Source organism: Jaculus jaculus, chromosome 15, assembly GCF_020740685.1.
Source record: "Jaculus jaculus isolate mJacJac1 chromosome 15, mJacJac1.mat.Y.cur, whole genome shotgun sequence".
Lineage (NCBI taxonomy): Eukaryota > Metazoa > Chordata > Mammalia > Rodentia > Dipodidae > Jaculus > Jaculus jaculus.
This window is the reverse complement of record NC_059116.1, coordinates 68,639,211-68,710,893: the sequence shown is the minus strand read 5'-3', so window position 1 is coordinate 68,710,893 and position 71,683 is coordinate 68,639,211. Positions and strand designations below refer to the sequence as shown.

General features: G+C 46.6%; 1 protein-coding gene across 1 annotated transcript; it reads left to right on the top strand.

The window, feature by feature from the left end:
- Nucleotides 1-28,536: 28,536 nt before the first annotated feature.
- Nucleotides 28,537-62,268, top strand: Echdc3 (enoyl-CoA hydratase domain containing 3). The gene is made up of 5 exons (XM_004662374.2): nucleotides 28,537-28,883; nucleotides 34,156-34,277; nucleotides 36,592-36,689; nucleotides 50,403-50,603; nucleotides 61,450-62,268. The coding sequence occupies exons 1-5, from the start codon at nucleotides 28,711-28,713 to the stop codon at nucleotides 61,759-61,761; spliced, it is 906 nt and encodes a 301-aa protein (XP_004662431.1). The 5' UTR covers nucleotides 28,537-28,710; the 3' UTR covers nucleotides 61,762-62,268.
- The last annotated feature ends 9,415 nt before the right edge of the window (nucleotides 62,269-71,683 follow it).

The window sequence follows — 71,683 nt, the reverse complement described above, 5'->3', positions numbered from 1 at the left end:
ATATGTAATCAAGGATGACCTTAAACTTCTAATTTTCCTACCTTCATGCCTTATTTTATACAGTGCTAGAGATCAAACCCAGGGTTTCGCGCATGCTTGGCAAGCACTCCATCAACGGAACTACATCCCAGCCCTGTTTATTGATTTATTTTGCTGTTGTGGTTCTGGGGATTGAACCCAGGGCTTTATGCATGCTAGGCAAGTGCTTTCCCACTGAGCTACATCCCTGACCTTTTTGGTTTTATTTGTTGGTTTTGGTTTGGGTTTGGTTTTTGAGACAGGGTCTCATATAGGCCAGGCTGGCCTTGAACTCACTATGTAGCTGAGAATGACCTTGAATTCCTAATCCTCCTGCCTCCACCTCCCAAGTGCTAGGATTACAAGTGTGCACCACCTTGCCTGGCTTTCTCCAGCCTATTTTAGCTTTTCTTTTGAGAGAAGCTCTTGTTAGGGTTCCCAGGCAGGCCTTAAACTTGCAGTTCTCCTGCCTCAGCTTACTGAGTAGCCACTACAACCAGCTATTTTAGTCTTATATTAATTTAATCCTATAACCACTCTATAAAGTAGGTATGTGGTCACATTTTTCTGATAGATCAAAAACAAAAGCTCAGAGAGGTAAACTGGCCAAGACCACACAGTTAGTAAGTTCTGGACTAGATATGTTAACTTGGACTATTGAACTGCAAAGCTTGTTCTATTTTAACCACAGGTCCTTGGTCCCCGGGGACACAGGACAGCATATGATTGGGTGCCCAGGAACCAAAGACAAGCAGCATAAATGCTCCTGGTGGCTGGAGACCAGATGAACCATTTGGCTTTGTCCCTTGCTGCCTGGAAGTCCTTGCTTGCTGAGAAGTCCAAGCTGTATTCCGGAAGACACAGGGCTGAGGCGACAGATGTGGAATTTCACATTCAGGTCTTAAGTTTCAAGCATGAGATACCATCCAAAATGGCCAGAAGCAAACTAGGAGTGAAGAGAGAAGGTCAAAAAGCGGTGAGCTATTCTGGCCTGGATTGAAACTTCCCAGAGTTAACACAAAATCCTCAAAGTGTGCATGTATTGGGAGATAGGGTTTTAAAGAGGAGGTGAAGTTAAAATGAGGCCCATCACGATGTGTCCTGATCCAATATTCCTGGTATATCACATGGGGAGGGGCTGAGCCCACAGAAAAGACCACGTGAGCTGTGCACAGGGAGAAGGTGGTCACCCTCAAGCCAAGGATGCATCCCCAGAGCTCAACCCTGCCAACACCTTGATCTTGGACTTCCCACCATGAGACATCGCATCACAGATGTTCATTTTCTCCGTGAGGTAGATGATGTCTTATATCCATCTTTTCTAAGGAAGGAAACCAAGGCCCAGAGAAGCAAAACAACTCCCGAAAGATGGCCCAGGGGAAGGAGCCGACTGTGAACTCTTGGAGTCAGGCAGACTGGCTCCAGGCTCTGTGTCTATAACCATGACGGCGTGCTGGGGAGAAGGGAAGGGGATAACGGTGACTCAGCGACACCCATTTTCCAAGTTTCTAGGTAGAGTGGGCAGGTTTCTCTAAAACAGGAAGTCATTAGTGGAAATCTAACCCAAGTTTTCACAACCTGTCTGACAGATCTCACCGTGATGCCGAATCCAAAGGAGAGGCTTTGGTTCCAGGATAGACAGCTCCTGCGACCGTTAGGACACAGTTTTGTTTTGTTTTGTTTCTCTAGCATGCTTAGGTCACAGAAGTGAATGAAATCTGCTTTTGCCATTGGGAAGTGTGGGAATGACAATAGTAATAGGGGGGCTGGAGAGATGACTTAGCCATTAAAGTGTTTGCCTGCAAAGCCAAAGGACCCAGGTTCAATTCCCCAGGACCCATGTTGGCCAGATGCACAGGGTGGTCCTTGTGTCTGGGGTTCATTTGCAGTGGTTGGAGGCCCTGGCACGCCCATTCTCTCCCTCTCTGTCTCTGTCTCTCTCTCTCTCCCCCTCTTTCTCTGTTAAATAAATAGATAAATAAATAAATAATACCTATTGTGACCTTTCAGGCCAGCCAGTCAAGTCTAACTGACAAGCTCCAGGCCAATGAGAGATCCTGGGTCAAATGAAAGGTGGGTGGTGTTCGTGAAGCATGATGCCCCGGGCTGTCTCCTGGCCTCCATGCACACACACACACACACTCACACACACATACACACTTTGAAGAATAAGACTATAAAACTGCTGACGTTCTAAGCAAGCATGTTACCCTATGAAAGAAATGCTACTCCAAAAGTCTGCACTTGAGGGAGTATCTGCAAGGCTGGTCAATGTGACTGTTATCCCCCACCCCAGAATGTTCTCACTAGAAAACTCTCACTAGAATAGGAGTGGGGTGACAGGAAGTGATACCAGCTGACTCGTGAGCACCCCTCTAGCCTCCCCGGGGACTGTGAGAGACCTCTGTCTTTACTACAGAGTGCTTAAGGCTTCATGCTCTAGAAATCCTGCCTTTGAAAGAAGAGCGTGATGGGCGGGCAGGCTACTGTCTTCAGGACTACTTCCTGAGTCAAGGCTAAACTTGTCTCCCCCACCGTGAAGAACAAATAGCAGTTGGTCAATCAATGTGTGTTGATATGAGGTCCCAGTGAGTACATGGCATCTTATCAAAGTCACTGTATTAATTGTTTTTTTTTTTTTTTTACTATAACAAAATACCTGAGGCCAGGTAACTTAGAAAGAAAAGTGATTTATTTTGGCTTACAGTTCTGCCTCAAGGCTGCAGGGGGATGGGCATCTAATGATGCCTTTCACAGTGACAGCATCCCAAAGTGGCACAAGGCCCTGCGTGATAAGAGACAAGGTATAAGCATTGTGTCCCTTCCAGTCTGCTTTCTTATAAAACCACCATCATCGTCATGGGCGCTCTACTCTGAAGACCTCACATACTTCTAATCACCTCCCAGAGCCTACATCTCTGACAGTCATAGGTCAATTAAAGTTTCCATTTTCCTAAAACCTAGCAATAGAGTTTAAATTTCAATACATGAAGCCTTGGGTGACACACTCAGGTCACATCTGAACCACAGTGGCCATCTTTTGGGGTGCGTTTTTCTGTCTCACCCTTCCTGAAGCTGAATCGTTATCTTATTATTTGTAATTAATAATGCCATATGAATTACATCATTTTTCATGTCATTATTTCCCTTCCCACCTAAAAATCCCCCCATTTATAATTAGCGCTGCTTTTTTCTTCCTGAACCCTGAGACATGGAAAAGTGATCCCAGGAATAATGACATATCAGCCGCTGCTGAAGGAACCTCGGCAACCACGCGGTCGACTCCTGATTTCATTGACCACAAAAACATAGTCTTGTCTCCCAGATTATTAATGACGGTGTGGCCACGAGGGGTCACAGCCCGAGTCTCCAGAATCCCTGCCCTGGGAGGGGATCCTTCTCAGGCAGCAAAGCCGCCCTGCACCAGCGGCCTCAGCCCCAGGGTGGGCAGGGTGTGTGGGAGCGCCTTCCCTGGCCAGGTTTGTTTCCAAAACACTGCAGAGACTCCAGAAGGCGCTTTCTCATTCAGGGCCTTTGTGGGTGCTACCTGCTACCCGAGATGCTGTGTACCCATGCCCCTGCCCCCTAGGAAACTGGCTCCAACCTCAGCTCCTAATGTGGACATCATTTCTTCAGAAAAGCCATTTCTGGGGCTGGAGAGATGGCTTAGCAGTTAAGTGCTTGCCTGTGAAGCCTAAGGACCCCGGTTTGAGGCTCGGTTCCCCAGGTCCCACGTTAGCCAGATGCACAAGGGGGCGCACGCGTCTGGAGTTCGTTTGCAGAGGCTGGAAGCCCTGGCACGCCCATTCTCTCTCCCTCCCTCTATCTGTCTTTCTCTGTGTGTCTGTCGCTCTCAAATAAATAAATTTAAAAAAAAAGCCATTTCTAATTTGTTAGGCTAGACGGGATGTAGTGAAAAATGTTCTGTCAGTGCCCTGCCTGCTCCTTCCCAGCAAGTACAATGAGTAATTCAGGAGGAGCTCATTGTTTCAAGTGGTTGTTTAAAGACTGTCTGCTGCTGGCTCGTAAAAGGCCTGCAGACAGAAGTCTTTCCCATGCTTCGGTTCCCAGCACCTTGCCTGAGCATAAGGTAGTCAGTACATGCTGATTTGATAGCTGGGTTAGTAAACTAAGGACTAGAAAAGGTTCTTGTGCTGGTTTGATTCAGGTGTCCCCCATAAACTTAGGTGTTCTGGATGCTAGTTTCCCCAGCTGACGGCAATTGGAAATTAACGCCTCCTGGAGGCGGTGTATTGTTGGGGGCAGGCTTATGGGTGTTATAGCCAGCTTCCCCATGCCAGTGTTTGGCACACTCTCCTGTTGCTATAGTCCACCTTCTGTTGGTCAAGGGGGTGATGTCCACCTTCTGCTCATGCCATCGTTTCCCCCTGCCATTGTGGAGCTTCCCCCTGAGCCTGTAAGCCAAAATAAACCTCTTTTGCCCATCAGCTGCTCTTGGCTGGGTGATTTCTACCAGCAATGTGAACCTGACTGCAACAGTTCCATAATTTTAAAAAAAATCCTATGTAGGGCTGGAGAGATGGCTTATCTGTTAAGGCACTTGCTTGCAAAGCCACAGGACCCAGGTTTGATTCCCTGTTACCCACATAGGCCAGATATACAAAGTGGCGCGTGTGTCTGGAGTTCATTAGCAGCAGCTGAAGGCCCTGGCGTGCCGTCCTCTCTCCCTCTATCTGCTTCTATCTCTCGCTAATAAATAAGTAAAGTTCCTTTAAAAAAAGATTCTTTAAAATTCTATGTAATGTTGTTTTTGTTGTTCTGTTATTTTATTTTTAAAAATATTTTATTTACTATATGCAAGGAGAGACAGAAAGAGAGAGAATGTGCATACCAGGGTCTCTAGCCACTGCAAACAAACTTCAGATGCATGCACCACTTTGTGCATCTGGTTTTACATGGATACTAGAGAATCAAACCCAGGTTGTTAGGCTTTGCAGACAAGTGTCTTAACTGCTGGGCCATCTCTCCAGTCTCTGTTGTTTTATTTTTGTGTGTTTATTGGCTGGTTGGTTTTGGCTTTGGGTTTGGGTTTTTGAGACAAAAGTTTCATGTAGCCTAGGCTGGTCTCAAACTCACAAACCTCCTACCTCTGCCTGCCCAGTATTGGGATTACAGGTGTGTGCCATGACACCCAGATGAATTGCCATTTTGGTGTAGCATATCTCAGATATATTAGCCCATGGAACACGTTTCTTGCAAAATGATAATCTGAGGAACATGTGTATCTATATGATAATGATACACTTGGAAAATTGCTACACTAGACTATTTGGCTGGAAAACTGAAACAGCAGAGTAAAAACCAATCCTGGGGCTGGGGAGATGGTCAGTCAGTAAGGTGCTTGCCTCGCAAGCCTGAGGACCTGAGTTTGATTCCTAGAACACATGTAGAAAAACAAAAGGACAGGTACGGTGGTGCACATGTGTAATCCCAACTCTGGGAGGCAGAGACAGGAGGATCCCTGGTGCCCACTGGCCAGCAAGTCTAGCATAATTGTGACCTCTACATGCTTACACACCTGCACATGTATGCATCTACACACACACACACACACACACACACACGGCACTGGTGCTCCTGGCCCCCTGTCTCAGGAGACCTGCATGTGGCTTCGGCATTACAGCTGAAAACAAATCCAAATGATGGTCCCATGGCCACCTGAGCACCCATTCACTGTCCCATCCCCTGATCTCAGAGCGTATAGATCTGCAGATTCAAGGACCCTTCAGCATCAGAAGTGCTCAGTGAGTTCCTAGGGCAACAAGGAGAGAGGTTTCAAAGTGCCTCTTGATTGGCCACTCTTCCAAAGAGGGTAGGTCCTGCTCCTCTGCTTCTATAGCAAGTGAAGTTGGCCTCAACCCAGAGTCTTCAAGGCCAATGCAGGGCCTGACCCTCAATCAACATGGAGGAGACAGGTTGATCTTTCAAATGATAACAAGCACTTGAAGAGGAGAACTGCTCCCAAAGGGATGATATAAGGGGCACCAGTCACTGCCCGCAGAGACCCCCCGCACAGGAGCTGAGTAGTGCCAGGCAGGAGCGCCCGCTCTGGGCAAACCTCCAGCACAGTTACACCAGGAGGCACAGGGCAGGGACCAGGCCGGAGGAAGAGAACCAGGATGAACAGGGATCTTCTGGGTGTTTCATGTGAAATCAGAGCCAACTGAAGGGCCATGCGTGTGTCAGGGAAGTGCATGTCCTGGGCTGCTTATGGTTTGTCTCTGGCCACTTGAGGCAGGATAGAAAGACAAGGAAAATTGTGGGATCATGAGAAGGAAGAGAAATCTCTCACACAATGTCTGGTTGAAGCTTCTCGCCAGCTAAGGAGCAGGAATTCCAACACAATTAACAACATTTGCGTAAGGCCTGTATCACTTCCTAGCTTTAAGTCTGCAGCTCTTCAGGACTCACCAGCAACCCACACTGGAGTAAAAGGCCACGTCTCTAAACCCACTGTGTACAATGTGGATCCTGGGTTTAGCTTTCCAGGTTGTAACTCAGTGCAACACCCCTCTGAAGCCATTTTATAATATCACTTATTAAAAAAGGGGGAGCCAGCCGGGCATGATGGCGCACGCCTTTAATCCCAGCACTTGGGAGACAGAGGTAGGATCGCCATAAGTTTGAGGATAGCCTGAGACGACATAGTGAATTCCATGTCAGCCTGAGCTAGAGTGAGACCCTACCTCAAAAAAATAAAAAAATAATAAAAAAAGATGCGACTTAAAAGCCACCAAAATAGTGTATGTGGCCAATGCTAAGACTTTGAGGTGCAACTCTTCTTTGAGAAGCCCAAACCCATATCTTGGGTGTGTCTTATTTCTCTGAGAATATTGCTTTATTCTTTTAATAAACCTGAATACTGCTTCATACCAGCTCATCCTGAATTTTTTTCTGTGCTGAAGCCAGCAGTCCAGTTTTACTTGAGTTGAAGTTCTGAAAACATAAAGGGAGTTCCACAGGGTGCTGCAGGTGACAACATGGATCTATGCCTCTCCCCCTGCCACCAAGGGCACAGTGACTTCACACGCACTAATAGTAGCAGCTGGAGAAAGAGCAAACACAGCCTGAGCCAAAAATACCACTCTATGAAAGGGAAGCTGTCCCAACAGAAGTGGGAAGTCAACGTAGAGCGAAATCACTCTCAGAGAGAAGGGGATGGAGACTTCACTCAGCAAATAAAGATGCTGCCTGGGACCTTCAGGAGAGAGGCCTCTGTGATGCAAGGCATGAGGAGGCCGCAATGAGGATGGGGCAGAGAGGAAGGCCCCCTCCACTTGTGGACCTCTCTGCCTGTGAGTCTGTCCGGAAAGGAAGAATGGAAATGTGTAGAAACCAGAGGGGCAACAGATCAAGTTCCCATTGTCGCCGTGGTGAGGAGAACCTCAGTGTTCTCCAGCAAATGACTGTGGATCTGCCAGGTTCTCAGGAGTCCTCTTGTCTCACCCAAGTACAGGGAGAGGGAACCGTCAGTCATTGCATTTAGAGTCTACCCCAAATACAGTATGACCTAATCTCAAAACCCAGGGTTCAGTTACATCTACAAAGACCTCATTTCCACATTCACAGGCCATGTGTGAGGTGGGACTTAGACATTTTGGGACACATAGACAACCCATTATATAGTGATGGACAATTGTGGGCTGGGGAAATGGCCCAGCAGTTCAAGGCACTTGCTTGCAAAGCCTGTTGGCCCAAGTTCAGTTCCCTAGTGCCCATATAAAGCCAGATGCACAAAATGGTGCATGCATCTCAAGTTCATTTGCAGAGCAAGAGGCCCTAACATACCCATATTCTCTCTCTCTCTCTTGCAAATAAATGTATTTTTAAAAAACATAGTCATGGGGCTGGAGAGATGGCTTAGCGGTTAAGCGCTTGCCTGTGAAGCCTAAGGACCCCGGTTCGAGGCTCGGTTCCCCAGGTCCCACGTTAGCCAGATGCACAAGGGGGCGCATGCATCTGGAGTTCATTTGCAGAGGCTGGAAGCCCTGGCATGCCCATTCTCTCTCTCTCCCTTTATCTGTATTTCTTTCTGTGTCTGTCGCTCGCAAATAAATAAATAAAAAATTTAAAAACAAAAAACAAAAAAACATAGTCATGGGCAATTGCTTTGTCCTTCTGAGCCTTTACAACATGAGGACATGAAGGGCATGGTGGGTCACCTGTAATGCCAGCCTTCGGGACAGAGATGGGGAATCCCCAGGGCAAGCTGGCTAGCTCAGCTAGCCAAGTTGGTGACCTCTGGGTTTAAGTGAGAGACATTGTCTCTGTAATTAAAGTGGAGCATGATAGATCTCTAGTCACCACACACACCACACATACATGTGTGCTCACATGCATACAAACACACATACACATATGCATACACTACACACACGCACAAATAAACAAAAAGGAAAGAGGGCTGGAGAGATGGCTTAGCGGTTAAGCGCTTGCCTGTGAAGCCTAAGGACCCCGGTTCGAGGCTCGGTTCCCCAGGTCCCACATTAGCCAGATGCACAAGGGGGCGCATGCATCTGGAGTTTGTTTGCAGAGGCTGGAAGCCCTGGCACGCCCATTCTCTCTCTCTCTCTCCCTCTATCTGTCTTTCTCTCTGTGTCTGTCACTCTCAAATAAATAAACAAATAAATTAAAAAAATTTAAAAAAAAAAAGGAAAGAAAATTGAGCTGAAGAATGCAGCTCAGTTGATAAAGTGCTCACCCAGCATGCATGAAGCCCTGGGTTCGATCCTTGCCACCACATTTAACCAGACATAGTGATAACCTGTCTGTAACTCCAGCACTTGGGAGGTGGAGGCAAGAGGATCAAGCATTTAAAGTCATCCTCAGCTACATATTGAGTTTGAGGCAGAACTGGGCTATATGAGACACTGTCTCAAAAAAGAAGGGAGCTGGAGAGATGGCTTAGTGGTTAAGGAGCTTGCCTGTGAAGCCTAAGGGCCCATGTTCGACTCTCTAGATCCCACATTAGCCAGATGCACAAAGGTGAGGCAAGAGCAAGGTCATATATGCCCACTAAGTGGCACAAACATCTGGAGTTCAACTGCAGTGGCTGAGGCCCTGGTGCCAATTTTCTCTCTCTCTAAAAATAAGAAAAAAAATTAAAAAGAAGAAAGGGGAGGGGAAGGGAGGGAAGGGGTGGAGAGAGAATGGAAGAGGGGAGAGAGAGAATCTACCCCACTACAGCCATGCCTGCAGGAAAGGGAAGCAGACAGTCACGGTGTGAGCCTGAAAAAAGGCCCTGGCATCCGAATTCTGTCTTCTCTCTAAGAGCTATTAGGAACTTTTGTGGAAATCACAAATATGTTACAATATACTGTCAGATGAGGAGAAAGAATGCAAGGGCATCCGAAAGGTTTTAAGCTCTTTACTGGAAAAATAAAACACCTACTTGCTCTGGAGGGTGGGCTGGTGCAGTGGAAGGGGTTGTGGAAGGTGAGGCGTCTGCAGGTGTGGGGTCCTTATGCTCCAGCATCTATGTGGAACACCAAGGACCTTTTCTTCTGACAGTTATGGCCTGGGGAAACATGGGGATCCTGAACAGACGGTTTGGCAAGGGAAGCCTTAAGCCTAACGCTGAGCTGCAGTCCCCGAGCAGGAAATGTCAGCGAAAGGACAAACGTCCAGGCTCTATTCCTGGTCCTCCCATGTCAATTCCCCTCTAAATTCTTCCCCAGCTCCCAGAGATGGTGACTGGGCACCGCAGACATGCGAAAGACCAAGAAGCCCTTCTGAAAATGCATGGGTGGCGGCTGCACTTGGCCCTGAATGAGGAACTATCCTTTCATACCCAGAGCTGGTACCGAGGGACAAAAGCGGGCACAAGTGCAGCTGGCACGGGAGAGCAAGGAGGGCCGTCTACCACCCAGCAAGCACGCGAGAGCAGCTGGAGGAGCAGAGGGGCCGCCTTCGTGCCAGGCTTCCAGCGGGGCCCGCTCCGCTCGGCTCCTCAGAACAAACTGACCAAGGGCCGAGATCAGCGCGAGCCAGCGGGAAAAGACCCGTCGAGGTTCCGGTCGGTGCAAACCCAAATCCGCAGCAGAAATGCGCTCTGCCCTTCGATGCCCAAAGACCGGTTAAATCTGCCTGAGAAAGAGGGGGTGGAGGCAAAATGAACATACACTGAGAATCACTTTTTCCCATCAGGGAACTGGCTTAGAAGAATACAAATAAAATATAATATACAAATAATAAAAATAACTGGTGGCTGGAAACTAGTGGACAGGCTGAAGTCTAGGATACTGGCTCACACCACCTGTAAACAGGAGGCGGCATCAGGCGCAGCAGACTGCACAGCCTTTAGGTCCCATCAGAGGGCAGAGGAGGCCAGAAAACCACCTACAGAAAGTGGAAGGGGTCAGAGTCGACACCGAGTGTGGGCCCTGAGCTGAGTGCCACGGGCCTGGGGTAGGAAGGCAGCAATAACTAAATCAGAGCGAGCCCCACCCCGTGACGCAGCCGGGGAGGCGCACATCTAAACCCCAGCACTGGAGAGGCCGAGACAGGCACATCCCCGGGACTCACTGGCCAGTGAACCTAGCCTATCGATGAGGTCCAGATCAATGAGAAGCCGCGTTTCAAAAAGAGGTGGAGGGCTGGAGAGATGGCTTAGCGGTTAAGCGCTTGCCTGTGAAGCCTAAGGACCCCGGTTCGAGGCTCGGTTCCCCAGGTCCCACGTTAGCCAGATGCATAAGGGGGCGCATGCGTCTGGAGTTCATTTGCAGAGGCTGGAAGCCCTGGCGTGCCCATTCTCTCTCTCTCCCTCTATCTGTATTTCTCTCTGTGTCTGTCGCTCTCAAATAAATAAAAAAATTTAAAAAAATTTAAAAAAATTAAAAAAAAAGAGGTGGACATGTTCCTAGGGATGACACCCAAGGTTGTCCTCTGCCCCTCTTGCACATGCACATGTGCATGCGTGTGCACACACACACACTCACACACACACAGTAAAAGTCTTTCTGAAAGCTGCCATCTGACCTGAGCTGCCTCTTTAGCAAAGGGGAGCAAGGGGAAAAAAAGACCATGTGAGGAGCTGGAGAGATGGCTCAGCAGCTACGGTGCTTGCCTGAAAAGCCTAAGGACCCAGGTTTGATTCTCCAGTACCCATGTAAGGCCAGATGCACAAGGTGGTACATGCGTCTGGAGTTTGTTTATAGTAGCTAGGGCCCTGGCATACCCATTCTATCTATCTGCCTATTTTTTTTTTCTCTCTCTCTATCAAATAAACACATAATTTTTTTTAAAGGCTATGTGAGGGCTGGAGAGATGGCTTAACCGTTAAGCACTTGCCTGTGAAGCCTAAGGACCCCTGTTCAAGGCTTGATTCCCCAGGACCCATGTAAACCAGATGCACAAGGGGGTGCACGTGTCTGGAGTTCGTTTGCAGTGACTGGAGGCCCTGGTGTGCCCATTCTTTCTCTCTCTCTCTCTGCCTATTTCTCTCTTTGTCATTCTCAAATAAATAAATAAATAAATATAAAAACAAAAAATTTATTAAAAAGGCTATGTGAAAACCCTAGAATTTCTTGTTCTAGAAATTTCAAGAGACACTTCCAAGGAAGGGGTGGGAGAATGTGTAGACTGTGGTGACCAGTACAATAGAGTTCAGGAGCAAATTCTAAGGACAGAGTGAGCCAAGGCCAGGGTTGGGCTGAGGGACATTGTGACATCCTTGGAGAGGCCTGAACGCACTCAGGAAGAGCCCTCCAAAAGGCAGCGTGTCTACTAAAGCGGCATGGAAATGAAGCTATTTTGCAATACCTGTTGTGCTGTGTGGTGATGGCACCAGCTTCAGTAACAGAAAGTAATCATCCGTTTCAGAGTAGTAGAGACGTCCATTCAAAGTCCATCGTGATATGCCTGTCACTGCCAGTCTGTCAGATCGGAGGATTCCCGCTGCTTCTCTCCCCCATGGAAGAGCCACTGATGGCGGTGGGACTACCTTCCGGCTTTCTGGCCTCTGCTGAGGCGGCCCTTGCCTGGCAGAATGACTTCTCCCAGGTTTTCTCCTTCTTGGACTTTTCCTAGAAACTAAGACACAAGAATTTTCTTTCTCAGCTGTTCCCAATACTATCTTGATTTTTTTTTTTTTATTCTGTATATTGGACTTTCTTGTTTTGGTTTTTGGAGGTAGCATCTCAGGCTAGCTCAGGCTGACCTGGAATTCACTATGGAGTCTCAGGCTGGCCTTGAACTCATGAAGATCCTCCCACCTCTGCCTCCCAAGTGCTGGGATTAAAGGCGTGCACACCATGCCTGGCTGGACATTTTTAATTTGTGGGGGAAAAGAAGCGTGCGTGACATGAACTTCACCGCTGTCCATGTCTACGCGCCCGGGTCAGTGGTCTTAAGTGCACCTGCTCTACTGCACTAGCTTTGCCCCTCCACAGCATGTTCGTCTAGGAACTGAAAGTCTACCCAGGAAACACTCACCCTACCCTCCATTGCTGCCTCCCACCGCTCCAGGCACCCACAGTCTGCTCTCTATGTGACAGTGTACATAGATTGTCTACTTGACAGGACCTAGAATCACCTGTGAGGGATTGTATAGCTCGGGTTACCTTCTGGACGTGTCTGTGAGGGGCTATCTTGATTAACTAAAGGTGGGAAGACTCACCTGAACCCCATGAGCAGTACTAGCCTACGGGCTGATATCCTGGATATATAAAAAGGAGAAGGGCTGGAGAGATGGCTTAGCGGTTAAGCGCTTGCCTGTGAAGCCTAACGACCCCAGTTCGAGGCTCCATTCCCCAGGACCCACGTTAGCCAGATGCACAAAGGGGTGCACGCATCTGGAGTTCCTTTGCAGGGGCTGGAGGCCCTGGTGTGCCCATATTCTCTCTATCTGTCGCCCTGAAATAAATAAATAAATAAAAATAAACAAAAAATTAATAAAATATAAAAAGGGGAGGACTGGGTGAGCAGCAGTGTTCATCCCTTTCTGCTCCCTCCCACCGTGCTTTCCCCTGAGGATAGACTCGACCCTCTGGAACTGGGAGCTGAATTAAGTTGCTTCTGGTCGTGTATTTCTGTCCCAGCCATGAGAATGTTACTGATGGACACAGCAGAAAGATGTCAGCAAGTAAAATCACACTGCTTATATAGCTGTGTCCATGAGATCTCCAAGCTTCCTCTGTGTTGTGGCACGTGGCAGAATTTCTATCTTCTGTAAAGCTGGGTAATGTTCTACTGTATATTATATTTACACCACATTTTGTTTTTCCTCTTACATGTATATAGACACTTGGATGGTTGCCACTTTGGGGACACTGCTGCTATGAACAAAGGGGTACACATAATCTTCAGGTTGTTGCTTTTGATTATTTGGGGCTTATGGCCAAAAGTATAATTGCTTCATATTATAGTGACTCTGTGTTGAATTTTAGCAAGAATCCTGCTGTTTTCCTCAGTACTGAACCCATTTTCATTCCCGCTAACAGTGCACGAGCCTCCCAACTTCTCCACATCCTCACCAACACTTGCAATTTTCTTCTATTCTTTCTCTTTATATTTTTACTTTGTTTTTTGGTTTTTCAAGGTAGGGTCTCACTCTAGTCCAGGCTGACCTGGAACTCACTACGTAGTCTCAGGGTGGCCTCGAACTCACAGCAATACTCCCACCTCTGCCTCCCGAGTGCTGGGATTAAAGGTGTGCGCCACCACACCCGGCCTTTCTCGTTTTAAATGAGGGCCATCCTAATGGGTGCTAACTAAGTTTTCATTGTGGTCTTCTCTTGAATTTAAAAGAAAATTGGCTTCTGGAGGGCCTGGGGATATAGCTCCGCTGGGAGAGTGTTTGCCTAGCATATGCAATGCCCTCGGTTTGATCCCTAGCACCATATAACTCCACAATGCTAGCTAGCACTCTGAAGGTAGTCATCCTTGACTAAGTAAATGTTGCAGTCAGCTTCACGCGGCTGTCAGAAAACACCCAACAAAGAGCAGCTTGTAGAAGGAAAGGGTTTATTTTGTTTGCAGACTCAAGGGGAAGCTCCATGGTAGCAGGGGAAAATGACGGCATGAGCAGAGGGTGGACATCACCTCCTGGCCAACATCAGATGGACAACAGCAACAGGAGAGTGTGCCAAACACTGGCAAGACGAAGCTGGTTATAACACCCGTAAGTCCACCCCCAGCAACACCTCACCTCCAGGAGGCTCCAATTCCCAAATCGTCACCAGCTGAGGACCCAGCAGTCAGAACACGTACATTTATGAGGAACACCTGAATCAAGCCACCGCACCAGAGAATTAAAAGCCAGCCTGAGCTAAAAAAAAAAAAAAAAAAAAAAAAAAAAAAAGACTTTTGGTCCTTTCAAGACCCCAAGACCCCAGTGGAGAAAGGGCCTTGCCAGCATGCCCGCACCAGGGCATCGCGCCCACCCCCGCTGTCTCCGTGGTATTCCTATGCGTCTCTTTCGTGGGAGGCACCTGTCCTGTCACTGGCTCTTCAGTTCTGTTGTTTATTTGACAGTTCAAGGAGGGAGAAGAACGGAGTGCGATGCCCATCCCTTCCGTCCTCAAATGGTCAGCTAAGGCCCAGAGGGGAAAGTCCTCCCGGATTGGTGGCCGGTGACGTCACTCGGCGAGCTGTGCAAAAGCAGCGGCGCCTGTTCGGAGCGTGCGCAGAAGGGACACGGCGGGGACACTGGCTCTTCTGGCCTGCTGCGATGATGGCTGCTCCGGCCTTTGCCTCTCGGCCTCCCTCCCGTGCACGGTTTGGGATCCTAAAAGCCTTTCACCTCCCCAACAGCTAAACTCTTGTAAATGAAAGGGGCCTGGGCTCCGAAAGCAGGAACTCAGCTATGAATTTGACTGTTCTTTCAGAATACAACCAACTGCTTTGTTCTGTCCCGGTTATTCTGGGATGTCTCTTCACATGACATACGCATGTCCCCAAGGCAACAAAGGGCCGTAGAACTAATGATCCGGTGGAGCCATGAGAGCTCTGCATCTGTCACCTCGGTCTTTCCAGCCACACGGGAAGGAAGGCCTTCCCTGCTGGACTGAACAGGTCTGTCCTTTGACTCTGAGGCCACTTGCTGGTTTTCTGCGAGAAGAAAATAAAGAAGCAGGCTTAATGCTGCCAGGAGGTCATCTCGGGCTGGAGAAATGGCTTCACGGTTAAGGTGCTTGCCTGCAAAGCCAAAGGACCCACATTTGACTCCCCAGATCCCATGTAAGCCAGACGCACAAGGTGACGCGAACACAAGCTTGCACATGCGCACAAGGTGGCACACACATCTGGAGTTCGATTGCAGTGGCTGGAGGCCCTGGCGCACAAATTCTGTCTCTCACTCAAAAAAAAAATAAATAAATAAAAACATTTAAGCCAGCGAGTTCAAGGCCACAATAGTGAGACCCTGCTCCCCCCCACCACCAAAAAAAAACCGCCACTCTCTTCCCTCATGCAAAGTTCTTTGGAGTTTCTGAGAAGACGGCAATGGAGTTCTTGCATTTCTTTAGGCTGACTCCAAATTCTACTGTGTTGAAGAGCCCTCACACCTCTGGTTTAAAGATCTTCAGTGTTGGGCTGCATTAAGTCAACAGAATCCATTCTAATTTTGGATAAAACCTAGTACCTTCGACACTATAGAGCAGACCTGTTTTGAGTGAGGTGACATTTAGGCCTGTCTGAATGACTTGAGACTCAGGATACTAAACCTTCTATTCAAAAGCCATGGGGCTCTCCAGTAGAAATACCAACTCTCACATTTGATGGGTGGGTAGAATCATCTAGAGAGTTAAATGACCAACCCAGATGTCTTGATTTCAGGCTTGATTCTTTCCCCTTATACATACTGAGATTGTTGGAAGCCATGGACAGCAGGAACCAAAGCAGATGAGTGAGTAGGAAGTAAACAGGATTAAAAGGTGGACATAAGCAACATATTTGGGGAAAAAGGAATTAATAAATAGCATGCGTTTGTTATTTTTGCATTACTGAGAAGAAATACTGACAGAAATGACTTCGGGGGAGAAATATTTATTTTGACTTACGGTTTCAGAAGGTCTCAGGCCTCAAGGTGTGGCAATGGGAGTGCATAGTGGAGGCTCTGTGCATCAAGGAAGATCAAGAAGCAGACAGCGGGTGAAACCAGGGACTGGACTTGAACCCTCAAAGACCTGCTCCTAGTGACCTACTTCTACCAGCTATGTGCCACCTAGTAAAGGCTCCACAGCTTCCCAACAGAGCACTGCCAGCTGGGAAACAAACATTCAAAGCATGAGCTTATGGGGGGACATGTCAGATTCAAGCTATTCCAAACATTTCTGACTGAAGGAGAAACAGTTTCTTCATCTGCAAAAGGCAATGCAAACAAAAGGAAAGAGACCTCTGTCTTGTGAGTTAGAGGAAGAGGGAAGATGATGCTCTGTTTTGTTTTGGGCAAGAAGATACCATCTCCTAGGTTACAAATGGAACTGAATTACTGAAATACTGACATAGGCATTTTGTGAAACACTGTTTCCTAAGTCAGAGGTACTTGAGTCTTTCTCTGGAGTTTTTGTTAATCAATCTTTATAGTTCCTGGACCAAATAGTCAACATGGTAACGTTGTGACCAGAGAGTCCCCTGTTGTCATTATTAATTTTACATGTCCATTACAGGTGCCTTGGTTGAGCGTTGTTTCATGGCATGTCTGGAGACCTTAACTGGGTCTGGACTCAGGTCTTCATGCCTATGGGCAAGTGCTTTACCAACTGAGTTCCAACCAAGCCAACTCCCTGGTCCTCATACATTTTTTTAATGTGAATCTTTTTTAATATTTTATTTTCTTATTTATTTATTTGAGAGAGAGAGAGAAAGAGGCAGGCTGGTAGAGAGAGAATGGACATGCCAGAGACTCTAACCCCTGCAAACGAATTCCACATGCATGTGCCGCCTTGTGTATCTGGTTTTATGTGCGTCTTGGGCAATTGAACCTGGGTCCTTTGGCTTTGCAGGCAAGCACCTTAACCGTAAGCCATCTCTCCAACCCTCTCCTTGTACGTTTTAATATGTTGTAATGGTCTGTTTCTCTGGGGAATCGTAACTAATAAGCTATCTTTCCCCTAGTTATCGTGAATACAGGGGAAGTCTTCAACATACCTGAGAAAGCGTTCATGCTATAGGGTGAAAGTGCATGTGTAGTGTGAGGTAGCCAGTGTGTATTCTAATCTTCATAGAGCAAAGCTAGCCACACCTAGAGGAGATTTCAAAGCCCAATTCAAGGTCACTGCCTATGTCTTAAAAACTCCTGAGTGTTAGGCGAGACCATGCTCAGAACAAAGGACCTAACAAGATGGCCATGCCTGCCAATAAGCTTATCACCCACATTCCTGAGCATGATGGGGGGTGACCAGCAGTTTCAAGACTCCCCTGCCAGCCAATGGCTGGCCCCCTTCCCTGGTTAGAATCTTATAAGAAGATCTCTGCTTTCCTCCATCCTTGAAATAGTTACTTTCCTCAGCCTGCCCTTGGTTTGTAGCTAACCCGTCATCTCTCCCCACCCTCCGCTTTAAAACACCTATACACTAGGTCCCGGATGCGCCTTCCCTGGCCTCACATCTTGGGACCAGTGAACCTCACAGGAGAGCTGTGCCAATAAACCTGAACTAGCTTTACTGAGCTGGTCTCATCTGGATCCTTGCGTCGGTCAAGCCTTTCACTGAGTGCTAGAGGAGTAATGTTTCTGGAAACAATCTGGCAATAAGTACCAGAAACTGTCAAGGATATTCCTCACCTTTGATCTTGCATCTCCATTTCTAAGAACTTAGAGAAATGTCAGTGATGTGCAGGGAGTTTCATGCAAAAGCTTGTTCACTGTAGCATTATTTATTATATTAAAAATTAGGGGGCTAGAGAGATGGCTTTGTGGTTAAGGCGCTTGCCAGAGAAGTCTAAGGACCCACATTTGACTCTCCAGATCCCAAGTTAGCCAGATGCATAAAGATGAGGCAAGCACAAGGTCACACATGCCCACTAGGTGGCGCAAGCATTTGATTGCAGTGACTGAGGCCCTGGTCTGCCAATTGTCTCTTCCTCTCTCTGTCTCTCACTCTCTGTAAAAAAAAATATTTAAAAACTAGGAATACTTTCAATGTCTGTCAAGAGGTACTGGTTAAATAAGTGATGACAAACCTGCAGGACAAAATAGCATGATGTCATTAAGTTGTAATTGTAGGAAAACATTTCATGTCATAGAAATATCTATGAATTATTAGGGGAAAAGAGGAAAGTTACAAAATATCACACTGTATTTTTCCAAGTTTACATATTATAAAATACATGTTTAAAATACAGATAACAAGCCTGGCATGGTGGTGCGCGCCTTTAATCCCAGCACTCGGGAGGCAGAGGTAAGAGGATCACTGTGAGTTCAAGAATACCCTGAGACTCCGTAGTGAATTCCAGGTCAGCCTGAGCTAGAGTGAGACCCTACCTTGAAAAAAAAGCAGATACTAAATATAAGGTGAGACCTCTCTTTTTCTTTTTTTAATTTTTTAATTTATTATTTTTATTTATTTATTTGAGAGTGACAGACAGAGAAAGAGGCAGGTAGAGAGAGAGAGAGAGAGAATGGGCATGCCAGGACCTCCAGCCACTGCAGACGAACTCCAGATGCGTGCGCCCCTTATGCATCTGGCTAACATGAGTCCTGGGGAATTGAGCCTCGAACTGGGGTCCTTAGGCTTCACAGGCAAGCGCTTAACCGCTAAGCCATCTCTCCAGCCCTCTCTTTTTCTTAAGATATAGTTATAACTGACTTGATCATCAACTTCATGTAGTATGAGGCTTTCCTAAAAGACCCAGGACTCTCATGTATAGGAGAACATACTTGTGTCATTATGGCTGTGACAAGTTGATCCATATATGCAACTTAGTCATTTTATTTATCTATTTATTTGTTTGTTTATTTATTTATTTGCAAGCAGAGAGAGATAGAAGAGAGACAGACAGAGACAGTGGGTAACCCAGGGCCTCCAGCCACTGCCGATGGACTCCAGATACATATACCACCTTGTACATCTGGCTTTACATGAGCACTAGAGAATTGAACTCGGGTCCTTAGGCTCTCCAGGCAAGTGCCTTAACCACTAAGCCATCTCTCCAGCTCTTCAGCCTCATTTTTAATTTATGTTACTATATAATTATGTACAGACACCCACAGAGACTGAGAGACATATGCACTAATACAAAACTTTTGGGGAGGTAGAGGGGTGGAGAAAGAGAAGAAGGAGAGTATATATTAACTTTCAAGATTTTCTTCTTTCTTTCTTTCCTTCTTTCCTTTCTTTTTTCTCCTTCCCTCCTTTCTTCCTTCCTTTCATCCTATTTATTTTTTGAGACAGAGTCTCACCATGTTGTCCAGGCTGATCTCAAATTCATAAACCATTTTAACTATCTCTACCAACTTCTGTTCACTATACGTCTTCAAATTCTACCGCTTTCATTTCCATTTATTTAATATGCAATCCAGTTTGTTCAAATATTCAGGTCAATTCAAAATTATAAAAGTCTTTTATAGAAAGATTGTGGAGGTAGCTCAGTTGGTAGAATGGTGGCCTAGAACACACAGAGCCCTGGGTTCAATCCAAGCGCTGCTGAAATTGGGTATGGTAGCCCATGCCTGTAATCCCAGCACTCAGATGAAATCATAAGTTCAAGGTCATTCTTGACTGCATAGCGAGTTCAAGACAAGCTGGAATGCATGAAAATCTGTCTCAAAATAAAAAAGAAAGGAAGGAAGGTAAGGAGGACTAGAAGGAAAAAGACGCGATGGAGAGAGGAAGAAAGGAAGAAAGGAGAGAGAGAGAAAAAAAGATACTGGCCTGGAAAGGTAAAGCGGGGGCTGGAGAGATGGCTTAGTGGTTAAGGCGCTTGCCTGCAAAGCCAAAGGATCCCGGTTCAATTCTCCAGGACCCACATAAGCCAGATGCACAAGGGGTGCATGCATCTGGAATTCCTTTGCAGTGGCTGGAGGCCCTGGTGTGTCTGTTCTCTCTCTTTCTCTCTCTCTCTGTGATATATATATATTAAGGCCAGTCTGTTGGGCTTGCCTCAAAAAAAAGAAAGGTAAAGCAGACTCCGGAGAGTAGTGGAATGGTAAGTGAAGATGTGAAGAGTGGACCCTGGTGTGCACGTGGCCATTGTGATGTGACCTTTGTGATACAGACACCCTTGCACTCATTATAGTTCACTCTTGGCACAAGAAGAAATATGCCACTTAGCCCCGGCAACAGAACTGTCGCAGTCCATTTGTATAGAACTTCCCACGTTAACAGTGGAAGGAGTTTAGGGCTTGGGGTGAAGCTGCCCAGGAAACACCTACCCGGCATGTGCGAGGCCCTGTCTCCTATGCAACACCAAAGCACCCATCACCAACACAGTCCACAGTTCAAACAAGCTAGTGACAGAGATTTTCCACCAACACACCTGATATTAAAAGAGGGAAATGGGCTTGGTGAGCTACTAGGTACAGTGCTTGCTTAACATGCACAGAGCCTTGGGTTTGGTTCCCAGCACCAGGGAAGCCAGGTGTGGAGGAATACAACCGCAATCCCAGAACTCAAAAGGTGGAGGCAGGAGAATCAGAAGTGCAAGGTCATTTCAACTACATAGCGAGGCCAGCATGAGCCACATGAAACCCTGCCTCAAAAAAAAAAAAAAAAAGGCTGAAGAGAAGGCTCAGCAGTTAAGATGTTTGCCTGCTAAGCCTAACAACACTAGCTCAATTCCCCAGTAGCCAGATGCACAGTGGGGCCCACTCATTTGGAGTTCATTTGCAGTGGCTAGAGGCCCTGGTGTGCCCATTCTGTCTCTCTTCTCTGTCTCCCTCTGCTTGCAAATAATTAAAAATATTAGAAGACAAAAAAAAAAAAAAAGCAGTAGTGTTTCTACATGTACACTGGGTCTTCGGAGGGCTAGGGAGAAGGCAGGAAGGTCAGTGGGTAAAGCGCTTGCTGACCAAGCCTGGCGACTTGCGTTCAGACCCACAGAACCTGCATTAAGCGGGATGTGCAGTGTGGGCATCTGTGGCACATACAGGAAGCAAGATAGAGATCAGGGAATCCTCAAGCTCAGGGACAGCTAGCCGGGCATATGCGGTGGCAAAAGTGACCCAAGCAAGGTAAAAGGGAACAAGTAAAACCCAAAGGGTGTCACATGGTGTCCACACGCCACGCCATGGCATGCTCACACCTGCATACACACACACACACACACACACACACACAGTTAAACCAAAAGACCTTCAAACAACACAAATAGTTAAAATAAAAATTAGAAAAAAAAATACAAGACCCAGGGCTCTGATAGGAGAGTTGAAATTCTATGATCTGCTCTTGGGTTTTTTCTCTCTAAATAGCACTTCCTGTGTGAAAGGAGAAAGCTCAAGAGGCTGTCCATCCCCCACGCACAGCCCCAGCTCTGTCTCCCCCAAAGGCTCACATCTTAACATCACATCCACGGCTTGAATCACAGGGTCCCTTGTTCACAGAAAGCTGGTGTCATACTCTCTTATTTTGCCCAATAAATGGTCCTTTACATTTCTTCCCCTGTCACCCACAGCCAGTCAATGTGATCAGTGAGACCGCGTTCAAGACGGAGCTCCGTTACCTTGGAAATCGCTTAGAAACTCATGTTTCTAGTGTAGCCCGCGTACCTCTGCTTGATTAGGCCCCCCCATGTGTCTTTAGAGGGAACTGCCATTCAAGTTCTGGGAAATGTCAGCATCTTCCTGTTTTGAATCAATAATTCACTCTAACTTTTTGACAGTGAGCGCCTGCAAAATCTAAAGCGTCAGGAAGCAGATACGAAAGTGCCAAACTGGGGGCTGGAGAGATGGCTCAGTGGTTAAGCGCTTGCTGTGAAGCCTAAGGACCCTGGTTCGAGGCTCGATTCCCCAGTACCCATGTTAGCCAGATGCACAAGGGGGCGCATACATCTGGAGTTTGTTTGCAGTGGCTGGAGGCCCTGTGGCACCCATTCTCTCTCTCTCTCTCTGTTGCTAATAAAGAAATAAAAGAAAAATTTTTTTACGTGGCAAGAGTGTGGACCTTGCCCTCAAGAGCCCCACAGTGACATAGACAAGAGCATGCATTTGGAAGGAAACTAAAAAAGAGCTGGAGCCAGGTGGGTGTAGTGATGAACACCTGTGATCCTGGCACTCAGGAGGCAGAGGCAGGAGGATTGGGAGTTCAAGGTCATCCTCAGCTACATGGCAAGTTCAAGGCCAGCCTAGGCTACTTGAGACCATGTTGAGAGAGAGAGAGAAGGGTGGAAGGGCTTCAGAGATATAACATTTGGTATGGGCTTTAACACTTGACATGATATAGGGCCAATCATTTATAATCCCAGCACTCAAGACAGAGACAGGGGGAAGATACAGAGTTAAGGCCAGCCTAGGCAACATAATAAGGCCCTGCCTCCAAAACCCATAGGCTGGAGATGTAGCTCAGGTAGAGCACTTGATAGGATGTAGAAGGTCCTGGGTTCAAACCCCAGCACAAACACACACACACACACACACACACACACACACACACACACACACACAGAGAAACGTGGTCAGGGCTTTGCTTGTCAAACTAAAGAACTTCTGTTTATCTATGCGGGGTAGTTTGAGTCAGATGTCCTTCATAAACTCATGCGTTTTCAATGCTTGGTCCCCAGCCAGTGGCAGTTTGGGAGACAGGCCCTTGCCGGAGGAGGTACGTTGACTTTGGGGTGCTATAGGCAGCTCCTCCTTTCCAGAGCCCAGCTCACTCTGCTGTGGCAGAGGTGATGTCCAGCCTCTGCTTTACTATCCTTTCCCTGCCATCATGAAGCTTCCCTTTGAAACCATAAGCCAAAACAAAAGCAAATCATCATCATCATCATCATCATCATCATAGTCCCTTTCCTCCCATCAACTGGTTTGGGTCATGGGGTTTCACCCCGGCACTGAGAAGGTTAACTATAACACTAGGTGACATAACAGAAGCTGGAGAAGTGAGGCTCATTTTTATTTACCTACTTATTCACAAATAATGTGCCTATTGGTGTCAGGGGCAATGAGTTGAGTTCACAGCGGTGAGGAAAACACACACCAGCTTTTCTAATAATTTACTGAAGAATTAAGAGAAAGACAACCAGGAAATATACCTACGTGGCTGGGGAGGTAGCTCCGTGGGTCAAGTGCTGTCGCACCGAGTCCAGTACCTGTCATCGCTAGGTGTGGTGGCACTCACCCAGTGCTGGAGGGGCGGCAGCAGGGGACCCCAGGGCTGGCAGCTTGCTGGTTCACCTGCATCAGTAAGCTCTAGGTTCAGCAAGAGGCCTCATCCCCAAAAGCAAAGTGGAGATGGGGCTGGAGAAATGGCCCAGCTCGCTCACAAAGCCTGAGGGCCAGGTTTGGTTCCCCGGCTCCCAGGTAAAGCCGAGTGCACAAAGTGCTGCGGGCTTCTGGCATTCCTTTGCCTCTGCAGGAGGCCCTGACGTGCCCATTCTTTCCCTCTTGCTCCCTCTTTCTCTCTCTCTCTCTAAAATAAATAAATAAATAAATATTTTAGAAAAATAAGGTGGAGGTCTGCAGAGATTGCTTAGCTGTTAGGGCACTTGACTGCAAAACCTAAAGACCCAGGTTCGATTCTCCAGGACCCACGTCAGCCAGGTGCACAAGGCGGCGCACGCTTCTGGAGTTCGTTTGCAGAGGCTGGAGGCCCTGGTGGGCCCATCCTCTCTCCCTGCTGCCCCCGCCAATAAGTAAAATATTAAAAGTAATAATAATAAGGTGGAGAGGCTGTTCGCTTGTGCCGGGGAGTACCCGCAGCCATGGCAAGTCAGTTGTAGCAAATCTAGCAGCTGCTGCAGGCTGAGAAGCGGGCAACAGAGAAGGTGCCTAAGGCCCACAAGCAAAAAACAACTGAAGGCTGAAGCAGGCCAGAAAAAAAAGGCCCTGGCTGAGATCAAACAGTACCGACTACAGAGGGAGAATGAGTTCAAGGCCAAGGAAGCTGCTGTGGCCTGAGGAGGAGGAAGATGGTCGTCCTCCAGGGCTACTGCCAGAGAACAGGGATGAAGTCCTGCATACCATCCGGCCAGACAGTCACGGAAACTACCCCAGAAACGGATAGAAGAGGGAGGTGCCTATGCCATGGGCTGGCATTGAGGACCTCAGGGAACAGGCAGCCTTGAAAGCCAGCATTCTTATGGAAGGCATTTAAGCATTTTCCTTCACTGCAGTACATCCCCTCACTTTTTGTAGAGTAGCAACTCTAGATTTGTACAGACTTAGTACTTATCCAATGAATTGTCACCTTGTGTGTCTTGGAAATTTAAAGAGTATGTCATCTCTGTCTATGTGTTTTTGCTTAGGCAACATGTATCAAGGCTTTTTCTTAGTCTAGTGGGAAAAAAAAAAAACAATTATTTGAGGAGAGAAAGGGATTAAATTTTTCCCTCACCTTTCTTAAAGGTCAGGGACTTTATCTATGAAAAAGTAGTAAATCGTTCATTGTAACTTGTATAAAGCAGCAGTCAGCCTTCAAGTAATCTATTCTGGCAGAAGACTAAAGCAGTAAGTAGTAATATACTTGTTTGGGCTGCTGTTAATTGATCTTATTCAAAATTACTAGATAATGGGACTCAAGAACTTGTTAGATGCTGCTTGGTATACTAGTAATCATTTAAAAGTGAAGACTTTGTCTTGTGTTTTCAAAAATGTATATAATAAGAGCTGGAAAGAGGGCTTAGCAGTTAAGGTGCTTGCCTGCAAAGCCTAAGAACACATGTTTGAATCTCCAGGTCCCACATAGTTAGGCACACAGTGACGTAAGTGTCGCGTATGCACACAAGGGGGCTCACACATCTGAAGTTCATTCGCAGTGGCTGAAAGGCCCTGGCACATCCATTCTCTCCCTTCCTCCCTCCCTCCCTCTCTCAAAAATCAAATTCTCTACCAAAAGTGAGAGTAGCATTAATATAAGGGTATGAACATTAAGAGAAGTGCTTACTGGGCAGTTTGATGAGCATAGTATATACATTTAGCCAGACAGCAGCCGATGTTACACCCCTACGGCTCATGACTACCCTGTTTTAAGTTTTCAGTATCAGGGATGTATTCCCTCCCATGGAGCAGGCCTCCAGTCCAATTGGAGGGCAGTTGGTTTCCACCATGACAGACATGCACTATTGCACCCATTGGCTCATTTGGCCTGGCTGGCCAAATATAAGGCTTGCAGTGTCCACTGTTGAGTATCTTCCCTGGTGATTTCTCTCTCTCCCATTGAACTGCATGCAGAATGGCTTTTTCCAGCTTTCTGTCAGCTGGTCTACATGAAGGAGGTTATCAGTTCAGCCCCAGCAGGATTTCTCAGTGGCCTTGCAGCCCAAGTATGTGGAGTCTTCAGCAATAGGGTCTTGCCATCTATTCCTGGTGGGATCATGCCATCATTTCTCCTGCCATCATGGAGCTTTGCTTCAAGTCTGTAAGCCAAAATAAATCTTTTTCCCCGCCAGTTGCTCTTGCTCGGGTGTTTTCTGCCAGCAATGGGAACCTGACTACCTTGTACACTTTGAATACATACAACTTTTATTTGTCAATTATCCTGCAAACAAAAAAACAAGGAAGCTGGGCAAAGGGGGCTGGCACGGCAGGTGGGCAGCGGTAGTGACAGGGTCACATGGAGGGGACTGTAGTTCCCACTAGCTTCATGGCTCATGGGAATGAGCCTCGATTTTAAGCTCTGTGGGGAGTAGCTAACAACTTGCTCCACCTGCAATTTAGAGGCATCATTCTGGAAACAGTGTAGAGAACGTACTAGAAAGGGCCTAGGCTCTTCCTTATCTGTGGCCATGACACCATGAAGCCACACTTCATCATGGTGTTTATGTCATGCTCCCATATTCCTCGCTGTCGAGTATACTGTTTAAGACGTAGAATCAGACTGAAGAAAATGCGCTAAGCAAGAACAGGAAGTGATGGTCATGCATGCATCCCCCCTTCCACCGCCCCACCATTTATTTTCCAACTTAATTTTCACCCAACTTGAGGCATGGGTCCTCATAAAGAAAATGAAGTGTGAGCCGGGCGTGGTGGCGCACACCTTTAATCCCAGCACTCGGGAGGCAGAGGTAGGAGGATCGCAGTGAGTTCGAGGCCACCCTGAGACTACATAGTGAATTCCAGGTCAGCCTGAGCTAGAGTGAGATTCTACCTAGACTACTGCATTATAAATAAAATGTAAGCACTGGAAAACATCCGCAGCTCTGTGAAGCCACAAAAGCCTGAGGGTGAAAGGTGCTTGGCCCTCCTATGGCTTTGGTTAAGCGCCCACATGGAGAGGAAGATGGGGCTGGCTAGACAGGGAGTCAGCCAGAGACCAGGGTGATCTTTCACCGGATCTAAGTTCCTATGTCTCTCCGCTGCACCGCTGAACTGTGCCATCCCATGCCTTATTAAAAGAATCTGTAACAATTTTTTAAAAGGGGTATAAGAATCACTCCAAAAGAAGCTAACACTCTGCCCTGTACTTTTCTTTCTGTGCACCCTGAGGTCTAAATCTTCCTTCGCACTACATCAAACAGGACACAAGAGGCTCCCTAGACCTGTCTCTCCGTTCTGCCAAGCGCCCCTGGGTCTTTAAAGGAAGTGTGGAGCTGTAGCAAAGGCATGTCTGTACAGAAAGACACGCCGCCCAGGACAAGAGCATCTAAATCAAGGCCGTGAGACGCCTGCTAGCTACCTGGAAATCAAATTGTGTCTGGGAGAAGGGTCGTGCAGAAAGCAGATTAGAAGGGTACTGAACAAGAAAGAAGAAAGACAGGCAGGCCCGGCAAAAATTAATGGGCGGCAGAGGAGGCCCAGAGAAGCAGCCTGAATCCGCGCTGTTTAAACTGACCTAGCTTTCCAGCAAGTTGTATCAGCTGCTGCCTGGACAAATGCAATGGCCGCCCATCTCCACTTCCTTCTGGGTGTAAAAGTTGTTTCTGGAACTTTCCAATTATGAATGCTATGATGCTCAGGCTGTTAGAACTCCCAATTTTGCCCTTTCCCCAAACTCCATTTGATGACCCGCCTTCCACATCCACATCCACATCTTTTTATGAGTTTAAAACACATATATATATATATATATATATATATATATATATACACATACATACATACATATATGTATATATATATATATATATATATATATATATATATATATACACACACACACACACACACACACACATATATATATTTGCAAGCAGAGAGAGAACTAAAGAGAAAGAGAATGGGCACACCAGAGCCTCTAGCCACTGCAAACGAACTCCACACACATGTACCCCTTGTGCAGCTGGCTTACGTGGGTCCTGGGGAATCGAACCTGTGTCCTTTGGCTTTGCAGGCAAGTGCCTTAACTACTAAACTATCTCTCCAGCCTTAATTTTTAATAATATATCTTGTCAGAAAGAGAGAGAGAAAACGAATATGGGTGTGCCAAGTCCACCAGCCACTGCAAATGAACTCCAGACACATGGTTCACCTTGTGTATCCGGCTTACGTGAGTACTGGGGCATCGAACCTGTGTCCTTAAGCTTTGCAGGCAAGCGCCTTAACAGCTAAGCTGTCTCTCCAGCCCTGTTATTTATTCATTCATTTATTTATTTATTTTGAGACAGGGTCTCATGCAACCCTTGGCTGCCCTCTAACTTGCTGTGTAGCCAGTAAGATCCTGAGAGCTGAGACCATTTCTCATGCCAGCCCCGGGTCTCCCTGGGCTGCCCTAGGCGCGTGTAGAAAAGCCAGGCTACCCTCGGAGCTCCAGGAGAGCGGTCAAGCAGCCCCGCACCTCGGCCGTGCCCTGCGAGCGTCCCCCATGGGTGGCGTGGGCGAGGCAACGTGTGGCACAGCTCACGCCACCCGTCTCCTGATGACACTGTCCTGCTGCACCGGGCGTGCTCCTGGTGTGGGTGCAGAAAGAAACAGGTCAGCCCAGGTTCCCCTCCCTTCAGCTCGCCCACAGCCTCGCTAAACCAAACCAACCCCGGAACTGGCCCAGGTAGTGACCGCGGCCTTCACCTCAGGGGCGGGACCAGGGCTCTGGCAGGCGGGCAGGGGGCGTGCCTAGCTCCTGGGGCGGGGCCCGGAGGCTCCAGAGGCGTGGCTCCGGGCGTGAGCTGGGGCGGGGCTAGTGCTCAGGGGGCGGGGCCCGAGCTCCAGGGACGTTGTTAGGGGCGGGGCCCGAGCTCCAGGGGCGTCGTTAGGGGCGTGGCTCGTGCACGAGTCGGGGGCGTGGCCCCGAGGCTCAGAGGCGTTGTCAGGGGCGTGGCTCCCGCACGAGTCGGGGCGTGGCTAGGTCCTGGGGCGTGGCTTACGGGTGTGAGCCAGGCTGTGGCTAGGATTGGGGGCGTGGCTAGGTCCTGGGGCGTGGCTTACGGGTGTGAGCCAGGCTGTGGCTAGGATTGGGGGCGTGGCTCCAGGCACGAGGGGCGTGGTCAGGGCTCTGGGGCGGGGCTCAGCGTCTTCGGGCGGGGCCTCCTCTTCCGAGTCTCAGGGAGGCGGGTGCCGGGGCAGTGCAGCCTAGGAGAGGAGTTCTGGGCGAGGGCCGCAGGCGTGCTGGCCCGGCCAGACCGTGTCTCCCCGCCCTGTGAGCCTCCAGAGCCTGCCAGGTCCGGAAGCCCTGGTGTCCGGCCCGATCCTGCCAGTGTGTTACTGTCATGGCCGTCGTCGCGGGTGTGCGAGTCTTTGGGTCGAAAGGTCCCAGCTGGCTCCGGTGCGGCCGGTGGGCCCCGCTCTCCGCGGGCTTCTGCAGCCCGGGAGCGGCAGCGACCCCGCGGCGGGAGGCGGAGGCGCCGCGGCCCACCAGCAGCCGGCAGCGGGACGGCATCAGGTCAGCCCGCGGGCCGGGCGAGGGCGCTTCCTGGGGGGCTGGGCGCCAGGACCAGAGGACGGAAGAGGCCCGGGCCCCGCCGCCGGGAGGGCGGGCCGGGGCTAGGGGTGCTCGCATCTGTCTGTCCTCGCTGCCGCTGACCGCTCAGTCCCTGCCCGTCTGATCGATTTCATTCCTTTAGCGGTGGCCTCCCGCTAAAGTGCGAAGTGACTCTGCAGGTGTCCCTTGCTGGCGCACCCCTGTGAGTGGAGCTGCCTGGGGTGGCCCCAGCACTCCTAAACCCTCCTGGCACCCGAACCCAGCCAGTTTTGGAACTTCCTGCTGGTGTGGACAGCTCTGCCAATCCGCCCGCAGCAGTTAATGGCCTTCCGAGAAAGCCCTTCGCTAGTAGTAGGCTTAGCTGAGCTGCACCGAGGTGGAGGCAAGTCAACGAATAGGTTAAAGGACACACCTCCCTGAGCAACAAAACCCCAAAACCTTAAAGGTACATGTCAGCACAGCCTGCAGATGAAGGAGGAAAAATACGCTGACTTCCAGCTCGCCCCCACCCAAACCTGCCCATTTGCTTGGCCAGCAAAGATACAAAAAGAGGAATGCTTCCAACTGTATGAATCAAGTTACATACAAATCAGTCTGGCTAATGAAGGGCTGGATTTCTCCACTGCAACAAGTGTCCCTACCCAAGACGTGGAAATCCATGTTAGACTTTTTAATTCTCACCCGGCCTCTTTAGCTGTCCCCACTTCTTTCCAGCCTCCTCTCATCCCCTGCACCCCTCCACACCACTTCCTCCCGCTGCCCTACATAAGGCTTGACACCCAGCTCTGCAGACAGCCCATCAAATGTACCTATAGTCTGTCTGTCCCTTCACTCCCTACAGACAAGTGCTCTTGGCCAGTCTTAGGCCTAGGGATGCCCACTGCAGGGCCAGAAATTTAAAAGGTCATGGGGCTTGGGAGGGATTAATTCCATTCCCTGTGGACTCTTGCCCCTCAATAGGAACACATCAGAAGAAGGCCAGAGCAAGGCTCTGCAGGACCCACATTAAGACCTTTTCTGTGGGGGTCGGGCTTTCTAGGTAGGCTGACCTGGAATTCACAATGTAGTCTTAGGGTGGCCTCGAACTCACAGCAATCCACCTATACCTGCCTCTGAGAAAGTGCCCGGAAAGGAAGATGGGAAAAGTACACTTGGGCAGAGCACTCTAGTGACATCCAAAAAGTGCCATACCTGGAGCTCTGGAGAGGCCTGTGCACCAGGGATAACGACTGGGAGCCCTCAGCACGAGGGACCAGCTGATTGTCAAGACCATTCACTAAGTTGCCTGGAAAGTATGTATGTAGCCACAAGAGGGCTACGGATAAAACTGAAGGTCATGGGTATCTGGGGACTAGCAGAAGGCGAGGAGCCCACAAAGGAAATCAAGAAAGGGCTGGAGAGATGGCTTAGCAATTAAGGCATTTACCTTTAGAGCCTAAGGACTCAGGCTCAACTCCCCAGTACCCACGAAATCTAGACGTACAAAGTGGCCCATGTGTCTGGAGTTGCTTTGCAGTGGCTAGAGGCCCTGGCATGCCCATTCTCTCTCTTTCTCTCTCTCCCTCTTTATCTTGCTTAAATAAATTAATTAATTTTCAAAAAGAAATCAAGAAGGAATGATTAGGGGAAAAAAAACTATAAAAATATAAAGAAAGACTGTGTTTCCAGAGGGGAAAGGGGCACAGATGACCAGTGGACCTGGCATTTAGGAGATGACCAGTGGGAAGGGTTTCAGAGCAGTGATGGGCATAGAGGCCTGTATGGGATTGCAGAGTAAACTAGCAAGTAGGAACAACCTGGCAGTGTGGGGCCCTTGTGCTGAAGTAAAGGCATCTGAAGGAGTCTGCAGAAACTTGCCCCAGACCTCAGAATTTAACTTACACACATGTCAACAGAGGAGTGGCAGCTTTTTAGGTTTTCCCACCACAAGCACCTCACGATTCTTTTACTTACTTATTTATTTGTTGAGAGAGAAATAGGCAGACAGTGAGAATGGGCATGCCATGGCCTTCAGCCACTGTAAACAAACTCCAGAAGCATGTGCCACCTTGTGCATCTAGCTTATGTGGGTCCTGAGGAATTGAACCTGGGTCCTTTGGCTTCACAGGCAGACACCTTAACTGCTAAGCCATCTCCCCACCCCTCACCTCACTATTCTGTTGGAAGCCTAGAAACAGTGTCCTCACTACCACCACTCCCCCAGATAGAGGTTTCAGAGTATCAGCTGATCAGCTACAAGTAAATTTTTGTGTGCACACACGTGCATGTATGTGGGTAGATGTATGCAATGTGGTATGTGATGTGTGGTGTGTGGACCTGTGCACGTGGAGGCCAGAGGAAAACTTCATGTGTCCTTCATATGGCAGTCCTCCTACCTCAGCTTCACAAGTGCCAAGATGAATGTCATGTGCCACCACATCCAGCTTTGATTCAACTGTGTCTCTCTTTGAAACTGGGTTTCTCCTCATCCCATTCCTGCTGTCCTCAGTAAGCCCCAGCCATTCTCTAGTATCAGCCCCCTGTAGACTGGGGCTGTAGACATGCATGGCCACACCCAGCTCCCCCCTCTCTCTCTATATATATATATATTATTTTTTAAAATTTATTTCAGAGGCAGAGGGAGGGAGAATGGGAGCACCAGGGCCTCCAGCCGCTGCAAACAAACTCCAGATGCATGTGTCACCTTGTGCATCTGCCTTATGTGGATCCTGGGAATTGAACCTGGGTCCTTTGACTTTGCAGAGAAGCTCCTTAACCACTAAGCCATCTCTCCAGCCCACACCCAGCTTTTTTTTTTTTTAATTTTTTATTTATTTATTTGAGAGCGACAGACACAGAGAGAAAGACAGATAGAGGGAGAGAGAATGGGCGCGCCAGGGCCTCCAGCCTCTGCAAACGCACTCCAGACGCATGCGCCCCCTTGTGCATCTGGCTAACGTGGGACCTGGGGAACCGAGCCTCGAACCGGAGTCCTTAGGCTTCACAGGCAAACGCTTAACTACTAACCCATCTCTCCAGCCCCACACCCAGCTTTTTAACATGGGTTCAGTGGGATAGAACTTGTTGATCTCTAGCCCATAAGACCCTCATGCTTAAGTGGCAAGCACCCTTAGCCACTGAGCCATCTCTCAGCCTTTACAGGTAATTGTTATACTTGGGAGAGAACATATTTGTGAGAAACAATATGACAGCTACCTGAAAGTCACAGCAAAATTAAAACAGCATCCCAAAGAATACAGTTATTCTTATTGCACAGAAATATATTTACTCATCAAAGTTGTTTTTTATTACTTATTTATTTATTTGTGAATGATGGAGTCGGGGAATGGGCGCACCAGGCCCTCCAGCCACTGAAAATGAACTCCAGATACGTGTGCCACCTTGTGCATCTGACTTATGTGGGTACTGGGGAATCAAGCTTCAAACCAGGGTCCTTAGGCTTCACAGGCAAGCGCTTAACTGCTAAGCCATCTCTCCAGCCCCAAAGCTGATTTAAAAACAGAAACTTCTTCAGAATGCTATTGGTGGAGGATCCAAGTTGACCACATAGTAACTGGAATATCAGATTCAGAAGAGAATGAGAAAAGTCAAAAGCATGTGGATGGAGACTGATGGGAAATATAAAATGTGTAGTAATAGTCTGGTGCTGGGTTACATTTCTGTTTGTTTAGCTATTTATTTATTGGTTTTTTAAGGTAGGGTCTCACTCTAGTCCAGGCTGACCTGGAATTCACTGTGTAGTCTCAGGATGACCTCGAACTCATGGTGATCCTCCACCTTTGCCTCCTGAGTGCTGGGATTAAAGGCGTGTGCCACCCCACCTGGCTTAATTTTCTGTTTCTTATGGCAGCAAAAGTCACACATTTCTAAATAAGGTGGTATGATGACAATGCAGGTTGTTTTAATTTTTTTTTGTTTATTTATTTATTTCAGAGCAACAGAGAGAGAGAGAAAGAGGCAGATAGAGGAGAATGGGCGTGCCAGGGCCTCCAGCCACTGCAAATGAACTCCAGACGCATGTGCCCCCTTGTGCATCTGGCTTACATGGGTCCTGGGGAATCAAACCTTGAACCTAGATCCTTAGGCTTCACAGGAAAACAGTTAACCACAAAGCCATCTCCCCAGCGCCAGTGCAGATTGTTTTATGCAGATCACAGACACTTTAAAATAGCCAACAGGCCAGGCATAGTGGCACACTCTAATCCCAGCACTCCAGAGGCAGAAGCAGTTGGATCGCTGTGAGTTCAAGGCCAGCCTGAGACTACATAGTCAATTCCAGGTCAGCCTGGGCTAGAATGAGACCTTACCTAAAAATAAAATAAAATAAAATAAAAATAAAGAGAGAGTGGGAGAGAACTGGAGAAATAGATGGCTTAGCAGTTAAGGCATTTGCCTGCAAAGCCAAAGGACTCAGGCTCAATTCCTGAAGACCCACGTAAACCAGATGCACAAGGTGGCTCAGACATCTAGAGTTCATCTGCAGTGGCTGGAGGCCCTGGTGCTCCCATTCTCTCTCTCCCTCCCTCTCTCTCAAATAAATTGAAAAATTTAAAAGAAAAACAAATAGCAATCAGGCCCCGTGGATGCTAGCTTTTTGAGGTGATGTCTTGTCATATGGCTTTGTCCCTTTTGTTCTTCCTCCACCATCTATTCTCAGCCTGTGCAAATTATCTCGCAGAATTACAGGATGTCACTATAAGACATAAATACATGCTGCCATGTATGCATCTTGGCCTCAGCTGACTTTTCTTTGGGGTTGGTAGGAGATTTGGGGCAGCATTTTCATTCATGGCTCCTTTCCTAACCTCATTGTAAAGGACGTGCCAGGAAAGAAGTTGGAGAGGGGTCTTGTTTGTCAGACTTGCCTGGCCCTGCCACCGTCGCTGCCCCCACACAGAATTCACATCCTCTATGGGAGGAGATGACTCTGGAACGGCTGTGACTTGCCCCTTCTGTGGAGGTGGCAGTCATGGTTTCTGACAGCAAATGTGGAAAGAAGCAGAAACAAATCAAGGGACCAGGCAGAAAAACGAGCCCGCTTTTCAGCTGGTCTTTTTCTTGTTTTGACTCAGCCATCACTCCAGAGGCGGATGGACCCTCTAAATTGGCACTGAGCCCTGGCAGTTCTCTTTTCCTGAATTCTAAAATCGCTCCCAAATTAGAAAGGAATTGCAGGGGTCCTCACTTGTTTTGACTGGTGCATGACCCAAGGATTATCAAATGTTTTTCACAGGAACATTGTCTTGAGCAATCCCAAGAAGAGGAATACGCTGTCACTCGCAACACTGAGATCTCTCCGAAGTGACATTCTTCATGAAGCCGAGAGCAAAGACCTGAAAGTCATTATAATTTCAGGTATTTTTTCTGATATCTGTCACCAGTATTTCAGAGTGCCCAGAAGAGGTGTCTTAAAAATCACTGGTTAGGGCTGGAGAGATGGCTTAGCGGTTAAGCGCTTGCCTGTGAAGCCTAAGGACCCAGGTTCGAGGCTCAGTTCCCCAGGTCCCACGTTAGCCAGATGCACAAGGGGGCGCACGTGTCTGGAGTTCGTTTGCAGAGGCTGGAAGCCCTGGCGCGCCCATTCTCTCTCTCCCTCTATCTGTCTCTCTCTGTGTCTGTCGCTCTCAAATAAAAAAAAAAAAAAAATCACTGGTTGACTGGAACATTCCCTCCTCGCCTACCTGAAGAATCACTTTGAGCTTCTTTGCAGAATGTTTGAAACGTTTGTGTAACTATTATGATTAATTATGGGCATTTTTAAAGATATTTTTTATTTACTTGAGAGAAAGAGAAAGAGGCAGATAGAGAGAGAGAGTGTGGCACACCAGGGCCTTCAGCTGCTGCAAATGAACTCCAGATGCGTGTGCTGCCTTTGCATCTCGCTTACATGGGTCCTAGGGAATCAAACATGGATCCTTTGGCCTCACAGGCAAGTGCCTCAACCACTGAGCCATGTCTCCAGCCCCTAATTGTGGGCGTTTTGAACAAAGAGTCCTGCTGAAAAAGAAACTTGTCAATTTCTCTTCATTAGATACTAAATATCAGCTCACTTTTCCATACTAGTATCAAAATTAGAGAACTAGAGGTGAAATTAGCTCAGTGATAGTGTAGTGCTGCTAAAAAATAAATAAATAAATGATATATATATATTTTTAATGATTAAATAATCTGTTTCTTCACAGACCTGATAAAATGGATTTGATCATTAGTCTTCTTGGTAGGTTGCATAGTCAGGACCAGGGCTGTTGGAGCATCTAACTGGTCTACCCTTTCTGTTCTTACCAAACCTTGCCCCTGATATCTGCAGTGCCACCTTCAATGTTGCCCAGAAGCATGCCGTACTTTTCCCCTTCCTTCCCTTCCTTCCTTCTTCCACTAAGCGTTTTTATAGCATTATCTCTTTTTTTAAAAAATTTATTTATTTGAGAGCGACAGACACAGAGAGAAAGACAGGTAGAGGGAGAGAGAGAGAATGGGCGCGCCAGGGCTTCCAGCCTCTGCAAACGAACTCCAGACGCGTGCGCCCCCTTGTGCATCTGGCTAACGTGGGACCTGGGGAACCGAGCCTCGAACCGGGGTCCTTAGGCTTCACAGGCAAGCGCTTAACCGCTAAGCCATCTCTCCAGCCCAGCATTATCTCTTTACATGACAGTATGGTGCTACAGAAAATAGAATGAGAGCCTCTTTGAGCGCCTGCAGGAAAACATGCCGATGCTCTGACGCTTTGTTTGTTTGGGGATCCGTATTTCTAGGGGCTGAGACATAGAGCATCACCTTCTTAGCAATGGCCAAGCAGAAGCTTTCAGTTGTTTTATATGAGGAAGGGAAAAGTCAAACTTACAGCTTGCAGCAGCTACATGATGAATAACCAGAATGCAACAACAGCTGCTAACTTCTGAACTGCATAGCTTCCTCACTTGTTAATAAATAAATAAATAAATAGAATGCTGCCAGGCGTGGGGGCATGGTGACGCATGTCTTTAATCCCAGCACTTGGGAGGCAGAGGTAGGAGGATCGCTGTGAATTCGAGGCCGTCCTGAGACTACATAGTGAATTTCAGGTCAGTCTGGGCTAAAGTGAAACCCTACCTTAAAAAAAAAAAAAAAAAAAAAAGTGCTGACTGCCGAAAGGGAAACATGACAATGTTTTCTCAGCTTATCAACAGGACATTTTGTTGATGAGGACAATGACAGCAGCCACACCTTCAGCTCCATCCTCTGTAAAAACAAGAGCTTGAGCCACGTGGCTCCCAAGTTCTGTTCACACTCACTCTAACCAGTGCTAAGTGACGGCAGCATTGCTTATGGATGGTGGATTTCAAAGAGCCTGCACAAGTCAATGTGCTTCGGACAGACTGAGGGCAAAAATGAAAGCAGACCAGAGAGGCAGCTCTACAAAAAGCACCTTTGCCTTGTAATTGCATATTGTCATCAGTTGCCACCAGGGACTTTAGGATACAAATGCCTCGCCCTGGGTCATCATCACAATGTTCTGTATGTAACTTTCCAAGTGAACTTGATTCTTGTCAAAATTGGGTCAGTAACTTTCTCTGAGTGCCCAGCATAGATGTGACTGGTCACTAAAGTTGTTTGGTAGATACATAAGCGAAGTGCCCAACTCTGCTTGTTGATATCTTTCTCCTTTCTTTCCTCCACTGGAAACATGCAGCCGAGGGCCCCGTATTTTCTGCTGGGCATGACTTGAAGGAGCTGACTGATGAGCAGAGCCCTGATTATCACACTGAAGTGTTTCAGACTTGTTCTGAGGTAAGGACGCGGGTCAACACTGACATCATGAGAACAACGGTTGTGTTAAATACTGAGCCGGCCTTCTAGTGCACAGATAAGGCTGTATCTATGAGGCCTCACCACCACGGAGCCCCCGGAAACTGTGATCATTGCTAAGACCTTCACCCAAGGAATGCTTTGATTTAGACTTTTAAGAAGTGGCCATAAGTGGTACTGACTTTAGTACCAAAGAAAATAAAATATACAGCTCTACTTGTGACTCACGCCTATAATCTTAGCAATGGGAATCTGAGATAAGATTACTGTAACATGGGGGGGGAGGGAATTACCATGGGATTTTTTTTATAATCATGGAAAATGCTAATAAAAATTTAAAATAAAATAAAATAAAATAAAATAAAAACACTTCTTCAAAAAAAAGATTACTGTAATATTGAGGCCAGCCTGGTCTACAGAGTGAATTCTAGGTTAGCCTGGGCTAGAGTAAGACCCTGCATCACAAAACCCAGAAGGGAGTGGAGAGATGGCACAATGGTTAAAAGTGCTTGCTTGCAAAACCTGATGGCCTAGGTCCCCAGTACCCACGTAAAGCCAGATTCACCAGTTGGCGAATGCATCTGAAGTTTGTTTGCAGTGGCAAGAGACCCTGGCATTCCCATTCTTATTCTTTCTCTCCCTCTCTCTCTCTGTCTGTTTGCAAATAAACAAAAATATATTTTTAAAAATTTTTACTTTTATTTGAGAGTGACAGGCAGACAAAGAGATAGAGAGGCAAATAGATAGAGAGAATGGGCGCACCAGGACCTCCAGCCACTGCAAACGAACTCCAGATGCATGTGCTACCTTGTGCATCTGGCTTATGTTGGTCCTGGGGAATTGAGCCTCAAACAGAGGTTCTTAGGCTTCACAGGCAAGTGGTTAACTGCTAAGCCAACTCTCCAGCCCAACAAAAACATTTTTTAAAAACTCAGAAAATATTTAATAAAATAATAAAATAAAAATAATGGTACCCAAAGTCACCATCTCATATTTCAAGGGGTGCCTTGGTACACAGGTTTTGAATTTAGAGATAAAATCAGGGATATATAGGCTGGACATGGTGGAGCATGCCTTTAATCCCAGTGCTCAGGAGGCAGAGGTAGGAGGATCACTGTGAGTTCAAGGCCACCCTGAGACTATATAGTGAATTTCAGGTCAGCCTGAACTTCAGTGAAACCCTACCTCAAAAAAACAAAAAAGAAAAGAAAAAATCAGGGATGTGTATCTTCAAACAGAGAGAACCTAAGATTATAATAATTAAAAAAAATTAAACAGCCAGGTGTGATGGCACACACCTTTAATACCAGCATTGAAGAAGCAGAAGTAGGAGGATCACTGTGAGTTTGAGGCCAGCCTGGGGCTACAGATTGAGTGACAGATCAGCCTGGACTACACTGAGACCCTACCTCAAAAACAAAACAAAACAACAACAAAAAGAACCAAAAAGAAAAAATATGTATATAAAAAAATCAAAGTAAACAGGGTGAAGGAGATAGACACTGAGGACACTCAACACCTTCCAAAGCAGAGATCCAGAGGCTCCTAAGTGCCTATCACTGAAGTAGATAAAATGATCCCAGCATGGCTCAGGGAATTTTGCAGAAGAGGAGGCAGAAAGATTGTTAGAGCCACAAGTTGGGACATTTTTCACAGAGACATTGCTCCCCCCCATAATGCATGACCCATAATCCCCATGGGGTTGACCTGCATCCCCAATGAGGAAGGCCTCCTCAGAAAAGGGGCAGGGAGGAGGGAACGGATGGTACCAATATGTGTTGCTTGCATACTAAATATGTCCAGAGCCAATAAAAAAATACAAAAAAATTAAAGTAAACAACCCAGTAAAAAAGGACAGAATGTTCATAATTGGAGATAATTCTAATGGTTTTAAAAGTTTTCAACAAATACTTGTAATTATCACCTCCAGCAAAAGACAATTAACCTCTCCAATTTTACTTTTCTACCTTTTTCTGTACATTAAGGAGAAAACTCACCAACCGCCGCAGAGAAAGAAGGGGCCCAAGTTTTAGATGATTTACAAGTGCGTTAAGTGAAGTCCCTAGATAATAAAAAGCTTTAGTATTGAATCCAGTTTTAAGTAAAACACTGTTCATTTTGTGAGCATTCATTAAGCATCTACTTTAAGCATAATGCTTCAAGATTTTGAGGGAAATGTAGAAGAAAAATGTTTTCTACCAAACTGGAAATGATATATTACATAATTTCATAGCTCAACCCCAAGATTAATTCAATATTTTATTCACTCACTGGTATATATGGTCATTAACAATTCAAGAAATATTTATATTATATCATGTAGGTAGGACAGAGGTAAACAACATGGGTGTGTCAAGGTGACTAATACACATTCATTTTTTAAAACTTTTTTATTGGGCTGGAGAGATGACTTAGTAGTTAAGGCACTTGCCTGCAAAGCCAAAGGACTAGGTTCAATTCCCCTATACCCAGGTAAAGCCAGATACACAAAGTGACTCATGCATCTGGAGTTTGTCTTCAGTGGCAGAGGACCTGGTGTGCCCATTCTCTCAAGTTTTTCTCAAACGGCAATCCTCCTACCTCTGCCTCCCGAGTGCTGGGATTGAAGGCGTGCGCCACCACACCCAGCTTATATAAAAATAATAATAAATAAATAAAACCTTTTTTACGTTGGGCTAGAGAGATTGCTTAGCAGTTAAGGCACTTGCCTGAGAAGGCTTAAGGACCCAGGTTCGATTCTCCAGGTCCTGTGTAAGGCAGATGCACAAGGTGGTGCATGCATCTGGAGTTTGTTTACAGTGGCTAGAGGCCCTGGTGCACCCATATTCTCTCTTTCTCTCTCCTCCCTCTCTGTCTCTAATAAATAAATAAAAATTTAGACAAAGAAAAAGCCAGGCATAGTGGCACCCACCCTTAATCCCATCACTTGGGAGGCAGAGGTAGGAGGATCTCCAAGAGTTCAAGGCCACCTGGAGACTATATAGTGAATTCCAGGACAGCCTGAGCTAAAGTGAAACTTTTTTTTTAAATATTTTTTAATTAATTTATTTATTTAAGAGCGACAGACACAGAGAGAAAGACAGATAGAGGGAGAGAGAGAGAATGGGCGCGCCAGGGCTTCCAGCCTCTGCAAACGAACTCCAGACGCGTGGGCCCCCTTGTGCATCTGGCTAACGTGGGACCTGGGGAACCAAGCCTCGAACCGGGGTCCTTAGGCTTCACAGGCAAGCGCTTAACCGCTAAGCCATCTCTCCAGCCCTAAAGTGAAACTTTTTATTGATCCTTTTTATGCATGTATGCAATGTATTTTGATCATATTCCCCTCCCATTACCTTCTCTTGTCTCCCTTTCTTCATCACCTTTCCGCTGAATCTCTTTCTTCTCTTTCCAACTAGTCTCTCCTCTACTTTGTTGTCTCTTTGTCCTCTCTCCTGCACTGTGACAGAAGGTTGACAGACACAAGACTGTGCAGATCTTACATGCAACAGCCACTTCCATCTTTGGGAGACAGTGTTCCAAAGCCCTCCTTCCCATCCTGTGGCCCTCACGTTCTTCTGGCTCCCCTCTTCCACAATGCATTCTGAGCCTTGGAGGCAGCAATATAGATGCCTTGTTTAGCAATGAGCTCTCAAGAGTCACTTATTCTTAGCACTTTGATGGGGTTTGAGTCTCCCCAATAATGACTGTTAACTGTAAAAAGAAGCTTCTCTGACCAGTGATGAGATCAGCACAAATCTTTGGACATAAATATAAGTAGTTAGAGGGCAGTTTGACAGCCACAAGTTCATTTTAGCCAAACAACAACAGTAGCTGCCTTCCGAGGACCCATGACCTTCCCAGCCATACGCTTTTGACTAGATTTTCGATACTAGGCGAGCTCGCTCCCATGGAGCAAGCTTTTACTCCAAGCAGAGGACAGTTGGTTGTCCCATTACGGTCCTACCACGACTGCACCAGTGAGCCAGTCAGGTGTGCAGCTCTCTGGGTTCACTGGTGGATCAGACCGTTGATGGCTTGTCTCCTCCAGAAGCCCGCCTGGCACTTTTCAGCACGATGACAACCAGCCAGCAGAAGGAGTGTCTAGCTCAGCTCCTGCTTGATTTCTCAGCGTCCTACGCTGTGGTGCTGAGACACATTCTTGACCAAAAATGGTTTTCCTTACTCTTCTAAAACCAAGCAGATCAGAATTGACAGAAGTTTGTTTCTCTCTTTTTTTGGGGGGGCGGGGGAGGGTTCGAGGTAGGGTCTCACTGTAGCCCAGGCTGACCTGCAATTCATTATGCAGTCTCAGGGTGGCCTCGAACTCACGGCAGTCCTCCTACCTCTGCCTCCCGAGTGCTGGGATTAAAGGCGTGTGCCACCACGCCTGGTTTAGAATTTTGTTTTTCTAACTTTATGGAAGAACAACTGAGAAAAGTGATTTATCTAAAGCTTTATGAGGAGGCAGAAGAAAGCCAAGACTTAAAAACATTTTTTTAGTTTCTTTTTTTTTTTTTCAAGGTAAGGTTTCACTCTAGCCCAGGCTGACATGGAATTCACTATAGTCAGTCTCAGGCTGGCCTTGAACTCAAAGTGATCCTCCTACCTCTACCTCCCGAGTGCTGGGATTAAAGGCATGCGCCACCATGCTCGGATATTTTTTTTAAGGCAAGGTCTTATGTAGCCCAGGCTGGCCTCAAACTCAATATATAATATAGTCAATAACTAACGTTGGTCTTAACTCCTGATCCTCCTGCCTCCACCTCCCAAGTGCTAAGATTACAAGTACATACCACATACCCAGCCAAGATTCAGATCTTTTGTTTCCTACCTTAATGATGTTTTCATAACATTCTGTTCTTTGACTTGCCAAGGCTTGGTGATATTTTTTATATGTACCTGGGTTGTAGGAAGGAGCCAGAGGAAGCCAGAGGACAACCTAGGACTGTGCTCCTCAGGAATGTCATTCACGTGTGAGACACGTTTGTTTATTGGCTAGACTGGCTGGCCCGTGAGCTCCAGGGATCTTCCTGTCTCCTGCTCCCCAGAACTGGGACTCCAAGCATGTGCCACCTCATGTAGCATTTTAACATGGGTTAAGGGGATTGAACGCAGGTCCCTATGCCTGCAAGGTAAGCACTTCACTGACTCAGCTATAGTCAGTAAGTCAGTAAGTATAGTCCTAAGACTTGGTGCTTTAAAAACCATTTTTTTCTATCTTTTTTTAAAAAAATATTTTATTTATTTATTTGAGAGACAGAATGGGGGAGAGAGGGAGAATAAGGACACACCAGGGCCTCCAGCCACTGCAAACTCCAGACACATGTGCCACCTTGTGCATCTGGCTTATGTGGGTCCTGAGGAATTAAACGTGGGTCATTTGGCTTTGCAGGAAAGTGCCTTACCTACTAAGCCATCTCTCCAGCCCTAAAAAACCTTTTAAATTATTTTTTGTGCTGGGCATGGTGGCGCATGCCTTTAATCACAGCACTCAGGAGGCAGAGGTAGGAGGCTCACCGAGAGTTCAAGGCCAGCCCAAGACTACATAGTGAATTCCAGGTCAGCCTGGACTAGACTGAGATCCTACCTCAATCCCCCCCCCTCAAAAAAAAATGTATTCTGTATGTATGCTAAGGCTGAAGCTCAATGTAGGATGTAGCAGGCACAAGGCCCTGGCCTTATTCTACTACACTGGGCGGGTGTGGGGGGGGAATACTAATTCTCAGTATGTTTGGCTAAAATAGAAAGACAAAAAGACTCAGAAGAATTCTGATAACCTTCCCTAAAGAGTCTGCATCTATTGCTGTGCTGTGAGTGGTACCAGGGTGAACTGAGATCTGTGGTTAGGTGCTCTCCCACGGAGTTCTACCCCTTCTGAGATCTGAACAGGTTAGCAAAAACTGCATAGAAACCTGGGTTTCCTCAGAAGATAAAGACCAGGTATCTTGGAAGCTTCCAGCCCATGGATGCCTATGGCTTCCTGAAAAGACTCAGTACATATACAAGACTTAGTCCTAAAATAAGATAAGAGTGCAAGAATATTGATTTCTTTTTTAATATTTTATTTATTTATTAGAGAGAGAGAAAGTGAGTGAATGGGCCCAACAGAGCCTTATATCATTGCAGACACTCCTCATGCATGGACCACCTTGTGCATTTGGCTTACATGGGTACATGGGGAATTGAACCTGGGTCCTTTGGTTTCGTGGGCAAGCGCCTTAACTGCTAAGCGATCTCTCCAGCCCCAGAATATTGATTTCTTTACCACTGTTTCTAAGAAATTCAAATTGTTGAATGTGTTGATATGTTACTCAGTGATAGAGTGTTTATCTAGCATGTACAAGGTCCTAGGTTTAATCCCTAGGTCCGTGTTCAATTTTGTAGTAGTGCCACACAAAAAAAAATGTCTTGAATAAATATGAGCATCAAGAACTTGTGTAAGGTTTCAATTTCCAGGTGAAATCAACAAGCAGATTGGAACAGAATGAGCTAGATATTTCATTGTTTAGTTCATGCTCAAGAAAATTTGATTTTATAAAGTAAGATAAAGATCTCTGCATTAGCTCAGCAGCTACAAACTAGAGCAAATTTGTTACAGACAACACATCCTCCTTGACAGTTAATTATTTACCAATCAGGAGCAGGGCAGATTGGACTAGAAGGAGAACTCAGTTATGAGTGAGATAAAGTGACCTTCTGGGATGGTCACGTGTTGGCCTCCACCAGAGTTACCTCTTGTTTCTATTCTATCATGTTGACAACTGGAGATGGAAACCCTTTCTGAAGGAAATCTTTGTCTTTCTTCTTACATCCCACCAGTGAAATGACAGTGGATCACTTGCAAAACCAATATGGAACTGACAATAATGCTGTTAAATGAGGCTAGGGCAGAGTTCAATGTATGTCATGTTTTGGAACAAGCAGAACCCAAAACAGTGCTTAATTGAGGAAGATCAGATAGGTGGCATTTATTCTTTTTTTAAACTATATTTATTTATTTGTTTATTTGAGAGAGAGAGAGAAAATAGGTGCCCCAGGGAGAACTCCAGATGTGTGCACCCTCTTGTGCATCTAGCTGATGTGGGTCCTGGGGAGTTGAACCTGGTTCCTTTGGCTTTGCAGACAAGTGCCTTAACCACTAAGCCATCTCTCCAGCACAGGTGGCATTTATTCTTGACTCTCCTGGGTTTGATTATCCTAGCTTGTTCGTTAGCTAGCTTCCCTTTGTTTTTTTTCTGAACTGCTTTCCAACTTTACTTAAAATATTTTGAATTATGAAAATAATTACACAGATTTTTGAAAAACGCCACATGATAATCATATCACCCAGAAAAACTGTAATTAATACTTTGCTATATATTTTTTTAATTTTTTAGTTTATTTATTTATTTACAAGCAGAGAGAGAGAATGGGCACTCCAGGGCCTCTAGCCACTGCAAACAAACTCTAGACACATGCGCCCCCTTGAGCATCTGGCATACATGGGTAGTAAGGAATCAAACCTGGGTCCTTTGGATTTGCAGGCAAGCGCCTTAACTGCTAAGCCATCCCTCCAGCCTGCTAAGCCATCTCTCTTGCCCACTTTGATATATTATTACTATTATTATCATTATTAATTGTTTTTTTTTTTTGAGGTAGGGTCTCACTCTAGCTTAGGCTGACCTGGAATTTACTATGTAGTCTCAGGGTGGCCTTGAACTCATGGTGATCCTCCTACCTCTGCCTCCCAAGTGCTAGGATTAAAGGCATGCACCACCATGCCCGGCTTTGCTATATTATTTTTATAATTTTCCCCTAAGTACATATTTGTTCAAATAACTTTTATAAATGTGATTATAGTATATAGCTTATGTAGTATATCAGATGCTTAATATGTGCCAGGTAATATTTCATATGCTCTAGCTATATTGGTTTATGTAACTGTCGTGTTCTGTTAGATTGGTGCTAATATTATACCCATCCTGCTGATGTGGAAACTGAAGGGTTGGGTGTCTTGTTCAGGTTAGGGGATGAGTAACCAACAGGCTGGGCCACAGATCCCAGCAGCCTCGCTCTAGAACCTTATGTAAGCCCTGGCACACAGGCTGGGTTTTACCTTGGGAAATTTCATTTCCATGTGAATGGCACATTCCGTGAAATAAATATAGCTTACTTTACATAGCCCTTGTATTTGTCAGCTTTGTCTTGCTACAGTGAAATATTTGAGGCAAATAACTTATAAAAAGAGGAGATGGGGACTGAGGAGATGGCTCAGTTGGCATCGCACGTACTCCACAAGCATGAGGGCTCGAGTGCAGACCCCCAAACGCCCAGGCTATTGCCAGGTGGATGTGGATGCCACCGGTGACGTCAGCAGGTGGGTGGTGTCGATGGAACTCCCAGGACAAGCTAGCTATCTAGGCTAGTTGAATCAGCAAGCGCTAGGCTCAAGGGAGTGACCCTGCCTCAGGAAAATAAAGAGGAGTGATTGAGGAAGATATTGCTGGCTTCCACGTGTACGTCCACACATGTACACATACACAGTGTATATCACATACACTCACATTAAAAAATGGGGGGCTGGAGAACATGGCTTAGAGGTTAAGGCATTTGCCTGTAAAGCCAAAGGACCCCAGTTTGATTCCCAGGACCCACATAAGCTGGATGCACAAGGAGGCACATGTGTCTGGAGTTCATTTGCAGTGGCTGGAGGCCCTGGCATGCCCATTCTCTCTCTCTCTCTCTCTCTCTCTCTCTCTCTCTCTCTCTCTAATAAATAAATAATAATTAAGAAAAGAAAAAAAAAAAAGAAACAAATTCAGGCATGGTAGCCCATGCCTTTAATCCCAGCACTCAGGAGGCAGAGAAGCCATGAGTTCAAGGCTACCATGAGACTACATAGTGTCAGCCTGAGCTAGAGTGAGACCATATCTAGAAAAACAACAACAAATAAAATAAAGAAACAAAATATTTATTTAGCTTATGGTTCTGGAGTTTCAAGTCCAAGATTTGGCAGCCCCATTGCTTTGAGTCCCTGTTGAAGGAAGCAGATCACAATGGCCACAGAGCACGTCAGGGCGAACTGAACATCATGTGCCAGGAAGCAGAGAGAGGAGACCAGGTGCCCGCCACAGCCCCATGGGTGGATCGTGTGAGTCCCGAAGGAGTTCTGTCACCTCCCAGTGTGACCAGGCTGGGGATGAGTCTGACACATGGCCTTCTGGGGACACGCACCCAAACCGTACCAGCCATACCATTGACCTGTTTTTGTACATTTGAATTATAAAGTTTTATACCATAAAATAATGGTTTGTTGCTCATGATTGGCCATAGGACTTTTAACCTATCTCAGATTATGTCTTAGAAGCCGGACTCCTAGATCAAAGGTATAATTATTTTAATGATGCTGAATACATACCATGTAGCTTAAGTATTATTTTTCTATCTCCTTTTTTTTTTTTTTTTTTAATTCTAGCCCTTCAGGGATGGCTGACAGGATCATAGGCTGTTCAACTGTGATCTGTAATCTCATGAACTGGCTTTTGATAAGTAACTCTAATTCTCTGGGTGCTGGAACAATACTCAAAACTAACACAAAAGCTTTTCTTTCTTTGCAACAAAACATTAGAAGGTCTTCTGAACTCTTCCCCTATCACTGTAGCTCTCTGAATAAGATTCATTACTAACCTACCTCTTTTGTCTCTCCTTGGATTGCAGAAACCTGCTTATTCGTGAGCAATTTTGTATACATATGTGTCTATCTGCATTTTTCTGGGGAGAAGATAATTAACATCTGTTATATTCTCAAAAGATGGCCCATCTACCCAAAAGAAAGAAAAGACTACTATAAAATATGATAGAGTGGCCTTAAAATGCAATCACACACTCTTTAACAATAGGATAGGTTTGGAGAAGGGCGTGTGAATGTGATGTTTATCACTGGGCCAACGTCATAGAGTGTGTTTATCCAAACCTAGATGTAGCCTTCTCCACGCCTAGGTACACAGTATGGAGATGGGACAGCCACAGTAAGGTTAAATAGTATAAATGGCTGGCTGGCTGGCTGGATGGATGGATGGATAGATAGATAGATAGATAGATAAAGATAGATGATTAATGGAGAGAGAGAGAGAGAGAGAAATATATGACTAGCCATTCTGCACTGAGGCTATATGGGAACAGATAAGACAGACCACTCTATACCCAGGTTACATGGTATATAGATAGTAAAGCCCACTCCATACATTCGCTAGAAAATCTATAGATGAGACTGCCCATTCCACACCTAGGCTACATGGTATATACATGGAACGCCTAGGTTGTTTGGTATATAGCTGGTACAGTTGGCTTCACACCAAGGCTTCTGAGTAGATAAACGAGAGAGCCCATGCCATACCTAGGCTACATGGTTTATAGCTGGCAGGCACGGTTAGATAAAGTACAAGTACCATACTGCAAGGAAAGACTGGTCAACATGAGGTGTATGAGACTCATACTAGTAACCATGGCATACAGGTTTACAGGATCTTTTTAATCGGGCTGGAGAGATGGCTCAGTGGTCAAAGCACTTGCCTGCAAAACCGAATTACCCAGGTTCAGTTCCTCAGGACCCACGTAAAGCCAGATGCACAAAGTGGCGCATGTGTCTGGAGTTTGTTTGCAGTGGCTGGAGGCCCTGGCACACCCATTCTCTCTGTCTGTCTGTCTTCCCCCCACCCCTGCTTGTAAATAAATAACTCAAAATCAAAATCACAAGTATATTTTCCCAGCTTCTCAGCTGGCTGAGGCAGGAGGTTACATATTCAAGGCCTGTCTGAGCTTGCAGAGTTTGAAGTCAGCTTTGGTTACTTAATGAGATCCTGTCTTAAAGTATTATAATAATAATAATAACAATAATAAGGCATACTGGGGGCTAGAGAGATGGCTCAGTGGTTAAAGGCACTTGCCTGCACAGCTTGATGTTCCTGGTTGGATTCACTAGTACCCACATAGGGCCAAATGCACAAAGTGGCACATGCGTCTGGAGTTCGTTTGTAGCAACAGGAGACCCTGGTATGTCTAAACTCACTCATTCTCTTGCTCTTTCAAATTGATAACTAAGGGCTGGATAGATGGCTTAGCGGCCAAGGTCCTTGCCTGTAAAGCCAAAGGACCCAGGTTTGATTCCTCAGGACCCACGTAAGCCAGATGCACAAAATGGTACATGCGTCTGGAGTTTGTTTGTAGCAGCTGGAGGCCCTGGCACATCTATTCTCTCTCTCTCAAATAAATAAAATAAAATAAAATAAAATAAAATAAAATAAAATAAAATAAAATAAAATAAAATAAAAGTGATAAGGAAATAGCACATTAAAAATCAAATAAATGAATATTTTTTTTAAAAAAAGGGCTGGACTGGGCATGGTATGCCACACCTTTAATCTCAGCACTCAGGAGGCAGAGGTAAGAGGATTGCTGTGAGTTCAATGCCAGCCTGAGACTACATAGTGAATTCCAGATCAGCCTGGGCTAGAATGAGACCCTTTCTTGAAAAAATCAAAATAAATAAATAAAGAAGGGCTCAACACAATGGCTCACACCTTTTATCCCAGTACTCAGGAGGCTGAGGTAGGAGGATCGCTTTGGGTTTGAGGTCAGCCTAGGCTATAGAGGTTCTAGGTCAACTCAGGCTAGAGTGAGAATCTACTTCCAAAAAACAACAACAAAGGAATTATAGGGGACTGGGGAGATGGCTAAGTGTTTGAAGGTGCTTGTTTGCAAAGCCTAATTAGTGGCCAGGGTTCACTTCCTCAGTACCCATGTAAAGCCAGATACACAAAGTGTCACATGTATCTGGAGTTAAGTTGCAATGGCAAGAGGCCTGTGTACCAGTTCCCCCTCTCTCTGATTCTCTTTCTCTCCTTGTAGATTAATTAAAAATATTAAAAAATAAAAATAAAAAAGAGGCTGGAGAGATGGCTTAGTGGTTAAGCGCTTGCCTGTGAAGCCTAAGGACCCTGGTTCGAGGCTCGGTTCCCCAGGTCCCACGTTAGCCAGATGCACAAGGGGGCGCACGCGTCTGGAGTTTGTTTGCAGTGGCTGGAAGCCCTGGCGCGCCCATTCTCTCTCTCTCTCTCTCTCTCTCTCTCTCTCCCCCTCTTTCTCTCTCTGTCACTCTCAAATAAATAAATAAAAATGAACACAAAAAAATTTAAAAACAAACAAACAAAAAAAAGAATTATAGGACTGGAGAGATGGCGTAGCAGTTGAGGCGCTTGCCTGCAAAGGCTAAGAATGCATGTTCAAATATCCAGGTCCCACGCAGCCAGACGCAAAAGTGGCACAAGCATGCAATGTCTCACATGCATACGAAGGTGCCCATGCATCTGGAGTTTGTTCATAGCAGCTGGAGGCCCTGGCACGCTCGTTCTCTCTCTCTCTCAAAAATAAATAATAAAGGAATTATAAAAAAGGGTCTGAGGATGCAGAGTGCTTGCCTGGTATGCACAAAGTCTTGGGTTCGATGTCCAGCACTGCAAAAATAAGAAGTGTAATAAAGTGGATGCATAAAGTAAAAGCACAGCCATTTATGTCATCGTTATTATGCACCGTCCATAATTAATTGTGCCATACTGCCATTCAGCCAGGCACAGTGGGTTTGTTTCCAACACTATCATGTGACACAATGCACTAGGACAGTTCAGTGGCTCTGCGGTCGCTTTTTCAGCTCGATCATAATCTTATAGGACCACCACCATCAGCAAAAATGCTGTTAGGCTGTGCCTGACTGTATAATTGGTTATTTTAGGGGGAAAGAGCCAACAAATATCAAGTGTTTATGAATATAAAAGATAAGTTTCCGAGACAAAACCTTCAAATCTGTGAAGGTCATTTTTCTTTGAATTGCTGCCTTGGGGAAAAGCCCAGATGTATTTCCTATCTTCCCTCCCTCCCTGCCAAGGTTCAAAGAGCAATAATTTAGAAATCGAAGTTGCTATGGCAACACAATCTGTTTAGAGTTCCATGAAAAAATAAGCTTCAAAAAATAAGTTCAAATTCTGGCAGGTTTTCAGCAGTGAGGGTCATATGAACACAGTTTTGCCTCCTCTCTATGCCAAGGGCTCCATTTTAGGAATTTTGCTTATTCTGAAGACAGCAGGGTGTCCCCCTCCCCATCTTAATAGAATTGTGGAGTATGCATGCAGTAATTTGAGAAGGAATTACTGAGGAAATTGCCTTCAAGTCCCTTTCCCACCTTAATTTTTCAAGGAAGCACCAAATGCCAATTTCAGACTTTTAACACCAGGGCTTCCCACAGGCACAGGAGAACAGAATGATTTGTAAAGGGGTTTGTTTGCTCCCCAGGGACAGACATCCACAGTTATTCAGTGGGGTGCTAGGGAAGCAGGAGGAGAGAATTGTCGCCTCACAGAGCTGGGCTTAGACTCCACTGCCACCACGAACCTGTCACACAGCCTTGGGCAAGTGACTTCCCTCCTCCCAGCTTCAGGTCTGCCTTACTGAATAGCATTCCTTCCTCATGCGTTTCTAGAAAAACCAAATTATACAGTCTTTTCGAGGCAGGCATTTAATACAAATTAAGGCTTTTTGCACTTGTTACTTTCTTTTTTTTTCTTCCTAAACTCTGATGAACTATCCATAGGAAAAGTGCCGTAGACACCAAAGTTATGTAAAATGACGGTATTCCCCCGGCTCCTTGATCTGCATGCCAGTGAGGTGGGTGTGTCTGTCCTGCAGGTGATGATGCTGATCCGGAGCCATCCTGTCCCCATCATTGCCATGGTCGATGGCTTGGCCACAGCTGCTGGCTGCCAGCTGGTTGCAAGCTGCGATATTGCTGTGGCGAGTGACAAGTCGTCCTTTGCCACTCCTGGGGTGAACGTCGGGCTCTTCTGCTCCACCCCTGCAGTTGCCCTGGCGAGAGCCGTGCCCAGAAAGGTAATTGAACTTCTTTGTGGTGCTCAGGAGGTTCCAGAAAGTATCTTTGAGGGCTGGAGAGATGGCTTAGCGGTTAAGCGCTTGCCTGTGAAGCCTAAGGACCCCAGTTCGAGGCTCGGTTCCCCAGGACCCACGTTAGCCAGATGCACAAGGGGGCGCACGTGTCTGGAGTTCATTTGGAGGCCCTGGCATGTCCATTCTCTCCCCCTCTCTCTCTCTCTCTCTCTCTCTTTCTCTGATGCTCTCAAATAAATAAATAAAAATGAACAAAAAAAATTTTTTTTAAGTAGCTTTGAGCCGGGTGTGGGGGCACATGCCTTTAATCCCAACACTCGGGAAGCAGAGGTAGGAGGATTGCAATGAGTTCAAGGCCACCCTGAGACTACATAGTGATTCCAGGTCAGCCTGGGCTAGAGTGAGACCTTACCTCAAAGAAGAGGAGGAGGAGGAGGAGGAGGAAGAAAAAGTATCTTCTAGGGCTTGGGAGATGGCTCAGTGAAGTGGGTGAAGGGTTTGCCACACAAACAAACGTGGGTTCAGATCCCCAGCACCCATGCTGGGCACGGCGGACCTGCCTGCAATCCCAGCTGGAGAGGTGGAGACAGTCAGGGCTTGCTGCCTGGCCAGGCTAGCCAAATGGGTGAGTTCCAAACTGTGAGAGACCCTGTCTCAAAATATAAGATGGGGAGCAACTAACATGGGCCTTTGGCCTCCACACACTTGTGCACCCACACACATAAAAACATGTGCGCACACTCACCCACACCAAACAAGAGACAAAAACTGTTTTGTATTGAAACGGTGTGCCCACTGGCTATCTGGCTAGACATGCCATGTTGTTTTGTATACGAGGGGCAGAATTAGGTCACTGCCTCTTCCTCTATAGCTGCTCACCCCAAGTGTCAGCTTGTAAACTCACTGCATCTCAATCTTGCACACCCTTCAGTGCCACTAGTCGGGTGTTTTGTGTTCACACAAGCATAGTCGTGTTTATAATTGTACTTGAAGTGCAATGAAGGCTTAGTTTTGTTGCCCATGAGCTATGTAGCAAGCTGACATGATGTCAGCATCAATCAAGAGGCTGGGATTGTGCCCCGGCTAACAACTTTTGATAGTCCTCTTTCCAGGAAGGATTTAAAGTAGCTGATTTCTTTCTTTTCTTTTTTTTTCTTAAAGTTTTTTAAAAAATATTTATTTATATATTTATTTGAGAGAGAGAGAGAGGGAAAGAGGCAGACAGAGAGAGAAAGAGAGAGAATGGTCCTCTAGACACTGCAAACAAATTCCAGACGCATGCACCACCTTGTGCATCTGGCTTACGTTGGTACTGGGGAATTGAACCTGGGTCTTTTGGCTTTGTAGGCAAACACCTTAACTGCTAAGCCACCTTTCCAGCCCTCTTTTCTTTTTTAAATATTATAACAGATTCTTTTATTACCATTTCTCTAGGGCCTTCCTCAGTGGGATTATGGGATTCACTATGGGGGTCATGAAGGCCTCAGTCAGTCCCTATGAGGTAGTGGGGTAGACTGTGTCTCTGGGTATTCCCACTCACTCTGTGGCTCTTACAATCTCTGCTCCCTCTTCCACAATGTTCTGATCCATGGAAGGCCTGTTGGCAGTCTGAGTTAGTGCTGAGATCTTTGTAGCCTCTGGATTTCTGCTTTGATAGGTTGTGCTTGATCACTGTGTCTGCCGCCATCACCCTGGAGCTGGGTGTCAGGCTACCAGTAAGAGCAGTGTTCATGGTGCTGCTTCTACTGCAAGTTCTCCTGGGCCCTGCAGATGTGGAAGAAGTGGCAAGTCTCACAGTTGGCAGTTGGCGATCTTGTCTTATCAATATAGCTTATTTCTGGTGTTGAGTTGACATTGGTTGCATTTCAATACCAGGAATATCCCATAGTATGCTCAATCTGCCCAGGGAGGAGCTATGTGACCAAGTTGCCTTGTCATTCCTAAGTACAATGAAGTGTATTTTCATCACATACCTTTCTTCTTCCCTGAGACCTCAAAGAATAATATTTGGGAGCGTCCCTTATGTGGAAACCAACAGTGTCTGTTTTAGAAGTGAACTTTGCTCTCAGCTGGAAATTTTTTTTAAGGGCTGGAGGGATGGCTTAGCAGTTAAGGTGTTTGTCTGCAAAGCCAAAGGACCCAGGTTTGATTCCCCAGCACCCACATAAGACAGATGCACAAGGTGGCACATGCGTCTGAAGTTCATTTGTAGTGGCTGGATGCCCTGGCATGCCCATTCTCTCTCTTTTCCTCTCCCTCTCTCTGCCTCTTTCTCTCTCTCTCTGTCTGTTGCTCTCAAATAAATAAATAAAAATCAAAAAGAGGAGTGTGTGTGTGTGTGTGTGTGTGTGTGTGTGTGTGTGTGTGTGTAGTTCCAGCATGCAGACATCACATTTCTGACAGCAGGATAGCAGTGGTTTCCACACTGTAAAAGGTGACAGCTTGTACAAGAGTCTTCCAACCAAGGGAGGATTTCTTATCCTGTCAACATAGATACTCACCTTAAGTGTGTGCAGATTTATTCAGTAAATATTTCCTAGGTCACTGCTTTGAACCAGACATAAATTATAATGTAGCACAAATCTATTGTCAGAGTTTACTAATAAAATCAAACCATGAGGTCTTCTGTAGCAAGCTGGAAGGTTCCATGACAAGGCATTTAAAACCCTGAACACTGCCCAGCTGTCATGGTAAGAATCCAGTCTTAAAATAAACAAGCCAACTTTCTCAAGCAAGGCTCATCAAGTGACTCCTTGGCTAGAGAGATGGCTTAGTAGTTAAGGTAACTGCTTGCAAGCCTGCTGGCCCAGGTTTGATTCCCCAGTACCCGTGTAGAGCCAGATGCACAAAGTGGCACATGCATCTGGAGTTCATTTGCAGTGGCAAGAAGCCCTAGCATGCCCATTCTCTCTCTTTCTCTCTCTCCCTGCTTGCAAATAATAATAAATAATGTAAAGAAAAACTGATCCCTAGAAACTTCACACATTGTTTTTGAAAAGCCCAATTCTCAGAACCATATTGCATAACTGAAAGATTAAGGGACAGGGATGTTCTAAGAACCAGGGTAGTTTTTTCCTCTCAAAGACACTGTCGTCAGGAAACAGGCCACAAGAATCTCCTGGATTGTCCAACTCAGATTCCCATTCTGACTCCCAGAAGTAGGCCTCTGAGTCAGTGGACTCCAGAGATCAGTTGTGTGTGTGTGTTTCTAGTCATCTCTGTAAAAAGAGTTCAGAGTTCTAACAATAGATGTCTTTGCACATTGGCCTTTTTAGTGCTGGGCTAGTTGGGGGTCTGAATCAATAATACAGTTTGGAGCTGGAGAGATTAAATAACTTAATTAGATTAATTAATTAATTAAAGGCACTTGCTTGCAAAGCTCAGTGGTCTGGGTTCGATTCCCCAATACCCACGTAAAGCCAGATACACAAAGTAGTGCATATCTCTGGAATTCATTTGCAGTTCTCTCTCTCTCTGTGTATGTGTGTGTGTGTCCCCTTTTTCTGTGCCTGCTTGCAAATAAATAAATTGAAATATTTTTAAAAGAATAGTTTAGGGCCTGGGAAGATGGCTCAGCATTTACAAGTGCAAAGCCTGCTGACTCAGCTCCAATTCCCAAGCTGCTTATATAAAGCCAGACACAAAAGGAGCCCAAGCATTTGTCATTCACACACACACATGAAAATAGGTAAATCTTTTAAAAATTGTTTTAATTTATTTTCAAGCAGAGAGAGATTGAGAGAGAGAGACAGCAAGATAGAGAGAGAAAGAATGGGCACGCCAGGGTCTCTAGCCACTGCAAATGAACTCCAGATACATGCGCCACCATGTGCATCTGGATGGGTACTGGGGAATCGAACCTGGGTCCTTAGGCTTCACAGGCAAGAGCCTTAACCATCTCTCTAGACCCAAATTATATATATATATAATATTTTCATTCATTTGCAAGCAGAGAGAGAAAGAGAATGAAAGAATGGGTATGCCAGGGCCTTTATATTTATCTATTGGAGACAGAAGAAACACAGTGAGTATGGGCGTGCCAGTGCCTCCTGCCACTGCAAAGAACTACAGGTGTATATTCCACTTTGTGCACCTGGCTTTTCATGGGCACTGGGGAATAGAAAGAATTCAGTTTGAAGCCAACAATGAGAAGTGGCTCATTTGTGATTATCATTGCTATTGATAAAGGGGATTTTGTGAGAACTTCATGTCAGAACTGAAGACCTTTTCCCAGTTTTTGTATTTTTTTTTAATATTTTTTGTTCATTTTTATTTATTTATTTGAGAGTGATGGGGGGGGGGAGAGAGAGAGGCACAGATAGAGAGAGAATGGGCGCGCCAGGGCTTCCAGCCTCTGCAAACAAACTCCAGACGCGTGCGCTCCCTTGTGCATCTGGCTAACGTGGGACCTGGGGAATCGAGCCTCGAACCAGGGTTCTTAGGGTTCACAGGCAAGCGCTTAACCGCTAAGCCATCTCTCCAGCCCCAGTTTTTGTATATTCAGAGCTCACCTGCGAGCCCTACTTATGAGGAAAACTTGAAATGCATAAAAATCTAAACCTTAGCAGAAGCACTTTTTTTTTTTTGGAGGCAAATCCAACAGACTGGCCTTTTTTTTTCCTCAATGAGAGTAAGAGTGAGAGAGAATTGGTGCACCAGAGCTTCCAGCCACTGTAATCGAACTCTAGCTGTGTGCACCACCGTGTGCGCATGTGCAACCTTGCACAGGCGTCACCTTATGTGGCTGGCTTACATGGGATCTGGGGAGTAGAGCATGGGTCCTTAGGCTTCACAGGCAAGCGCCTTAACCACTACGCCTTCTCTCCAGGCCCAGAAGCACTTTTGGTTGACTGCTCACATAGGAACACATGGTGCCCAGGTGCAATCAATGTGGGCATGTGGTAGGCACATGTCCCCATGCTTATCCTCAGGGAAGAAAGCAGGTGCTTTTGCAAACTGGCCTTGATAGGTGGTCTCAGCCCTTGTCAGATAGGCCCTTGACATATGTTGGGTATCCCTGCCCTCTGCTGGTCATTCTGGCAAACTGCTCGGCTGTTCCAGAAAGGAATGGCTGGTTTGTTTAGAACAGTTGTGGTAACAGTCCAGCCCACTGAGGCAGAGCGTGAGTGATGATCCTCATTTGCAAAGCGCTTCTTCTTCTGCATGACTCAATGCGTATTCATTGTGCCACATACATACCCCAGGCGCCTTGTCAGCCAGAGCTGGTTTCAGGGGGAACTCAGAACCGGCGCCACAGGCAGCTGATATCCTTGAAGAACTGCGGGGGGGGGGGGGGGGACAACAGAATTGCTTTTCCCAAACTTTCACCACAATAGAAATCCCTGCTTCTACCTTTCCTCAGTTTTAACTGTGTGTGTCTGTGGAGTTTAATTTCCTGCTCATGCAGCTCAGTAAGAGGTCCAAGCCGCGGAGTTCTTGACCCTCACTCAAGCCAGCGTGGGCAGAAAGCCCGAGGAAAGACAGTCAGGCCAGCCTCGCCGTGACCGTGACCGTGACCGTGACCGTGACCGTGACCGCAGCGGAGCAAGGCCTCCCATGGTCTGCGGAGTTTGGGAAGTGCAGTCTTAGAGCACGTGCAACTCAACAGCGCCCCGGCCTAGGGAGAGGGCTCCATCAACAATGCCTAAAGACCTGAGTTTGTTCCCCAGAACCTAGGCAAAAACAGCAGTTGACGCCGGCCAGGTGTGGTGGCGCACACCTTTAATCCCAGCACTCAGGAGGCAGAGCTAGGAGGAGTGCTGTGAGTTCAAGGCCAGCCTGAGACTACATTGTGAATTCCAGGTCAGCCTGAGCTAGAGTGAGACCCTACCTGAAAAAGCCAAAAGAAAAAAAGAAAGAAAGAAAAGGGTGGGCAGAGAGAGAGAGACAGAGAGAGTTGTTCCTGAGGATGACACTTGTGATGGTTTACATTGATTGTCGACTTGACCTGACTAGAGTCACCTGCGAGGTATTATCTTGATTAACTGAGATGAGGAGACCCATCTTAACTACCGTCAGCCCAGTTCTGTGGCCAGGTCCCGGGCTGTGGAAAGGGGAGAGAGCTGGCTGACAGCAGCCGTCCTCACTCTGCCTCCTCACTGCACTGACTGTGACCAGCTGCTTCCAGATCCTGCTGCCAGGCCTTCCGTGCCATGGTGGATACTGGGCCCTGGACCTGCAAGCTGCAATAAACCCTTTCTCCCCCGAACTGAGTGTTGTCAGGTAAAATAGAAGCAATGAGAAAGGAGCTAATACAACACCTGAGATTGTCCTCTAGCCTCATGCAAACAAATGTGTTCACCTTTTCTGAGACAGGGTCTCTCATGGGCCTGGAGCTGGCCAACTAGACTAGCCAGCCAGAAAGCTTGAGGGAGCCAGCTGTCTGCCTCTCCAGTGTTGGGATTACAGGTAGATGCAAATACACACACACACACACACACAGAGAGAGAGAGAGAGAGAGAGAGAGAGAGAGAGAGACAGAGATTTAGGGGATCAAACTCAGTTCTCATGCTTCTAAGGCAAGCACTTTACCATACCAACTTAACTATTTCTCCAGCCTCACCCCGTTTTGTTTTGTTTTGCTTTGTTTTTGTTTCTGTTTTTTCGAGGTAGGGTCTCACTCTATCCTAGGCTGACCTGGAATTCACTATGGAGTCTCAGGGTGGCCTCGAACTCATGGTGATTCTCCTACTTGTGCTTCCCAAGCGCTGGGATTAAAGGCATGCGCCACTACGCCCGGCCCTTTTCTGTTATACTGACTATTTCTTTGCGTTTACTTATGTGTGTGGGGGGGTGGATGTGGGTACGAATGCACACATACCATGGCATGTACGTGGACATCAGAGGACAACCTCGAGGCGTCTGTGCTGTTTTCTTTTTTTTTCATCCTCTTTCAGACAGTCTCTTGTCACTGCAAACAAACTCCAGATGAGCGGGCCTCAGAGCCCTGGGTGTTCCTGACAGCACTTTGCGTCTCTCTGGCTTTATGAGGGTGCAGAGGAGGACTGAACTCCCAGCAGTAGGCTTGGCCAGCAAGGACTGTCAACTGCTCAGTCAACTCCCTAGCACCACCCCCTTCTTTAACGAAAATTCCCCTGATCGAAAGAAGTGCTAATTTACTACCTTCTTAGGGTAACCAGGGAAGCACCACTCTGGATGGCGACATGAAAACATGAGTGATTAGGGCAAGGGCAAAGGTGTATTTTTTTTTTTCTTTCATCTGAGCTTTCTGCGGACATGCTCTGTAGAGACTTAAATGCTAAGGAAGGATGACGCTGGCTAGCTGGAAAACCAACAGGCTTTTCCCTAGGAAACGCTGCACTCTAATCTGTCAGATGATCTGTATAAATCAACATGTTGCTTAGTAATGTAACCCCATTAGGCAGATGAGAAGACCGAGGCCCAACAAAGGGAATGAACTTGGTAGGATGATGCAGGAAGCCAGCACTGCACTGAGCCTTGCTCCAGCCCGGTCTTCCTTGCAGAGTCCTGTTAGTCCCATTAAAACCTTGACCTTGGTTGGAGGGAAGGGAGCCAGGATTGTAGAAACAGTGCCTGTCAGCTGGTTTAGTGTTTTATACCCAAACTGATGGAGGAGGCTGATCTACTTTAGCCTCGTGCCTCGATTCCCAAGGGCCCCTCCCTCCCATACCCAACCACTGTAAGCGACCTGTCTCCTTTCTGCCCACCCAGCCGCTTTGCCACCTGCCTGGGATCCTCCACTTTTGTTCTCAACAGTTGACATCCCTGGGACTCATGCAGGGCACACTGGCTTTGTTCTCTGCATAGGTGTGAGTAGGGAGTGCAGAGGTCAGAGTCTGACCCCAGACCCGAGACCCAGCAGAGGCCCCCATTATCACAGTGCAAAGGCCGGGCAGGAGGCTTCCTCTCACCGGCAACGTGGCACGAGGCAGGGGTTGAGAGCTTTGGCCTCCTGTGCCGCCCCCTTCACAGTGGACTTCCTTTATGTGAAATCCGAAATATGGGTAGGTAGATTGAAATAAAACCTACTAATTAATGATTAGGATTATTAACTATGTGATAGTAAAAGAAGTTTGTAACAGATAATAAAAACAAGATCACTTAGCCAGGCATGGTGGTGCACACCTTTAATCCCAGCACTCAGGAGGCAGAGGTTCTCCATGAGTTCGAGGCCACCCTGAATTCCAGGTCAGCCTGGGCTAGAGTGAGACCCTACCTCTAAAAACCAAAAAAAAAACAAGATCACAAGAGACTTGGCCAGAGTATGTGCTTTTTTTAAACTGTCCTTTGGCAAGGTAGCATATAGAATATTCCAGAAAAAGGAATAACTTTCATGTTTTAAAATAATTCCATGGGAGGTGACTTGTAAGTTCAGTGTCCTTACACAGACGATAGAAGAGCCTGGGCTGGTGTCTGTCCAAATTTTTAAAATATTTTATTTTTATTTATTTGACAGAGAAAGTGGGGGAGAGAGTATGGACATGCCAGGGCCTCCAGCTACTGAAAATGAACTCCAGATGCATGCGCCCCCTTGTGTATCTGGCTGACATGCGTCCTAGGGAATCAAACCTGGGTTCTTTGGCTTTGCAAGCAAATGTCTTAACTGCTAAGCCATCCCTCCAGCCTGTCTGTCCACATTTTAATTCTTGTTTCTGAAGTAGTCTCACTATATAAACCAAATTGGCCCTCAAGTTAAGCTATGACTCAGGCTGACCTGGAACTCACAACCCTCCTGCCTCTGCCACCCAAATGCTGAGATGTGTGTGTCACCATGTCTGGCCCATTACAGCCTTCAGGATGTAATAGTGGCTGTGAGTAATTGGTCTGACCTGGCTGACCCTTTGACCCTGCTGATCCTCTGACCATCTCTGTGTGGATATATGGCCACCTGTCTTTCTTTGATTGGATGATTGACAGACTCACAGGAAATGTCTGTTCTGCCCAATTAAAATCTCTCGTGTCCTAGCTCAAATTTATTTTTGTTTATTGTTGGGTCCTACAATAGCATTCAACCCTTGATATAGAAGAGAATTTAAGATTACTACATCCTTGTTCCTGCTTATGAGCAGATCCTGCTCTTCCCAACAGAGGAGAACCCTTCCTAGATCCCTTCTGCAGGGATTAGAATCCCACCTATCTCCCAAAATGACCCAGTTCAGGGATTTATAAGATGATTTTATTTATGTAATATTCCTGTGTCTTAGTGAGCCCAGGGTGCCAAAAAAGACACCACACACTGGGTATCATCAGAAACAGATATTTAGGGCAGGAGAAATGGCTTAGTGATTAAGGTGCTTGCCTGCAAAACCTAAGGACCCCGGTTCAATTCCCCAGGACCCACATAAGCCAGATGCACAAGGTGGTGCCTGCTTTTGGAGTTCCTTGTGTGCCCATACTCTCTATCTCTGTATCTCAAATAATAATAATAATAATAATAATAATAATAATAATAATAATAAAGAACAGATATTTATTTCTCACAGTTCTGGAGACTAGAAGTCCCAGAGGAAGGTGCTAGCTACTCAGTTCCTGGTGACGACCTTCCTCCAGGCTTGTAGACAGCTGCCTTCTCACTGGGTCCCGATACCATAGAGAAAGAGCAGACTCTGGTGTGTCTTCTTGTAAGGACACTAGTCTGAGCATATTGGGACCCCATCCTTATGACCTCAGTTAGCATTTCTTACCTCCTTCTAGGCCCCATCTCCAAACACTGGGTGTTAGGGCTTCCGCATATGAACTTAGGGTCTGAGACTTTTAATATGGAGGCAGTGGAAGCAGAGACTGGAAGGAGATGAAGACCCAGCCACAAGAACACCCAGAGGAGCAGGGAGAAAGCAAGGGTGAGGCCCCAAGGCGAGAATGCACTGGGCATGCTTGAGGGACAGCCACCAGGGTTGCTGGAGTGGAGGACAGAGGGAGAGGACACTCCCTGCACTGGTATCCACGTGACCAGGAGGACCACTGTGAACTACTCATGGGCCTAGGGATGCTGGCTTTGCAAGAAGCACAGCCCAGGGTCCAGCATTGCCAGGCTCTAGAACACGGGCTGCGGGGAGACCGTACCTCGTGTTGCTGAAACCTTGGCTTCCGGCCCAGGGGGAGCATTGTAGTTACCTTGGCATTGCTGGGACAAAACACCCAACCAAGAGCAGCGGATAAGAGGAAAGGATTTCTTTTGGCTTACAGTTTCGAGGGGGATGCTTCATGATAGCAGGGGACAGATGGTCTTAGAGCAGAGGCTGGGCGTAGCTCCTGGCAACAGCAGGTGGGAGAGAGGAGCGAAACAGGGAGCAGAGCGCTAGCAAGGGGTGGCTGGCTGTAACAACACCCCTAAGCCCGCCGTCAGCAACACACCTCCTCCAGCAAGGCTCTATGTCCACAGCTGCCACCTGCTGGTGACCAAGCATTCAGAACACGAGTTGACCAGGGACATCTGATTCAAACCACCACAGGTAGTGTTCACATTGGACCCACCACCCCCGCCCCCCGGCCATTAGATGGGCTGCAGTTCTGTGATTGCCCTCAAAAGAGGTAGACAGAATCCCCCACGTCAAGGAGGCCTGCTGATCCAATCTGTGGAGACGTGAGAAAGAACGCAGGCAGTTCCCTCCCCTCCCAGGCCACTTGTGCTTTCTTTGCTCTTGGAAAGATCTGATCTCCTGCCTGGCAGGGGTTAGGGGGTTGACAACATCAGCGGTGACAGATGACATGTCATTTGAGGAAGGAGATACCTGGGCTGAGTGTAGGTCTGCCAGGGCGGCAGCCGTCTCAGCACTGAAATAGAGATGGGAGCTGAGGGAGTCATGGGATATGGAGAGAGCCTTGCTGACCTCGTGTGTCCCTCCCTCAGGTGGCCTTGGAGATGCTTTTTACCGGGGAGCCCATTTCTGCTCAAGAGGCTTTGCGCCACGGGCTGATCAACAGAGTGGTGCCAGGGGAGCAGCTGGAGGCAGAGACCATGAGAATAGCGAGGAAGATCGCCTCCCTGAGCCGCTCTGTGGTAGCCTTGGGCAAGGCCACTTTCTACAAGCAGCTGTCCCAGGACCTGAGGACAGCGTATGTCCTCGCCTCCCAGACCATGGTGGACAACCTAGCCCTGCGGGATGGGCAGGAGGGAATCAAGGCCTTCATTCAGAAGAGAAAACCCAGCTGGTCTCAATGAGCCACAAGAAGAAGGGCGGCCAGTGGGCAGCACTCAGGAAGCCCCCAGGTCCCAGCGCCCGTCTTCCCCCCCCCCCAGCCACACCGCTGCCTGTTGGCTGGAACAGAAGTCAGCTGTTTTGGTAGCATCGACATCGGTTTCATTCCCTGGGAAAAGGAGGAAGAAAGAGTAAATGAATCACGAGCTCTCTGGTAGGTCAGCGTGCACTGGAGTGGGCCAGCTGTGGCAGAAGGCCTGGTATCTGACATAGTCCTTCACAGCCCCTTAAAGAGAGGGGCTACTTGCACCCAGGCGGCAATCAAGCGAGGCGTGAAGGAAGGTTGCCACTCTCCTGGTCAGCAGCATCCTCCAAAGCCAGGCCATCCTGGTTGCTCATGGCAGTGCAACATTTCAAATCTCTCTGAGGTCTTTTCCGCACCGAAATTCTCCTTGATTCTATTGGAAAATAATCATGCCTGTGGCTTTGAAATAATCTTATGTGATTTGAATAAATTAAATATTTATAGAGATGGGTCATTTTTCTTTCCAACCAGACTGCAAGCTCAGAGCAGGGGAACAAAAGTCGGTTAACGTTCTCTTTGTATGTCTGCTCTGACCGACATACATTAAATGCCTCATGTTCTCCAGTGAATGTCTTTGCCCTGCTAGGAACTGTGAAATCAGAACACTGAAAACAGTAGGAAAGAGACTAGAGAGATAGCTTAGTAGGCAAAGCACTTAGCTCAGATAGGACGCCCTGGGGTCAATCCCTAGTGCCCACATGCCAATGCTGGGGATGCCTGTAAAGTCGTAGCTGTGAAGGTGGAGAGAAGGACTGCTGGAGGCAGTTTAGCCTAGTTGGTCAACTCTAGGCCAGTTACAGACTCTGCCTCAAAAAGAGGTGACCAGCATTCAGCACTGTTGATAATACTTGAAGCCGTCCTGTGTCTGCACATGCGTATGTACACAGGGCCATGTGCAACCCTACACACTGCGCCCACACATACTAACATGCATACATACAGGCATGCACTCCACACGTGCACGCATGCACAGTCCCGGGGAAGAGTGAGAGCCATAGAACAGACGCTGCCCATCAAGAGTCATCTCTTCACATACTGTCTGAGCTACGCTCAGCTTCTAGAAGACCCAGAGTATCACGGTCACTTAAGTGCCCCAGCTGAGCAAATGTTTGGACAAAAACATATTATTTGTGGCTTATGCTATGGGACTCAAGAAATGTTCCAAATCATCTTCAAGCTTACTTCTAAAGATGTTTTATTTTTGTTTTAATTTTTATTTTCTTTCTTATTTTTTCAGTGTTAGGGACTGAACCCAAGGTCTCATGCATACTAGGCAGGCACTCTACAACTGGGCTACACTACTGTCCCGGATTATTTTTTTTGGGGGGGAGGGGGATGGCCTAAGAGTAGAGTATGCCGTAACTTGGATTAGTGCCAACTCCAGAGATAAAGAAACATATAGAGCCAGGCATAGTGGTACACTCCTGTAATTCCAGCTGCTCAGAAGACTGAGGCAGGAGAATCACAAGTTCAAGACCAGCCTGAATAGTGAGACTGTTTCAAAACAAAAATTAAAAAAAAAAAAAAGACAAGAGTTAAAGCTTCATAGTATAGCATTTGCCTAGCAGTCATGAAATTTTGGATTTGACCTTCAGTACCACCAAAGGTGGGGGGGAAGAATGACGTGGATCTAGCCTGGGGTTTCCACTCTAATTGCTGGGGTAGGGTGTCTTGTGGTATGGGTGCCCGCGAATGGTGTCACAGGTTTCTCCTGAGATGGGGAGTTTCCTCCTCCAGATTTAGAAAAGTAGAAGAGTATGTTCTCAATAAGGAAGTGCTGAGGTAGGAGGATCCCCATGAGTTCAAGGCCATCCTGAGACTACATCATGAATTCCAGGTCAACCTGGGCTAGAGAGAGACCCTACCTCAAAAAAACAAACACAAACAAGGAAGTGTTTTTAGCAGGTCTCATGAGCAGAAAACAATCCAAGCTTCCAACTCCTGGAGACCCAGAATGTGCCAAGCACCTCTGCTCATTCATTGGTCTCCTGTTGGTGGCAGAGCAAGAGAGATGGCTCAGTCAGTAAGTGGCAGGAGGATCTGCATTGAGTCCCTAACATTCACATAAAAAGCTAAGTGTGGGGGCTGGAGAGATGGGTTAGCAGTTAAGGCACTCGCCCATGAAGCCTAAGGACCCAGATTTGACTCCCCAGATCCCATGTAAGCCAGATGCACAAGGTAACACACATGCATAAGGTCATGCATGCACAGAAGGTGGAACGTGTGTCTGGAGTTCAATTGCAGTGGCTAGAAGCTCTGGTGCGCCAATTCTCTCTCTCTCTTTCTGTCTCTCATTTTAAAAAGTCAAGTATTTTGGTATGCAAGTGTGATCCCAACACGTCCCTGGTCTTGCTGGATAGCTTTTTCAGCCAAATGAGTGAGCCCTGTGGTCAGTGAGATCCTATGTCAGAAAATAACGTGGAGAGTCACTGAGGGAGACACCTGATGTCAACTTTTGGTCTCCACACACGTGTGCCCACACACATATGCACACAAGACCATACACATATGCAAAAATGTCAGTAGAGTACATCCTATGATGATGATCTCCATCTTCCAGGTGGGTAGTTGACTATAACATCCTTGTCCAAAGTCAAACAACTTGGACTGGGCTGTGAGGATTCCAGACACATCTACCTGGTAGAGCCATAGATATCCACTCCCCTGCCCCTTTACCCCATAGGAAATGTTCCAAAGCATCAGAGTAGAAGCCAGAAAGGAAAACGCTCAGATCCTAACCCTAATAATCATTGTCCTGGCGAATCAGGTCCCTGATGCTAGTCTACATATGTTACTAGGGGCTGAGCAGAGTTTGGAGATGTACCCAGAGCTGACCTTGATTAGGTATGCATCACTGTTCCCTGGGATGGTGTGAGCCTGGCCTGGGCTCAAAGAGGAAAATGGCCACCCATTTCCATGACGAAGTTCCCACACGAGAGACTGGACCAAGTACTCCTAACTTGCCAGTGCACGAGGGGACACCAGACCTGATTATTGGCAGACCGAGTTTCTACTGCTAGGCTGATGCACAGCCTAGTTGGAAGTTTCTCCCTTGTGGAAGCTGGGTTACTGGGGTTCACCTTCTGTGGGCCTGCTGTGAAAGTCATCGCCTGCATGTACTGGCTACACAGTGTGAAGGGGAGGGTGGCAGATATTCTCTGGGATTTGGAGAGAGCACAAAGCTTTCTCACACACTTGACAAATGAAAACAAACATGTCCCATTTCAGTGTGACTATGTTCAAGGCCAACCTAAGCTAGAGACCTGGTCTCATTAAAAAAAATGTTAGAATTCTTCAGCCATACACTTAAAGTACATAATGCAATGGTTCTTATTCATAGCTATATCATATAATACAATTAATTTTAGAACATTACAAGTTTATTTATTTATTTGTATTATGGGGAGAGGCGTACCAGGGTGTCTTGCCACTGCAGATGAATGCCCATTCAGCTTTACATGGGTGGGGACTTGAACCCAGGCAGACAGGCTTTGCTTTTAAGTGCTGAGCCGTCTCCTCAGCCCCAATTTTAGAAGGTTTTTATCATCCCCTGTAATGTACTTTTCTTGTTGCTGTGACCAAATACTTAAAAACAAGTAACAACTTAAGGGAGAAGGAGTTTATTCTACCTGACAGTTTGAGAGGATACAGTCGATCATGGCAATGAAGACATAGTGGCAGAAACCCAGGTGGCTGGTCACAGGTTTCCTGCCTGTGGGTACAACAGGAAATGTGAGGACACCGAGAGGACAGGAATTAAGGTAAATAAACCTCAAGCACTGGCCCCCTTCTAAAGTTTCCACAACTTTCCAAAAACAATGCCAAGTGTTCAAACATGTGAGATTGTATAGGATATTGGACATTCATATCACAACACTCCCCCAGAGGAACCTCATACCCACTAGCAACCATTCTCCATTTCCTCTCACGTCACCTATCCCTGAGCCTCCGGTGGTTACTGTGACCTGGACTGGCTCATCTCTACCTTCCTCCTCTCACCCCATGCTCACGTGACTGCTGCCTGGAATCACTTCCCAAAGACGTCTCCCTCATGTGAGTCTTTTCATTCAGCTTGACCACCAGATGACTACGGCATAAGAAGCTGACTCATTCCGCACTCCCTTAGCAAAAAAAGTTGAAAACCAGCTTTAGCCACAGGTGTGCGTGTTACCGTGAAGCAATAGGACTGGTTGCTGAATGAATGAGCAAGACGGGGCAAAGACAAATCCACTTGGCCCATTAGTGAGCAAAGGGCACCATCACTGCAAAGCTTGCAGACCTCACACACAGAGCTGTAAGAGAGTAAAAAGACAGAGACCCAGCCGGCACTGCCACCCAAAACAGGATCCCCTAGCCAAAGCTAGATTGGCCTCCCTGGTGACATTTCCCCTAAACTACCAAGGTAAGCCAGCCATAAATGCTGTAGACTTTCTGGAAGCTTCTTATCTATGCTTAGGAAAAGACAGAGCAGGGACACTCCCTCCCCCGCCCCCCACAGCTCCCGTCCAGAGTCCCCTTGAGAAGGAATTTATGAGCTGCTGCGGTTCACTCCCTTCCTTGGCATTTATTGGCTTTTTGATGAATGTTAGAGCAATTTTTCTGTCAACAGCTTCTCATTAGGAACCTGGCGATGTTCCTTCTGACCATTATTTTGCTCAATATCATGCCTGGTCACTGTAAGCACAAGAGGGTCTGCTTAGAAGCCGTTCATCTTTGCAGCCGCAAAGCCTGAGTAATGCACTTAACACTTCTCCAGGGCGCTGACCGCTGCCCCAGGACCCGCACTGCACAGCACCAGGGATGGAGATAAACAGCCAGGCTGGAAGCAATGGCGCGTCCCATGGCATTTGGCCTCTCCTGTCCTCTAAAGACTGATCTCAGCTTTGATTCTATTTCTTTTTAAAATAAATTTGGGCGATCTTGCTTGTGAAATAGTCATTAGAACTTACACTTTTTTCTAAATGACAAGTTCTTACAGAAGTCTAAAGCTAGCAGGTGTTGGAAAAGGGTATCTTGTTTTCTTAATGGGATGTCTGTTTCAGCCCTCAAACGTATCTTTAAAATATAATTGTGGCATGGGAAAGCATGGACGTGTCTCCTGAGGCTTCTTTCTTTTCAGTATCTACTAAAGTACGCCCTCCTCCAGCACCAATGCCAGCAGACACATAAATTAAGCCTAGAATCAAACATTTCTAAATGTTTTCTGTGAATAATTTCAAACATATGGAAAATTTGAGAGAAGCTGTAATAAGTTACTAAACATTCATTAGCCTATTTTTTGTTTTTGCTTTTGTTTTTGAGTTAGGGTCTTGCTTTACCCAGGCTGACCTGGAATTCACTATGTAGTCTCAGGGTGGCCTCGAACTCACAGCGATCCTCCTACCTCTTCCTCCCAAGTGCTGGGATTAAAGGCGTGTGCCACCACGCCTGGTCATTAGCCTGTGTTTACAATAACCAAAAAATGGCCAATCTCTCTACTTCTATATACTCCCGCCACATCCTAGACTATTCTAAAGCAATTGCAGGCCACATGTTTATTTTTATTTATTTACTTATTTGAAAGAGAGAAAGAGACAGATAGATAGAGAAAGAATGGGCCCTTTAGGGTCTCCAGCCTGCAAACAAACTCCAGATGCATTTGTGACCTTGTGCATCTGTCTTACCTGAGTCCTGGGGAATGGAACCTGGGTTCTTTGGCTTTGTAAGCAACAGCCTTAACTGCTAAGCCATCTCTCTAGCCCCACATTGCAGAAGTGGCAGAAGAATGTAAGAGCCAAAGTAAGGGGATGGTTGCTTACAATGCTGTCTTGCAAACACAAAGCGACCTTGATAGTCATATGCGCACAGTGACTGATGTTACCTACAGGAGATTTGCATAACAGGAGAGAAAGCAAAAAAAGGTGAATGGAAGGAAATCAAAATAGAAGACAGACTAGCTGGAAAGAAGAAGGGATTCGGGGGAAGGAAAAAGTGAGGGTGGTGGGAGGGGATTATGATCTTGGCATATTGTCTGTATCTATGGAAGTTGTCAATAAAAGGTTTAAAAAAAATTAGGCACGGAAGCCATTGACCAGATAACTCAGATAGCCACTCTGTTGTCACACTACCTGTCTTCTCAGGCCACCTTGGACTCACTTTGCCTAGGTGCTGACTCAGTAGTGTCTATGGAACCCCATCCTTGCACACTCATCATGGAAGTGCAAAGGACTTTAAGGCAAGCCTAAGCCATCAGAGCGTGAGGATAGGTGGATAAGAGCTTATGTATTAAATATTTTATTTATGTATTTAAGAGAGACGGAGAAAGAAGATGGGCACACCAGAGCCTCTAGCCACTGCAAACGAACTCTGGATACATGCACCACTTTGTGCATCTGGCTTTACGTGGGTACTGGGGAATTGAGCCCAGGTTGTTAGGCTTTACAGGCAAGTGTCTTAACCTCTGAGCCATCTCTCCAGCCCCCAAGCCCAGGTCTTTATGCTTGCAAAGAAAGCCCTTTGCCAACTGAGCTCTCTCCCAACCCCCCTAATTTCTTCATTTTTTCTATTTTTGGTAGTTTTGAGGTAGTGTCTCTAGCCCAGGATGACCTAGAACTCACTCTATAGTCCCAGGCTGGCCTCTAGCTCACAGTGATCCTCCTACCTCTGCCTCCAAGTGCTGGGATTAAAAGTGTGCACCATCATGCCAGACCTCTTAATTGCTTAGCTCAGTAAACTTTGGGTCTGAAGTTCATTTGCAGCAGCAGGGGCTGTCATACCCATATTCTCTCTCTCTCATAAACAAATTAATTTTTTTTTAAATTTTCATTAGCATTTTCCATGATTATAAAAAAAAATCCCGTGTTAATACCCTCCCTCCCCCACTTTCTCCTTTGAAATTCCATTCTCCATCATATTACCTCCCCATAACAATCATTGTACTTACATATATACAATATCAACCTATTATAAAATATTTTTTTAAAAAAAGATTAACCATCACAAATCTACCCTTGTCAAGTTGACACTCAAGCTCATGGCCATCTCACAAGGCAGCGTGTATGCAGTCTAACTTTACACATCTCCATAGTCTTAGCTATTCAAAAGTACCAAGTCTCACCTGATGCTCAAGGCAATCTCTTAACCACCGTCCCCTGTGACATTTGTTAAAAAGCAACACACTTCTAGCATATGATGACACAGAGTAAGCACTCCCAGTTCAAAAGGAAGGATGGGAGCATAGCAAGAAAAGATCAGGGCTGGTGAGATGGCTTAGTGGTTAAGGCTCCTGCCTATGAAGCCTAAGGACCAAGGTTCAATCTCTCTCCAGATCCCACTTAAGCCAGATGCACAAAGGTGAGGCAAGCGCAAGGTCGCACGTGCCCACCAGGTGGCACAAGTGTCTGGCGTTTGAGTTCAGTGGCTCAGGCCCTGGCACGCCAATTATCTCTGTGTCTCTTCCGCTCCCTCTCTTTCTATCTCTTCTCTTTCTCTCTCTCTCTCTCTCTCTAAAAATAAAAGAAAAAAAGAAAAGATCAGACTGAAGCAGGAACCTAAAATCCAGCGTGGCAAACACCAAGCCCACTGGTGCATCCCAGTGTGTGGGGCTGGTGGTGGCTTCATCTGGGCTCCCAGGGTGCTCCTCCAGCTCCTGGCAGGGCATGCGTGATGTCAGCTCCGGGGCAATATGAGCATGTGGCAGCTTGCTCACAACTTGGTGGACCAGGAGACAGAGAGCCATGAATGCTGGTGCTCTATGCACTTTCTCCTTCCTTCTTCCATCCAAGGCTAAAACCCAGGGGAGGGTGTTACCAGCACCCGGGATGGGCCTTTCCCCACTGATAGTCCTCGCTGCAAGGCCCTCACAGACACAGGAGAAGGTGTGCCTCCATATCCTAGGTGACTCTAAGTCCAGTAAGGGTAGCAGTGAAGATTAACTACTGTGGCCTAAGGGCATTGTTTCTGAGTCACTACACGGGGTGCACTGGATTTCCCTTCTCCACGTGGGCAGGGTCACCCATCCCATTACCACTAAGCCTGAATAGGACAGAAGAAATGGAGAAGGGTCTCCAGTCCTCGGGTTGTTACTTTATACAGCTGATATTCTTGGGTTTAGAGTCTGCAGGTAGCAGATTGTACGACTTCTCTCCCTCCAAACCCTAGAAGCCAATTCCTTGTAATGAATCTGTCTCATTCTCGCTCTCCCTCTCTAGATTTATTTCAGCTCACAGTTCCAGGAAACAGAGAAGAGAAGGCATGTGACAGGAGCTAACCTAACCAGAATCATCCCTCATCTGCAGGCCCAGAGGCTGGCCTAATCTATACAATCCCTCACAGGTGATTCTAGTCCAAGTTGACAGTCAACATCAGCTATCCCATGAACATAAAGACCACGGTCAGGGTCACACCAGCTCACAGGGACACGTGCAGAGAGGAAGTACACTCAGATGAATAGTCGTGGGGAAACAAGAGGAGGAAACCAGAGCCTACAGAGGCCAAAATCTAGCCGAGCCCATCAAACTGTGAAGCTGAAACAGCCCAGCAGAGCTCTTCTATAGTGAGCTAATCTGGAAAGACCTCCCTCCCCTGCCAGAGGTAGTCATGGATGTGGACTTCACGGGGGCAGGGATAAACCTGACCCAGGGGTCTTCTCACGGCCAACACAATTTCTGAAGGGTGGCAGCTAAAGGCAATAGCTGGACGAAGTTTTGTTTTCCTAGAGAAGGCCTTCGTGTGCCCCTCACAGTAACCAGAAAACACTCATAACAACATGGAGACAAAACTAAGATATATTTAGGGCACAAAAAGCAGGCCATGGTTTTGGGTATCATATAACAGTAGCTAGACAGAGCAAACCGTGAGACTAGTTTGTACTGGAGATTGAACCCAGGGCCTGGCACATACTATACAAATGCTATTCCACTGAGATGTGTCTCTAGACCCCTCATTTTTTGTTGTTGTTGTTGTTTTCGAGGTAGGGTCTCACTCTAGCTAGACCTCTATTTTTTTTTTTTAGCATTCTCGTCGTAATTCCACAAAAAGTGAAATATAACAAGAAAATATTCCAAAATATTCGTAGCAGTTTTTGTTTTAAATATTTTCTCTTATTTATTTAAGAGAGAGAGAGAGAGAACATGTGGGTACACCAGGCCTCTTGCCACTAAAAGTAAAACCTAGATGCACTAAAAGTAAACCCTCCACTGTGTGCACTGGTTTACGTGGAAACTGGGGAATTGAACCCAGGCCCACAGACTTTACAAGCAAGTGCCTTTAACCACTGAGCCCTTCAGCCTTGGTTTGGTTTTTGAGCTAGAGGCTTGCTGTGTAGCCCAGGCTGGCCACAAGCTCATGATCCTCTTGTCTCAGTATTCCAAGTTCTGGGATTACAGATGTGTATCACCATCTATGGCATCATTTTTTTTTTTCCTGGAAGTAAGACTGAACATAATTTTTTCTGTATTTTCCAAGTTTTCTGTCATTTTTAAATAATTGAAAAAAGTCTTAAAGCAGCACTCGTGAGGTCACGGTGGAAAGTTGCCATGAGTTCGAGGCCATCCTGGGACTACACCCAGAGTGAGTTCCAGGTCAGCCTGGGCTAGAGTGAGCCTTGAACCCACCCCCTCCAAAGAAAAGAGAGAGAACGAAGGAACAAAATCATTTAATTATAATCAAATATCATATACATTTTTAAGGATACCACCTAAGTAAGCATTGCTATATTAAACCAATATATCCCCACCCTTGGGAAAAAGTCAGCGGCACTTCCTTCTCCCCCACAACTGGTGCAGCAATTACAGGCTCTTCCAGCAGAGGGCGACGATTGTTTAGATCTAGATAGAAATCTTAACTAACTTGCTTCGTGTTACCTGACTGGAAAAATCATT

Bases quoted from the DNA above. Each gene is read 5' to 3' on its own strand.
- Echdc3 (XM_004662374.2), top strand. From the start codon at position 28,711: ATGGCCGTCGTCGCGGGTGTGCGAGTCTTTGGGTCGAAAGGTCCCAGC. The intron at 28,884-34,155 runs GTCAGCCCGCGG...TGTTTTTCACAG, and splicing joins CGGCAGCGGGACGGCATCAG to GAACATTGTCTTGAGCAATC. The intron at 36,690-50,402 runs GTAAGGACGCGG...TCTGTCCTGCAG, and splicing joins TGTTTCAGACTTGTTCTGAG to GTGATGATGCTGATCCGGAG.